Source organism: Haliotis cracherodii, unplaced genomic scaffold (assembly GCF_022045235.1).
Source record: "Haliotis cracherodii isolate W230 unplaced genomic scaffold, xgHalCrac1.p SCAF_5, whole genome shotgun sequence".
Taxonomy (NCBI): Eukaryota; Metazoa; Mollusca; class Gastropoda; order Lepetellida; family Haliotidae; genus Haliotis; species Haliotis cracherodii.
The window spans coordinates 11,838,612-11,905,624 of NW_027266308.1; the positions used below are offsets into that span (position 1 = coordinate 11,838,612).

The 67,013-nt window shown below is 39.0% G+C and overlaps 2 protein-coding genes and 1 long non-coding RNA gene across 3 annotated transcripts; 1 reads left to right on the top strand and 2 right to left on the bottom strand.

Moving 5' to 3' along the window:
• Positions 1 to 14,496: 14,496 nt before the first annotated feature.
• On the bottom strand, positions 14,497 to 15,743 carry LOC139443894 (uncharacterized). The gene is made up of 3 exons (XR_011651736.1): positions 15,650 to 15,743; positions 15,034 to 15,189; positions 14,497 to 14,824 (listed from the first exon to the last, which is right to left on the bottom strand). It is a non-coding gene; the product is annotated as an uncharacterized lncRNA (long non-coding RNA).
• Positions 15,744 to 41,660: 25,917 nt separating this feature from the next.
• On the top strand, positions 41,661 to 44,813 carry LOC139443309 (obscurin-like). The gene is made up of 3 exons (XM_071224288.1): positions 41,661 to 41,720; positions 43,094 to 43,438; positions 43,728 to 44,813. Exons 1-3 carry the CDS (start codon positions 41,678 to 41,680, stop codon positions 44,126 to 44,128), a joined length of 789 nt encoding a protein of 262 aa, XP_071080389.1. The 5' UTR covers positions 41,661 to 41,677; the 3' UTR covers positions 44,129 to 44,813.
• Positions 44,814 to 51,552: 6,739 nt separating this feature from the next.
• LOC139442204 (fibrinogen- and Ig-binding protein-like) lies at positions 51,553 to 52,449 on the bottom strand. The gene has a single exon (XM_071222988.1). It carries the CDS (start codon positions 52,447 to 52,449, stop codon positions 51,553 to 51,555), a length of 897 nt encoding a protein of 298 aa, XP_071079089.1.
• Between the last annotated feature and the right edge of the window lie 14,564 nt (positions 52,450 to 67,013).

Here is a 67,013-nt window from a genome sequence, read left to right on the forward strand (position 1 = left end):
ACCAACAACATCAATATTTTTTAATTTCCATTAAAACATAAACATGTTGACTGCAAAAAAACTTGCTTACAATGGTCATTTAAACGTATTTGGGGTTTTAAAGAAAGAGTGAGTGGGTGAGTGAGTTTGGTTTAACGCCGCTTTTAACAGTATTCCAGTTATATCGCGGCTTGTCAGCTTAATGTGGGAAGAAAGCCCGAAGTGATGCAGGTCTCAGACGTTTACCACTTCGGTGAAATCCACGAGCACGGGTATGGTGCCGACAAACCTAGAAACATAATCGGGGCGAACCGGGATTCGAACCCACAATCATAGGTTTCTGGCATGTCCAAGGGACGCAACTCTGCACAGCGAATCGCGGCGCCTTAGACGACTGGGCCACCCGTGCCCCCTTTAAAGAAAGAACATATATCTGCATCCTTCTTCGTTTCATTACAATAAACGTTCTTTACAGGCTTACAAAATAACAGGTTTACAATATGCCACAAACCTATGAGCTAATATTTCTTTGTCTCAACAAAAACACATTTTTAAAAACAAATTTCGCTTTATTTTTACATTAAGAGACACATTTAAAAGGGTCATAGTAATTTAAGGTTTCTTTTGTACCAAAAGCACAAAAATGTAAAATGATTCAAACGATCCCTCTTAATTAATTCTGACCCTACAGGAACACGGTATTGTCATGTTGTTATCAAAGCATGCAATTCCTTTAAACTAAACTTTAATAATATACCTCATCAATCCATTAAAAATTCAACACCTGGTTTGTATATTAGAAAAAATACGATAAGACATTCGTCTAAAAATGTTTTGAACACGTGTAAATAAAATCTTCTTAAACAATCAGATGTCAATACCAATTAACCTATTTAATTAACAGATTCAATAAAATTAGACTAAAATTTAAGCTCAATCGATTATAGCAGAACAGTTCTGTAAAAGTGAAAACAAATGCAAAACAAAACTGAAAGGGGGAAGACAATTCATGACAAACACAGTCATGCCCGTCTTTTCACTCGGAAGTGAAGATATTCACACTGATTGCTACATTCATGTTTTTCTTCAACAGGTTATAATTTGGAGATAAACTTACTGTGTTTTGAAATTTGATGAAGTCCCACTGTAGAATAGATACCTCTTTATTATAATTTGGAACCGAGCGCTTTAGCGCGAGGTTCTAAATCATAATAAAGAGGTAGGTTTATCTCCATTCTATCATGACGGCAACAACGCTGTGAACATGGTGCTCTCTTGAAACGCGTAATAACACAGGTGCACAGGTCCGCGATCTTAGACCATTCCGAAAAGTGCTCACAGGTAGTTATATATGTAACACATATTACTAAAGTTCAAGATAAAAAAACACCAAAGTCGTGAGTAGTTCATAATAAGTGCTCAAAACACATAGTTTTTCAAACGAAGTTGACAAATAACACTCCTAACTTAATCCAAAGAGAGATTTTTAATTTCTATCAAACTGTTGCACACTGTTGGACACTGTGGACCTGGCTGTCGTTTCTCGGAAATTTGTGAGAGAGGTCATTTCTTGGAAATCGAACATGCCATCATTTCTATTGTAGGGGTGACGGGTAATAGAAAAAAGGTTTTAAAATGCTAAACGAATAAATTTCTACAGCAAACTTTATGAATTAACATTCTAATATACACTTAACATGTTTAAGAGTTATTAGTTAGATAGCAATTACCCCCAGTAAACAATAATAACATCAAAGTAAATGCCTCTCTACCCCGAACTTGACCTAAATCACGGTTACTCACACCTCGCAGCTGTCAATGGCTGACAATCATGTCTTTACATTAACTTGATCTAGTTAAAAGAAGCAAGAAGACAACCCCGATCTATGATGTGGTACCTGTAGATTTACTGGGATTGATCGAGCCTGCTGGTACATCCATATGATTACTAATGGAACTTAGTATGACTGAACAGCCGCTGTTTAGGCTGCAGACGAGCCGGATATTTTGAAACGAGGAATCTGCATGGTGTGACCTGTCAATTTCAAGATTTCACGGATCCAAAGCCAAAAAGTGACAGAACTTGGACATTTCTTGTCCAGAAATAGTAGGTTGTGTATAATTTTCATAATTGAGAGTGTTCTGAAATGAATTTCATCAAGTTTGATAAGCTGTCACTTCAATTGGGACATTGTTTTCGTGGACTTTCGAAAGGGAGTGTTTTCTGGTGGACTTTCAAATTCCCTCCTGCCAAATTTTAACGGTGGTGGTTGACGGAGATGGCAATGGATATCGATCAGAAAAAGGTTTGTAGACACCATGTTGTTATGAATAAAATGTCTTCAAACACATTTTATTATGTTATATTTCACTTTCATTGTCAGTTGTTTCAATAATGAAATTAACTGTTCGTGGGTTTCAGAAAAAGTTACCAAAAAAATGAACAATTATTATTTTCTCAACAAAATTTATTAGATATCACTCTTTCACTTATTTTGAATGTGTGAATCTTTGAATTATACCTCCCCACCCTGAAATGAGAACCGTCCTTAACGTGTCCCGGTTGTCATTGTATCTGCACTGCACTCTCAGTTATGGCTGCCAAAGAAATTGTTAACAGTAACAGTGCTGTTAAAGAAACCAGAAGACAACCGGGGCCAGTACTATTGCACAGTGTGATGCTGTTCAACATTAACACGTTGACTAACTATCCCTGCTGATGTGATGTTGTTTTTTCAAACAATTTTTATGATGTTATATTTTACTTTCATTGTCGGTTGTTTCAATGAGGAAATAGCTTAAATTGTTCATATTCTGGTCACCATAGAACATTTCTCTAACAGTTTCATAAACATTTCATTTGTATGCAAAAGATATGCCTTCGTTAAATCTTTTAATGTCATCATCGAAGCAGTCAGGGTTGCGGCCTGGAACGCCCCAAACATCCGATATCAAACTACCGTATTTCCTCTATTTGACACTATACGCCGTCTATTAATTTCGCGAGAGCACTTGACTCAGCGTGTATTAGAGACCTGTCTGGTATTAGAGACCCAGCGTGTATTAGAGGAAATATAGATATGTTTTACAGTTCATATGGGGGTGATCGATCGGCAGCCATTTTCTGTGAATCGATATGTAGGCTATCTATGTATTCATACACACATTTTTTTTGTGAAAAGGCTTAATATATTTGAAAGGGGTTTCCGTAGCAAAAAGGAAACCTCTTTTTAACCAATCAGAATCAAGCATTCATCAATGTCATGGTAGAATTACTGATCATTGGAATGTCTAATACATTTGCACATGTGTTAGCTCGAGGGAAGTTCTCTCTGTTCTCAGGGTTGAGTTCCATTGCAGTGTGGAATGTCAGCTGCGGCTGTGGGTGGAGACAAAGGAGGAATGGATCCCGCGCCAGTCGCAATAACGAATATGTTACTCAGGGTGACTGATTCTGTGCCCTCTGAAAATACAGTTTTGTCAAACAAAGATAGTTTGAAAAAAAGTACCCAAACATATGAACTCACTAAACAATATGTACCCAACCACATTAACTCACTAAACAATATATAACCGACCATATTCACTCACTTGACAATACACCATGACACATATTTGCGAATGCAGTTAGATCTTAACAGGTGATAGAGACACACATAAGAGGGACCATGTTCTCAGTCCTGATCGTGTCTGGTTATCTGGATATCCCCATGTAATTTGCTGTTATAAACATATATGGTTCACCATGACAGTTATTATAAGCACACTAACGTCCGACTGTTTTTCTTATCTCATTACCTGCTACGTCCAGAAGATAGTCTATCCAATAACTGACTGTCTCTTCTTCCATTCTGCGCCTGTTGCTCCCAGGTTCGGAGAAGGATGGTTCACTGAACACCATTTCAAGCACGGAAGCGTTCAATTCATACTTTTCATCGAAACAGAAAAGTTCCCTTACTTCTTTGATGTGAACACGCATTTCTGCAAGCACTCCCAAAGTGGCCAGTCCTTTTTGGAATCTAGATTTTAAAATATTTAGTGCTAATATGCAATAGACATGAATGTCATAAAACCCAGAAGACATTAACTTTAGTTATCTTAAAGTAGTTTGTGTAAGGAAACAAATGTAGTTTCTTTTGCACGCCATATACAAGGTCATCATGTTCTTGTGCGATAAATATTGATCAAAGTTATTATTTTATGAATGGGGTATTCAATTTGCTAAGCAGATTGCCACGCATTTCTTAAATTCAGGATTGAAGGAAAAAAGATACTTATTAAACAAAGAGAAAATTCCAGCTCCCGAATTACAAATCCCATTCGTTTCAAAGTTTATCATGTACAGATGGATATCATTATTATCAGCAGTTCGATATACATGGATGTGGGATGAGGGAATCTGTAAGAAGCAACATGTGACAATACAATTGCAGTAAGAGTATTTATTGTTTTGTATTAACTCACCCGTGACACTATAGCTTATATTGCCTGTAATATCTGTAATTGTTATCCGGGACAGGGAACTATGCTTACTCGTTTGTTACTCGCCGGGTCATACCATCTTCCGAAGGCAAGAGAGTTAACTGACTATAAAAGTCCAGTTTCCACCTTTGCCGAAATAGGCTGGTATTATGGAGTTACATTTTGGCTGGACTAACGAGTCTATGCATTGTCCAATCAAAAGCGCGTACGGAAATCGAATCCGGTTCGTAAACTGTCGTGCAGATTTCGGTCGATTGCAGGATTTGCAAAGCATGTGCACTGCCAACTCGTTGTCAACAGATATTTTACAAATCTTTTCATGTTTTTTATCAGGGTGTTTACGTGATTTGATGCATTTCGCGATGTAAGACCCGTTTTATCACAATATAGATCTTGATTATCGATCAGATCGTCCTGACCGACAGCCACCATTTTGTGTGAAGCAAACGCAAGTGTTACGAGAGGTGGAATCTGATTGGTCCATATGAGAGGCTTTGAAGGGACATAACTGGTAATAGCCACTGGTGACGCTACGATCAAGCCCAGTAATTCCAGCCTAGTTCGGCAAGGGTAGAAACTGGACTTTTAAAGTCAGATAACTCTCTTGCCTCGGGAAGATGGGTCATACAGATACTTAGATACGCAATTGCATTCCTGAATGCGTGTTCATTGTTCGTGACTCGCCTAGTAATTAGTAAACATGAAACTGCCATAACGTTGTTGACTAATTTCTCAATGTCTCCCGTGCACATGCGCATCTGCGCCCACGACCACGACCACGACCACGACCTCGTACCCATAAATGACTTGCTCTTCGTGCTCATCATGGATGATAGTCCTGCACCATGACTGTGGAATATATTTATTTGATGAAAAATAAAAATAATCTAGAAACATATACAAAAGTAAGTAAAGCCACCTCTAGCTAGCTCTATTCTACATGAAATCAGCATAGAGAAAATTATTTATTTTATTTGTAGAGTCAAGAAGGGTATTTTGTAATATAAGATTTCATAGACTAAATGTTAGTTTATAAGGATGACTGAATCACTAACTTTACACAGCAGTTCTCTCGTGCATGGGCTTTGAGTCAATGAGTGAGTAAGTGGGTGCGTGAGTGAGTGAGTGAGTGAGTATGGTTTTACGCCGCTTTTAGCAATATTCCAGCAATATCACGGTGGGGGTCACCAGAAATGGGCTTCACACATTGTACCAATGTCGGGAATCGAACCCGGGTCTTCGGCGTGACGAGCGAACGCTTTAACCACTAGGCTACCCGATCGCCCCTTGTCATGAGCTTTGAAACCAACAACCAGTCAAAATAACTTTTCTTAGTTTCGCATAGATCTACATCCAAAATCGCGACCTCAGCACTCTATATATTTAATCGAATCAGGGGACCATTCTGGAAAAGTTGTTTTCAGGAGGAGAAGGGAACGAAGACTTGGTGCGACGACCGTTCCTTCTATGATAGAGAGGTACAAAAGCTGATTGAGTACTGGCGATAGCGCAGATTGATTCATTCAAACCAGTAGTGCATGTGTATTTTGATTGTACGGCTAATGCTAGTGTCGTGTCACTCGAACTCGACTTCCAACAGAGCTTTTGTAGCAGTTGGGTTCAGGATATTCATCATTATAGAATGGAAATATAATACTTTGCCATAACAATGTGATTCCAGGAAAAATCAATACATCTTTGAAACAAACAAAAATAAAGACGATTATTCTGTTATGCAGAATTACTTGAACGATACTCTAAAGACGTCCCGCTGACATGATAGCCTCCCATTTATAAATGCATCTCACTGTTACCTTGAGTTCATAGGGGCGGTCGGGTAGCCTAGTGGTTAAAGCGTTCGCTCGTCACGCCGAAGACCCGGGTTCGATTCCCGACATGGGTACATTGTGTGAAGCCCATTTCTGGTGTCACCCGCCGTTATATTGCTGGAATATTGCTAAAAGCGGCGTAAAACCATACTCACTCACTCACTTGAGTTCATACGGGTAAGTCTAGAACTCGTGATCTAGAATGAGGGAACATTTACAGGAGTGGACTGCCTCTGAATCTGTGAAATGGACGTTATCCTGGAAGATGTGGATCTGGAACAAATCGTGACAGTACGTAAATCTAGAAATTAATGCGTCTCCAAATTAATACAACTCATGACCCCTAGCCAAAAATGCGACTCAATATCAATGCGACCCGATTGTGTTTCTAGGTTTGTCAGCACCATACCCGTGCTCGTGGGTTTCACCGAAGTGGTAAACGTCTGAGACCTGCATCACTTCGGGCTTTCCTCCCACATTAAGCTGACACGCCGCGATATAACTGGAATACTGTTAAAAGCGGCGTTAAACCCAACTCACTCACTCACTCATTTACCATCTCTCCCTCACTCTCTCTGTGTCTCTCTCTCACTCTCTATCTGTCTCTCTCTCACTTTCACTCCTGTCTGTCTGTCTGTCTCTCTCTCTCTCTCTCTCTCTCTCTCTCTCTCTCTCTCTCTCTCTCTCTCTTCGCATTTAATTCACGCTTACATTAATTTTCAGGAAAATCAGCTTATGCTCATGTTAAAATTTTAAAAAACCCATTCCAGTTCACACTGTATCAGATGCTGTTGGAAGTAGAAAAAACACGCCCACGCTTCCCTTTATATTCATATCATCTGCCGGTGGTTGTCGGCCTTTGGTAAATTTACCACGTTTGTGGGCTACACAGGCCCATATATTACACATCGCCCTATCAGGCCTTTTTGTAACTTGGCTAATTATGCACATTGACTATATCAATACCGTCCGCAAGGAGTAAATCCAATAAGCCCAAGAAACAACGTTTAATAAAAAAATTAATAATAATAATAATCATCATCATCATCATCATAATATAGTTTATTAATGTGTCATGTGTACATAATACACCTGGCCATTACTGGCCTAAAAGACACCTTAAATTATGCAATCAATAAAATACATAAATAAAACATTATGTAACTAATAATATCTTCATATCTATACAGCAACCCACCCCCCTCCCCAACCCCACCACCCCTCCTCCCGCCCCACTCCACAGACACAGGGACATATACTGTCACGCAAGTTCAACCTAGTCACCAGTTCACACACCTAAGCTACCCCTAATGATAACAGGCATTGCAAAGTTGCTTTTCAATTCAACACCAGGTTCACTCTGCGCACGCATGGGGGATATTCCCTCCTTAAACCTGGTATAGTGTTGTTGCGTAATGTTCCTGAAGGCGTTTCAAGACACCTGGCTCAACTGGAGCGGAATGGTCATGAAACCGGTGATATTATTTATAATAATGAACGTTCTAGGTAAGTGTACATGTGTTATCAACTTTGATATATTTTACCATATACATTTATGTTTAGTTATGAATGTGGGATTTTTAGACAGCCTTGACCTATTTTCTGTCATGTCGTCGGTGAGGTGCTGTGAAATGGCATTTAAGAGATCACCTCTCTCTCTCTCACTCTATCATTCTGTCTGTCTCTCTCTCTCTCTCACTCACTCTATCTGTCTGTCTCTCTCTCATATTCTCTCTCTCTCTCTCTCTCTCTCTCTCTCTCTCTCACTCTGACAGATAGCTACTAAACTATTTTCATTGTGCAACACTAGAGGATTTTGTATTGAAGCGACCCTCACGTGCGTCAACAGTGAACCGTGAAACTGTTCAAGGGTCACCAAAAGATCCAGGGTATATTCTGTCATGTCTTTATTTAGACAACGGGAGCATGGCAGCCCTCTTACTTTTCTAAATGGTATTAAACAACTGATTTCCCTAGGGTGATTTCTTACGACATTAAGCCGTGCGTCCATGTACAATACAATACAAAATAGTGTATTATAGTCTTGCCATATGTAAAGTACATACCATTTAAAAACTGAAGAAAAGTACTATAATATAGTGTGTACAAATCCCACCCAGAGAAGGTTGTGAGTGAGACGGGACGAACCGCAGCACAGCGAATCGCGGCGCCTTAGACGACTGGGCCACCCGTGCCCCCAAAAGGTTATGAGAGGCATTTGTCTTTAACAGTATACAATATACAAAGTAATGCTATTGTAAATATCAGAACACAAAGACATATCACAGCGCTCGAGTACGGACCTACATTCCTACACGCACGCACACAATCACACTAAAGGATTTTTAATTGGGACGACTTCAACTTTCTGAAAGTTAAATTTCCCTTTATGTCGAGCAGTATGTCAGCAGTCTCTCTCTCTCTCTCTCTCTCTCTCTCTCTCTCACTCTCTCTCTCTCTCTCTCTCTTCATGATGTTGGAATATCGCTACAAGCGGCGTAAAACCATACTCACTCACTCACTCACTCACTCACTTTCCATAATCAAAATAGAAACGGCAAAACATCAGTTCCATAATCATAAAAAAACATATCCACTGAAAACATAGTCCGTAGTGCGATTTCGACTGTATCATAAGCACGTGTTTATGAATCACTATTAAATAGTTATGAGAGCTGGTCAGCGATTCCTGTCCGACAGGTTGCACCCGTCATATGCACAAAGTCAAGTCAATTGTCCACCTAAAAACACGGTAAAATATGCTACAAGTCAAAATAGGGACATCATTTCTGTCACCAATGCGTTCAATTTGGAAATGCCCTGCCAATGTGTATTTATCAGCATAACTGGCTCCCACAGGAGATATCGCTTGCGTGAGATCAAGCGATTTATTTACTTGCCCGTGAAGAGATCACCCGTTTAATAAACATACAGCTGTATTACACATTGTGTAATACCAAAACGCGTGCTTATGTACTCTCGGAACATGTTTCACGAACAAGTATTGAAAGCTCTCAACATCCCTTGGCGTATTCAACGACATTGCGTGTGGAGATGATAGATCACTGAGAGGAGCTTATAATGCACACTCGATGACCCCAGCAACCAAGCTTGTTGCTCGGCTGACGTCACATGGCATTGTTTCGCCGAAGGATCTTGCATCAAATTCCACAAATAACGTCATCGGGTATTGTGACGTGATTATAAACTTTGAGGTGCAAGGCCCCGTTCCACAAGGCGATCGTTTTGTAGCGCAACTAAGTTTAAGTATGTGAGTTGCGATAACCTTAACGCTACGATAATTTTGTGGAACGGACGCCTGAATTCTAAAGGTAGGCCGTTGTATGGTATTAAATTCATACGTTTCAACTTTTGATGTGTTTGAAGTATTATTGTGTTAAACTCAATTGGATTATGCCGTGGATCGTGTAGGTGTCAGCCTATTCACACTCAACAGTATAATTCTAAAACATTATAAATGACAAGTAATAAATAAAATACTAAACTCGCTCCCGAGTAAAACCAATTTTATGAAACTCGTGAATATTCACTCGTTTCATAAAATTGGTATTACACGGGAGCTCGTTTAGTATTCTATGTTTATTACTTGCCCGTGAAGAGATCACCCGTTTAATAAACATACAGCTGTATTAAACATTGTGTAATACCAAAACGCGTGCTTATGTACTCTCGGAACACGTTTCACGAAAAATATTGAAAGCTCTCAACATCCCTTGGCTTATTTAACGACATTGCGTGTTGAGATGATAGATCACTGAGTTGAGCTTATGCACACTGGATGACCCCAGCAACCTTGTTGCTAGGTTGACGTCACATGGCATTGTTTCGCCGAAGGATCTTGCAACAAAATTCCACAAATTACGTCATCGGGTATTGTGACGTGATTGTAAACTTTGAGGTGCAAGGCCCCGTTCCACAAGGCGATCGTACGGTAGCGCGACGACAGTCGTTGGTCTAAGTTAAAGTATATGAGTTGCGATAACCTTAACGCTACGATAATTTTGTGGAACGGACGCCTGAATTCTAAAGGTGGACCGTTGGATGGTATTAAGTTCATACGTTTCAACTTTTGACGTATTTGAAGTGTTACTGTGTTAAACTCAGTTGGATTATGCCATGGATCGTGTAGGTGTCAGCCTATTCACACTCAACAGTATAATTCTAAAAACGTTATAAATGGCCAATAATAAATAAAATACTAAACTCGCTCCCGTGTAAAACCAATTTTATGAAACTCGTGAATAGTTATGGTATCTGACTCGTTTTCGCTCGTCAGATACCAGAACTTTTCACTCGTTTCATAAAATTGGTATTACACGGGAGCTCGTTTAGTATTCTATATATCTACACTGTAGATATCGCTGCAATGAAATTACATCACAATGCTTTGCAGACCATTGTGACATCATTGTTACCATGACGTCACAATCAAATGACATCACTAATGGCTCTGCTACTGAAGCTGTAAGTAGTACTTTTTTACACTTAAGACACTGCTTATTACTGTCTACAAACTGAAAAAGTCAGAAGAATGATGTTGGATGTTAAATAAAATCTCACCCTCTCACATCTTTTGATGTCAAATATATCAACACAAATTGATAAAAGTGGAAAAAATCCTCGGCGAGCCTCGGAGTTTTCCCACTTTAATCAACTCGTGTTCATATATATTTGATATTAAAATACACTCGGGTGAGATTCTCTATATAATGTTTACTGAGGTCTTGAATGTCGTAACTGAAGCCTTGAATGTCGAATGGCGCTCTTTGAAATCTTCCTAGAAAGATCATACTCGATAGTAACTCAAAAAGATGTGAAATGCAGATACCAAAGGCTGGAGCTGCTGAAATATTGCTCGACAGAAAGCTGACTGTTGGAAATTGTCATCCTTGTTTCTAGCCTCTCTGAATCTTTATGCATGGACCTAAATATGACATCGCTGAATTGTATTTATCTTCCAACCCGTTTTAGTTAAGTACGTGTTCTTGCTGATTATCTAATTGTATTACTTCCTTCATTCGGTATCAAATCTGCTCATCCTAGTCTAAATTTTAGGGGACACGGGTGGCCCAGTCGTCTAAGGCGCCGCGATTCCTTGTGCAGAGTTGCGTCCCTTGGACACGCCAGAAACCTATGATTGTGGGTTCGAATCCCGGTTCGCCCCGATTATGTTTCTAGGTTTGTCAGCACCATACCCGTGCTCGTGGGTTTTACCGAAGTGGTAAACATCTGAGATCTGCATCACCTCGGGCTTTCCTCCCACATTAAGCTGATATAACTGGAATACTGTTAAAAGCCGCGTTAAAAACCCGACTCACTCACTCACCAAAATTTTATCTAAAACTTTTATCTAAATATCTTTGTTATATTTTCAGTCACAGCAGAAAAGTTCACTGCCGAACAACATTCAAGAATTACTCTGAGTTGTCCAATCAACGATCCAAAAAGCATGATCAACGTCAATCGCCCAAGCGGCTTAAACGCCCTGCACTGCGCCTCCTTCAACAGTTGTTCCGCCGACAACGCCAGCAACTACGTCTTTGACGGGCACGTCACCAACGCCAGCACTTTTGTGTTTAGCATAGTGTCGGTGCAGCTAGCGGACGACGGCAACTGGACATGTAGGAATGGTGGTGTCGATGTGAAAGTGTTTCAACTCTCTGTGAGTATCAGGACTACAACGTTACGCACGGATACAACACAGACCACAACTACCTCTGGTAAACAGAACTTGCAGCCAATGTTATTGCAAACAATTATTATGGGTACATTTCTGATTAACCATGGGAGCAGATGACGACAATGCATGGAATGTACAATCATTGTGTACATATACAGATAGACAATACTGATATACACAAAGAAATATATCACTTGACACGCGGAGTGTATATTGGGAGCACAAAGACGTCAAACATTCTCTTGAATGAACATGCAGTAAAAGAGCGTTAATAGAGTCACCCTGTCTACCGGACGATTTATGCTGGGACACTTACTCTGTATGCAAAGGATATCACTTTGATGCTATGGAACCCCACTAATCTACTTTGTTGCACAGTGGTGTTTGCTTGGTAATATGACCTCCGTTATCTGTCTTAAAGATAAGCCATCCAAGGCCCCTCAACGTAATTAAGGACCAGCGCTGAGCCTGTTAATGGAATGTCATTTTATAACTTGAAACTCCGCAATCTCTGCTCAGATCCGAGCACATTCTGACGACTGGAAGATAGTAAATCCGAACACCCTGTTTTCCGGACGATTTATGCTGGAAGCGCTTACTGTTAATGCAAAGGTCAACACTTTGAACATCCTGACGCTGCTGTACGGATTAACAGGGTTCCATTGTGTGTTCATGATAATATGGCTGAACATGGACATTTTGTTATACGGTGACGTATTTTCTATTTACATGGAGGGGTGGGGTGGGGTGGGGGGAGCACGAGTGACCCAGTCGTCTAAGGCGCCGCGATTCCTTGTGCAGAGCTGCGTCCCTTGGGCACGCCAGAAACCTATGATTGTGGGTTCGAATCCCGCTTCGCCCCGATTATGTTTCTAGATTTGTCAGCACCATACCCGTGCTCGTTGGTTTCACCGAAGTGGTAAACGTCTGAGACCTGCATCACTTCGGTCTTTCCTCCCACATTAAGCTGACACGCCGTGCTATAACTGGAATACTGTTAAAAGCGGCGTGAAACCCAACTCACTCACTCACTCACTCACTCACTCACTCACTATATACAGATTCAATATGGTTAATGTGAAATAATTGAAAGATTTCAAGCAGGAGCAATCTTCCAGATGGAGTACGTTGACGAATTATCCATACAGTTATTATATTATATTTCACACACAAACAGAGACACACACAAACACCACAGTTCATACAAACATACCTACGCACGTTCATATATCATACAATACATGTATACATTGCTACTTGAAAACCATTATTCTCATAGAGATACAATTGGCGGAAGTAATGTAATCATGTTGCGGCGTATCTACGTCAGAGGATATGAGTTGTCAATATATATTCCGGTCATTTAAGTGTTGTTCCCATAGAGGATTTTGTAAAATCGGCTATACTGCTTTTAAGTTGGTTAAAATTACATACATTTATTATATTATGCTCGCCATTTCGTTAACACCTCGTTATATCACTCTTTGATAGTGATTCATAAACACATGCTCATGATATAGTCGGAATCGTACAATGGACTCTGCTTTTAGAAGAGTTTGTTATGATTGTTGAAAGGTTTTTGTAGCTTTTGTTGATTTGCATGGATGTGCTATATCTTAAATACGTGTGTGCGCGCGTGCTTTTAGAATGAGAGCTTGTGCGTGTGAGTGAGAGAAATGGACAGACAGTAGATACTGGTCCAGCAACCTCTGTTTTGTCGTAATAGAAAAGGTTTAAACGAGGATCCAAAATGTCGATGTGGCAGCCCATGTGAAAATTCATATCATTTTTTCATTGAATGTCCTTTATTTAAATCAGCCAGAAACGAACTGATACACTCACTATTGTTAATTGTGAAAGACACTTGTGATGTAAATATTGACCTGATGCTAGTTGGAAATGCAAGTTTACCTAATCCCAGGCAGCATTACACAATTGGGCCAACAGTGGGCCGCACTAAACATTGCGCCAATGCCGGCAATGGGCCAATGCCGTTTATCAACGATGGGGAAGCATTGGCCCAACACTGGTTGCCATTTGTTAGCCATCTATGTCCCAATGCTGGTCCAATGTTGGCAAGTTTAAAATTACCTTTCCTTTCCTTTCAAACTATGGTCAGTGGTTCACAGTCATGCATGCGGCCGTAAAGAATTTACGATGATTTCAAAGAAATTCATTAGCAATGTCACCTGAGTGTTTCAAATTGAATTACAAATTTGATCATGCTGGTGTGAATGAATGGATATTTAAGAGAAGATCACAATTTATTACATAAGTTGCTTCATAGGAATCATCAATAATTATGTATCATTGGCTTTAAATGTAGATTGTCAGTTTTTTGTATTTTGTTTGATAAAACCAAAATCTGAATCGAAGGTCCAAGATATGTAAGAACAGCGGGTCAGTAAAAACAAAAGCTATGAACTAAAGAAATTCTTGGTCAGTCTACCACAAAACTGTGTACAATGCAAATCCAATTCAGCAAGTCCTGCATAGTCAGAAAAATGTAACAGACAACCGGGGGATCCATCTCCTTGTTTATTTACATGTAAATAGCTAATATTTGAATAAATATGCCTCACAGAACATTACTCGTGTGAATTTGAACACAGTTATAAAATAAATGTCTCTAGATTAAAGTTTTCCTGGTCTGGTTCTGCAAGCAACTCTCCACTAGGAGTAGCTGGTGCCTTCTTTTGTAAGGACTTTAGGATTCGCTCTTGTCTGCCCCCGTCCCTGTCAGGGGCACAGGGAAACCACAATTCTATCTTCTAAAAATTATCTCCTATTTCATTGTTGGTATTTTGGGCCAGTGGGTTCTTTCGGGTGGCTTCTGCAACATAATTGTGTTATCGTGTTAATAACTTCACACAAAGATTTCCATGCATATTAATGCTGGTTAATGTACAAGAATTGCCACGTTATACACTGAAAGGCTAATAATAAATGTAACATTGTTTCAAGTTGTTTTCAAGACAGATTCATGTATTAGCCATTATCAAGAAATATATTGAGGAGAATTAAGCTTGAAGCTGTACTCACTAATGATAACATCCTTTAGTGGCATATCCGTGAAGGTCCTCTCTCCGGATATCCCTTTCCTATTTATTTGTTTTGCTAGTTTGTTATGGCCGACGACAGGACGTGTCTCATCGTGTCTGCAGCGGTCATACCCCCGATGACACCAAGTTGTGGGACCTTTATGTAAACATGCATGGTATAGTTACAATTACATATTCGGATTATGGAGACAGCGTTCATAGTATTGATAGATAAAATAACATAACACGAACGAACATTTATGTTTGAATGAAGTGTTGTTGCGAATTACGAATGAAGTTAAGTTTTCATGAAAATATTTCGCAGTATAGCCTAGCTATTTTGAGTTCAAAGCATATATTTAAGTATAGAAATATGAAACTATGACATGGGAAACTATTACATTTAAACTGCATTCACAGATATTTACATGAACAACAGTAGACCAATATACAGACCACACTGTTTTTACTATGGCGCCAGTATGTCAGATTTCATGAAATTAATTATCTCATTAATAACTCTTTCTCCGTTCAGATCATTAACGAGATTATTCATATTTTACACCAAAATGTTATCTGTTTGGAGGAATCTGTAGATTGATGAAAATCATACTTACTGTTGTTGAAATGGGCAAATTCAGAGACAAAGTTACCAACAGGAAGAATGACCCACTTGTAGACGATAGGGTCTAGTGAATGGACTGTGACCGTTAAGCGTGATCCGCGTAAAGTGATACACAAACAGTTCCTCATTATAATTATGTGATTTCTCTAAATGATTACCAGAGGCATAAATTCCTTTTTTCAGTACTCATGACGAAACAGTTTATATGTATATATTTTTTTCATCCCATTAAAGATGGTATTTCATATCAACTTTGAGTGTTCAGAGCAGATGTACTGATAAGGGCGTGGCACTGTATGGGGCCACTGTCGCCTGGCGAGCGTGTGAATGGAACCAGAGACCATATAATAGATCTGTTATATGGTCTCTGGTGTAACCCAGCCGAGTTGTTATCCATATGTTTTGTCGTAATAGATCGGAGACTAGCATGAAGAAGAAGAAGAAGAAGAAGAAGAAGAAGAAGAAGAAGATTTTATTAACGTCTCACTTGTATACACACATTTTTGTTAAAACAAATTAAAAATATAGTTACATTAAAGTTGTATACAACCAATCGCACAGCGATTTATGAGAGACGGTACATTGTAAACAGGCACATAGTAGAAATAAGCAAGAGCTATATATCAAAATATACATACAAAACAATGTTTAAGACTCAATGATATAAAATATTCCTCCGGGTATATAAAATGTCATGGCAGGTTCTGGCACAGTAAAAGGTGAGGTCATCAGTTGATGGAATCCTAACATATTTATCTTGCTCTGTCAAAGAAGTAAAATCTATCCATAAACTATTGCACTTGTTGATGAGGCTGAAACGTATATCGTCGTAGTGGGGACAGAATAAAAGGACATGCTTCTCATCTTCTATGACATTTTTTTTCAGTTAAGACACAGCCGCATCTCTCTGGGTATGTTCTCGTATCTGCCCGTTTCGATCCGCAGAGGGGCCACGCCCAGTCTAAACTTTGCTAGTGCACTTCTGTGTTTGCGTGATTTTGGTCGACTGACATAACTTTCTTGTCCATATTCACTCTTAAATTGTTTGTACGACCGTAACTTGCTGCTTCCACTATGCGCTGCTTCACTTCGGATTGTTTCCTCCCATGACTGTTTATATCTGTTAAAGACTGTATCATGTACAGTTTTAATAAAGAGACCCTTTTCCAGATTGCCGTCGTACAGAATGAGTGAGTGAGTGAGTATGGTTTTACGCCGCTTTTAGCAATATTCCAGCAATATCACGGCGGGGGTCACCACAAATGGGCTTCACACATTGTACCCATGTCGGGAATCGAACCCGGGTCTTCGGCGTGACGAGCGAACGCTTTAACCACTAGGCTACCCGACCGCCCCCGTACAGAATGAAATGACCCAAGTTCTGTAAAAAGTTCCTCACACGATGATTCCAGTTTTTAAGTGATGTCTCATTTGCCCATCGGAATATTCTCTTGTTGATTCTCCTTGTACTTGTGTTGGTCATTCATGTACACTACTGCCTAGAAGTTCATTCCCCTTACACGCATGGGCAACGCGTTACGCAACCAGTGTGCATCGGGTTGGTCACGCGTGTGATACCCGTGTGCAACGCGTTGCACACGGGTGTGCACCCCGTCCGCCACTCGTGTGCAACGTGTTACACACTCATTAGAGGGGGAACAAACTTTTGACCAAAGGAGGACCCGTCTTAAGCTGAACCTGGAGGTGGTAACAAGGAGAGAAAATTTTGTTATCCTGACGAAAAATGATAATGCACATGTATTTCCTAATGTCTCCTTTCTTTATGTGATTTTGTGGGAATAACATGAATACTGTTGTGATCAAATAGATGTGTTTTGTTTTATACGACCATTGCTTCTAAATCCGATGGTGTTAAGAGAATACATGGTCCTGGAACATGTTATTGCAATTGAAATGCTTTTATTGTGATTTGACATTAACGGTCTGTAGTACGACTTTCAGTGATAATATGTATGAGGTTTGGCGGCGCATTGTTTTTATTGGACCCTAATTACTTTATGATGACTTGGACTCTTTATCACAGCTCCATAGCCGTGAGGCTGGAAAAGAGCAGCATGTAATTAATGAGGGTGGGTTATATCATTGAGGATACACTTGAGGGAGAGAATACTAATTACCGTACTACAGGAAGAGACCTGTAGACGTAAGCTCGGGGTTGTGTTTTAGCTGGCCGTCGATAATGGCCGCCAGGAGAAGTGAGCTTTGACTGCGTCATCTAAAATAAATAATATAATACAGCAGTGTTATTGTCACGGTCTGTTGAATATACTCCCAGTGCAACGGTCAATGTATCTTCTACTTGATCCTTGATACATCATTTTGGCATTCACAATATATAGTATTTCAACGTACAAAAGAGCACTGATCTAAAGCAATTCCGCGGGAGTAGTTGTTACCTATGCATTACTGTATTTTCTCAGTGACTACCCGGATGATATAGCAGAAATCTAGACTTGTTCGCGACCTGTGCTCGCCATTCGTAAGCGCATTTTTATTGAAAGTAGAAGGACATATGGTCACACTGATCAACAAAAATGAAATACAGTTTTTGAAATGTAGGTATATTTGTGGGGAGCATCGGTAATGGTGATGCAGTTTTGATAAGTCACTTGCTTGGTAATTGTGCGATCTTCGTGTACACTATTTTGACTTGCAACACAAAGTAAATATTTCATCTGCACATTGCTTATTTTACCGTGTGTATATGTTTACATTCAAAATGTAAACAGATTTCACTAAGGAAATGTATTAAACGCCTAAATATTCAGTTTATTTTACAAATTAACTGAAAAATATGTCCATCTTTATTAATATGATAACGAATTCCAAATATTTGTTTATGTTTAATATCATCACCAAGAACAGTTCTGTATTGTTTGGCTTCTTTTCTTAGCATAATTAATATATTGTGATGTGTTTAAGCTCTTTTGGTCGTCTTTATCATTTTTAGTCAGTCGGTTAAATAAATGAATGGATTATTCAGTCAATTTGTAAAATGCCTGAAATATTTAGATATTTAATAAATTGCCTGAGTGAATCATATTTTACACATTGACTGTAACATATACACGCTTACAAAAGAAAATACTTGTGAAAACAACGTCTATCGCGCATCGAAAAACTTCCCAACCAAACAGAAAGGAACAAGAATGATTCTGTTCAAAGCTGCAGCGAATGAATGAAAACAAAATGCAAATATCATTATTACAACCTACCAAAGTTATAATGTATCCGGGAATATCAACATAAAGGAACAATATCCATTGCGTCTGCAGCTGTACAAAAATACTTATTCGATGTCAAATGTCTATGTGAGAATCAAATACTTTAATAATAATTATTTGGAAACAATATTTGGAATATATATGAAATATATTAAAATATTTAAATATATCGTTTTTAAACGTTATTTAAATGTATCGAATATTATAACCCGTGTGTGTTTCTTAACTGATCACTTAGTTTGTTTCAATTGTTTCACATAGGTGCCAAGTTAGCTGAGAAAGCCCACGTGACAACTATTTTTATAATGTCCACGGTTCTTAAAAACATACATTGAGTTAGATAACAATGAACAACCAGTCAGTGTATTATCGGTTACCCTTTGAACAAAGTATGTTGTTTTTACATCTGTACTTCACGCCATGATATGAGTGTATTCCCTAGGTTTAGTAACCCTACCTTCACATGTAAACACTTACTTTTGACATATCCACTGTGCAAGATAACAGTAATTAATCAATCAACGTATTTCCTGTTGATCCTTTGATGTCTGGGAATGATCAGTTGATTTACAAAAAAAGTAAATCAACTGATCATACATCTCTTGCTGGGCTGCCACGTGCATAATTCACATTCCACCTCACTTCAAACCTGGATTTAGATTAAATAATTACCCCAGGTACAAGAAAGACCAAATTTGAACCTTTATCCGGTAATCTGAGTGGTGCTACAACTGAGTATACATAATATAAATTCATTAACAAAGCAGCATGTGAATTACGACAAATACAGAAGTGAAGGGTTATACCAGAAAATGTGGATGACAACAAGGGAGTAGTAATTGTATCATCCACGCAATCCGAAATCCGCAAATGCTTTCACTCAGGGATACTTTTTTTATTATCAAACTGTAACAATCAGGGGTATTTCCAAATAACGACATCCGATGAGCTTTCGCCGTTATTTGTCTGTTTGTTTAGGCTGAAGAAATTAATTACCATGCGCCCATTGTTGAAATCTTCATAGATCACGGGTAACCAATCAGTTTTCAAAAATGCGTAAGTTTATTTAGCTGTCCTTGCAGACTGGTAGCCCAGTCTCTTGTCACGCTCGGTTGCGTTAACGAGCAAATTGACTCACGGCAGCTAGTAAGCCCAAGCGGAAATCCAAAGGTCGTATTACCTGAAGAATCAACCTTCATTTGCGAAATATCTACTGCTCTTAAAATCAATATTTTTCCCAATACTAAAATTCAGAACTTTCTAACCAAGGATTACCAGTTGAAACTGGTCGATGGCTGAACATTCCCAGGGAAGACAGCCAGTGTCCACTCTGTGATTCTATCGCTGTGGGAGATGAATTGCATTATTCATTCCGATGTGAAGCTTTACACCAACGGCGATATGAACTCTTAAATAAGCAATATCTTAAGTTTCCAAACATTTAAGAAAATTATGACCACTAACAGTGTAAGAAATCTAAAAGGCCTATCTAAATTCCTTAACAATGTGTACAATACAATTGGTAAATTGTATTAGTATCCACGTATCCTATTTTTATTATTTTTGTTAAATTGTACATAATAAAAATTGTAGATAATTGTATGTCATGTTATTCTAAGAATAAATGAGTTTGAGTTTGAGTTCGACACCCGAGAAGAAGCCAGAGATTAGTGCTCCTTTTTGAATAGTTTACAATCATGTGTTTTAGGGTTAGCTGTGTTGGCTTAAACGTATTTTTATTTCAAAAGAAATCTGGATCGGTAAACAAGCAAAACTTGCTTATGTAATACCTCTCCAGGTAACAACTTAACAACAGCTGGATATATATAGATAAGAGAGTGATGAACATAAACATACAAAATGCACAATTGAAATACACGAAGCCAGTACACTGAAGCAAGTGGTGTCTGTGAAATAAGGTAATGCAGTTTTCCTTTACAACATGCATAAAATTAAGCTACTCAAACCTTTTGCTTTTGACAATGATGTCATGAACTGATTTAAGAAGAGTCATGTTTGTAGAACTGCTTAACTACTGCCATGTAATATCATGTTTAGACCATACCCATGTGTGTAGAAATACACAGTGTTTCTGATATTATCGTATTTTTTAACAGTTATAGAAAAAGTGAATTGCATCTTCAAGGTGATATCCACAAGTGCAGTCTGGTATGTCTGATACATGTCGTCTAAACTTATCAGCGTTTAAGTCACTGCAGCCGAGCCTAAGGCGACAGTGAACAATTTGGCATGATCTATGAAAATATTTGAAGTCAAAATTATTAATAATTGCATCAGAACGATTAATTAAGGATTTGATTTCTTTTAATGAGCGAGCATTAGTTACTTCATCGGATAGAGGGTTCCGCAGGTTGATCATATCCAGAAGAAATGATAATAAGCATAGGTCTGTGTTCTACATGTGATTGTTTGTATGTTGAATCTTTTTCTAAGGTTATATTTGCTGTTATCAGAGAATTGAATATACACTTTTCAAATATTTTGGCTAAGCAACTTGTGAGTGCTACAGGTCTATGATTTTGGCATTCATGTTCATCGCTGACACTGACACCGCATCAGCTCGGCAGTGGACTTGACACAGTTATTTGCGCACTGATTATATAACTCCTACAGACAGGTGGGGTGGTTGTTCAAAGCGAAACGGACGACCCCGTCTGTTATCTAATAAATGCTGTGCGGCGCCTTTGATCTTGCCTCCAACCATACACCTTATAGTAGTAAACGACGATCAGGATGGCCTGGAAATAAACACAATTCTGTCTGCCCAGTGTATCCACAATTAACTAGAATGCTTCATATCTACAAATATATATATAGAAAATTGCATCAGTGTGGTTTATCATGTACAGTGCTTTCTTACGCTTGGTGAGGCAGATTGAAATTGAACATTAGGATAACGTCAGCAGGGATAAAAGAGGTCATACCAAAGAACTTTATTTACTAGTGGAAAAATCAGACATTCCGATCAACCACTACAAGCCCCGACCGGATCACAAGGTTGACCAGATCAACACCCCAAAGGAATATCTCTACGCCAAACAAGGAGTCCCTTTCGTCATGGTGCACAAGAAGGGGGGACAGGACATCGAGTACGACATCACAAACTACACAGACTTGTACCACTTCTTCCAGAGTAGTGGCGTACCGACCTCAAACCACTTCGTCGCCAATACCGCCGCCCTCCTTGCCAAGAGTCTCTACCAGAATCCCGACCCCCAGGATGAGAAGCTGACCAAGAGACTACTACAAGGACTAAACTTAATTTAAAAAAAAAAAAAATTTGGGTGGGGTGGGGTGGGGGGTGGGGTGGTGTTTGCACTTCTTTATTTAATCATTACGCTTTTTTACCCTAATAGTATAAGTGCTTCCCCGTGTGCGAGATAGGCTAAAGTCGGAAAGCGCACGTTAAATCTCCGAGGTACCTATCTACCAGAACTTTATTTGCTGTTCTGGTCATACATAAATATATGTAAGTTACGTACATGGGGAGGCTAGATTATTTACAGCTTACAGCAATATAGTGCAAATATTATGTTCAATAAAAGAAAACGTTGATAGATCTATAACACACTTTTTGTACTTTTAAACAAACTGTGGACTTTTAAGACATTTTCGCTTATTCTAATAACATCTAGCTAACCAATCATGTCTATCTATGAAATCTACAAGCATAGTTGCTGTCAAACCTAAAAAACATATACAGGGAGGTAAGTTTTGACTTGCCAAGCACCTTAAGGTGAGTTTACTTTTAAACTGTCAAAAGCTATTGTCCCTTCAATACTAGTATAAGTCTGGAAGCTGTCTCTCGGACTGTTATGAGTTATGATGTATTTTATGATATAACTGGGGAATGTTCAAATTAGTTACTGTCATTTAATCCAACGTTCTAACTGTCAACTGTCTCAACAGGATCATAGGTTTGGTTATATATCTCCTCCCTGTCTCTATGTCTTAAGTTGTTAATCGGTAACTGCGGTCCAAATGTATCAACTTATTCATCTATTGTTGCAAACTTGACTGAATTAAACATATCTTATTGATCATGAACTACTCAGTCAGTCAAGCACCTGTATCAGAAATGTAAAACCAGCCATGTTTCATGTAGTCCCAATATCACTGAAAAATGCCGATGTAACGTGACATATAAATTTACTCACAGACAATATATTTTTCGTGAGAGTGAAGCACAATTTTATTAAAGTTTCATTAACAATTTCATAAACTATAATAATATTAATATTAAAATTCATCATCACTTGCCAAGTTTATGAAAATGTCCCCATTTGGGAGATGTCACATATAAACAAGGATTCGAACTAGATTTGATCGTCTTTGACACTGAGGTTTATCCCCACTTTGCCAGCAAACTGCAGAAGATTAACAGTGAGTGAGTGAGCATCGTTTCTATGTTTATACAAGAAAAGATGTCATGCAAAAAAAAGCTCACAGTACTTAGTGAGTAAACTCACGACCTGTCATGACCTGGTTGAGTGACTTCCTCCAATCAACATGAAAGGATTACCCACAGAGAAAGAAAGGATTAAAGTCACCCATAAATCTTCTCCTCCCCTAGAAAATGGCACTCCACAGGGCAGTATCCTCAGCCCCACCCTCTTCAATATAATGATAAACGATCTATTCGAGGGTCTATCCCCTAAAGTAAACACATCAAAATTCGCGGATGATGGAGCCATCTGGATCCGCACTAAAAGCATGAAAATGGCCACAAATCTACTCCAAAAATCTCTTAATAAAATACAACAATGGGCTGACAAATGGGGCTTCTCCCTTAACTCAGAAAAAACAACAGGAATAGTATTCAAACATAAAAACATGAAACCCGCCTCCCCAATCCTCCAGCTAAACAACCAAACAATCAAATTTCAAAAACAAACCAAATTCTTAGGACTTATTTTCGATGAACATCTCACCTGGGATGCTCACATCCAAAACCTAACAACTAAATGCAGTAAAGACCTAAACACCCTAAGATGCCTAACTGGCTCTAACTGGGGAGCCTCCAAAGATACTCTCCTCTCTCTCTACATATCCCTAATTAGATCAAAACTAGACTACGGCTGCGCCATATACAACACCCTAAACAACTCTCTATCCAAAAAACTTGACTCAATACAATATCAGGCTCTCAAACTCATTACACGCACCCAACATGGCACCTCCTACACCTCACTTCAGGCCTTAACAGGAGAAATGCCACTAAGTCTACGCAGGGAACAGCTAAGCTTAAATTTCTGGGCCGCGTCCCAATCAAACCCTCTCATCCAAAACTTAATAAACCAAAACATCAGCCCTAAAAACCAAGCTCTAGCTCGTAAACACCCCTTACTTACCCCAATATCCCAAAGAATAACAAACTACCTAAATGAACACCAAATTAAAAATCTTAAACAAAACTGCAAACAATCAAATATCTTCACCCCTAAACTTAAAATACCCAAAATAGACACAACACTAGCTAGCCAAATAAATAAACAAACCGACCCAAACATAGCTAAAACTACCACACTAGCATACATACACAAAAATTGGCCAAATTGGTGTAACATTTACACGGACGGATCCTCAGATCCGACCTCCAAACACACGGGTTTCGGAGTCCATACCACACAACCAACTAAAACCACACAATCCTTCCGACTCCCAAATAACCAATCAATATTCACGGCCGAACTAATGGGCATGGCCTCAGCCCTCCACAATCAAGAATCCAAAAACAACCAAAAAATCCTAATACTTACTGACTCCCTAAGTGGACTACAAGCCCTCCAAAACAAAAATACCAAAAACCGACCTAAATTAATAAATCAAATACTTAAAAGCTCCAACGACCTAACAAAAGCAGGCAAACAAATAACCTTCTTGTGGATACCCGCCCACGTAGGAATATACGGTAATGAAAACGCCGATAAAGCAGCTAAACTATCCCTTAAAATCCCAGAAATAAGCTTAAACTTACCCATCTCAAAATCAGAAATTAAAAGTGTAAACAAACAAAAAATCACAAAAAAATGGCATAACCTATATCTAAACTCAAATAGCAAAATCAAAAGAGCGCTCAGCAAACCACTAACCAAACCAAAAATTCTCCATCCATCAAAAAAAATCGACAGAGTAATCACTAAACTCCAAACAGGACACACCAACCTAAATAACCACCTAAAAAAATTTAAAAAACACACTACAGGTAACTGCCCACACTGCAAACAACCAGAAACCCCAGAACACGCACTCATCCACTGCACACACTACCTAACACATCGAACCGCATTACAAACCACCCTCAATCTAAACAAGGCTCTCACTCTAGAAGCAATACTAAACCCACAAAATAAACTAGAAAACTTCAAGGCCTTAGGCGTATTCTTAATAAAAACGGAACTAATAAAACGCATCTAAAACCATAATAACCTACCAAATCAAAATCACATAAACAAACAATCATCCACCATACCCAGCTCCCTTAGTTCTCCTCCCCAACCCCATCAGCATCTATTCCAAATCTCAAAATTCCCAAATTCTATATAAGCAACCCCTAAAGCCCCCTCTTGGGTTGCACAGACCACCCTCGCCCCTTTCGGAAACACATTAAATGGCCTGGCCGGGCCCGTGTGCGAAATACGCATCAGTCGGAAAGCGCACGTTAAATCTCCAAAGTAAGTAAGTAAGTAAGTTCTCCTAACGTAGTACTCCAACTTCTAAATGCCTCTCAAAGAAGGATTAAAATCCTAAAGATATCCTATCTACGTGGTATAGGTACTCACAACCTCTAATAATAAACTGTTACGTTTGGTATCCCCAGCAATACTCACCATGGTCATTGGGCAAATGTAAAAATCACAAACCCTAACGAGATTCTGTCAAAATGGTCACACCCGGTGATTGTGAAGATCTCAAATTCTATCAACTGTCAGACAGCATGGCTGTTCATATTCATTTACAACATCCTCTTATAATTAGTATAAAAGTGTCCCACACAAAACCTTCTTTTATTTATTCTTTCAAAATACAACACAGAAAGTGGGGTGTGGGGAAATGGGACATATTCCTACGTGAAATAATGAGACATTAGTAGTGGTGACGGCTATATCATAATTGTATATGTCTAAAGCATAAATTTGGCGAACGAAAAACGTTATATTTGCAATCAAATGGAATGACTCGTGTGGGCAAATGAATATGTTCGCAATCCACAAACAATCATTTTATTAATGGCGAACATTTACCAACCCGCGACAATCGTGTCAACACGGGGGTTCCCCTAGCAATAAACTCGCATCTAAATTCACTACTGTTCTACTGTCGGCTAGCCACAATGGCTAGACTGGACCCTAGTGGAATGGTTCATGCCATAAAAGTCTAGCAACCGAACACTAATTAAGATGGGCCGACCTTGTATTTACGGTCTGGTGAGCACAGCTCAATGGCCCCTCATTAACTCAAATTTCACATCTCACTGTTTTGTTTTATCTCACTATTCATTTGATAAATTTGTCAACTTCAACTGGAACCCGGTCCCGTGTTACACGCGTGGCACACCCCGTGTGCAACCCGTTGAGCACCCGTGTCACATGCGTGTTACACGCGTTCTCAACGCGTGTTACACGCGTTCTCAACGCGTGTTAGGGGAATGAACTTTTAGGCAGTAGTGTAGGTTAAATGCGTATCTGTGTACCCCCACGGCTTCAGAGAACTAGACACTGGCCTCGACCCATGGTGACTCATGATAATTTTTGAGTGAGGGAGCATTTATCTCAGGAGATAATTTCACTCAGAGTCAATAGGATGCCAAAACATGCTGAGCAGTTGCTGTTATTCATTCGTGCATTCATAATTATCCTACTACCATTCTGATAAACGTCCCGTAGAATAACGTTTAAACTTAGCGGATTGTGTGTGGGGCGGCTTTGTTGCTCGGCGGCCGGAACGCTCTGTTGGCGTTACATGACGAGGCTCGGTCACGGAATTCCCACAGTAGCTTTATATAGACACCACGTCAGTTGAAGGCGTTACTAAACCGCGAGGGGTGAAGATGGCTGGTCTGTACTTGGCTGTGCGCTTGGTTGCGTTCAAGGGTAAGTTGATCTTTTGAGTGCTGCATGTAGATCGTGTATGGATGGAACTATAATATATCGGAACACTCTTACTACTATGTGAAGTTTATTCCTCATACACTGTGATATTGTGTTTTCACGCTGCTTTGAACATTCATAAATTCATGCTTATCATGCTTGGAATCGTAGAATCGACTATGTTTTGGGCAGAGATTTCTTATACAATAGAACCTGGATATAACGAACTGCAAGGGAAAATCAGTTCGTTATATACGTTGTTCGTTATATACGTTTTTGCTTGGAAACGTCTTGGCTAAAACAAAATACAATAAACATACACGCATCTACCGGTGATTCAGTTAAAAAGTACCAAATGATACAACTTCAAACAAATTTAATGCAATGGTCGGAAGAAATCGTATCTGAAATTATTATTTTATCAGAATGATATATTCCAATATCATCGAAATTATGTAAACATAATAAAAAGATTATTGAACGAAACTTGTTTGTTTTACAGACAAGTCCAATTACATGGACAAGTAAGATTAACATAATGCAAGTTTAACAATCATGTCAAATGGTCTGGTTGCGCAGTGACGCTTGTCACTGAGTGAGATTTCTCAGCTCGGGGATCAGATATCAGGTCGCTATTTCCGTTAGTTCGCTGCAGAGAGTTCGTTATGTACGTAAATGTTATATGATCAGATATAGGAGGCGGGGATGGGGGTCGGGGTGGGATGGGAAAGGGGGTGAAAATTACCGGTTAAAGCGTTCGCTCGTCACGCCGAAGTCTCGAGTTCGATAATCCACATGGGTACAATGTGTGAAGCCCATTTCTGGTGGCCCCCGCCGTGACTGTCCTAAAAGCGGCGAATAACCTCACTCACTCACTCACTCACTCACTCACTCATTGTAAATGATAGAGCATTTTAATTGGGAAGTCAATCTTGAGGATCGTTGGGTGAGGTGAAACGAAATGTAGTTTAACGTCGCGTCCAAGATAATTGCACTGATATAGCGACGTGCATGTACGTGTGTGTGTTTGTGTGGCTGCTTGTACTTGTCCGGATTGATGCTGATTTATCGTGCTAGCTCACTGAGATACCATGCCGCAGTGTTAACATTAATACCAGACTCAGACACAGTATACTGACCCCGAGCGCGAGACAGGATATCAACAAGAAGCATCTTTTAACGTCTTTTGGTATGACACGGCCGGGATCGAACCCCGGACCTTCCGCTCTCCGGATCCGGGCGGACGCTCTACCACCAGACCACTGGGGCGGTGAGGATCGTTGGGAACATCATCATAAAACATATTTGTTATCAGAATAGGTGCATGATATAGTCTATTATCATTTCAGATGCAACCGCATATCCTGCACTCTTCGTTGATGATACTGCTGTCCTTGGACAACGAACGTCTTTACGCTGCATCTGTGATGGGGAAATAACTTTAAAAGAGCCCACAGGCATGACCGCCCTATCTAAAACTTTTATCTAAATATCTTTGTTATATTTTCAGTCACAGCAGAAAAGTTCACTGCCGAACAACATTCAAGAATTACTCTGAGTTGTCCAATCAACGATCCAAAAAGCATGATCAACGTCAATCGCCCAAGCGGCTTAAACGCCCTGCACTGCGCCTCCTTCAACAGTTGTTCCGCCGACAACGCCAGCAACTACGTCTTTGACGGGCACGTCACCAACACCAGCACTTTTGTGTTTAGTATAGCTTCGGTGCAGCTAGCGGACGACGGCAACTGGACATGTAGGAATGGTGGTGTCGATGTGAAAGTGTTTCAACTCTCTGTGAGTGTAAGGACTACAACGTTACGCACGGATACAACACAGACCACAACTACCTCTGGTAAACAGAACTTGCAGCCAATGTTATTGCAAACAATTATTATGGGTACATTTCTGATTAACCATGGGAGCAGATGACGACAATGCATGGAATGTACAATCATTGTGTACATATACAGATAGACAATACTGATATACACAAAGAAATATATCACTTGACACGCGGAGTGTATATTGGGAACACAAAGACGTCAAACATTCTCTTGAATGAACATGCAGTAAAAGAGCGTTAATAGAGTCACCCTGTCTACCGGACGATTTATGCTGGGACACTTACTCTGTATGCAAAGGATATCACTTTGATGCTATGGAACCCCACTAATCTACTTTGTTGCACAGTGGTGTTTGCTTGGTAATATGACCTCCGTTATCTGTCTTAAAGATAAGCCATCCAAGGCCCCTCAACGTAATTAAGGACCAGCGCTGAGCCTGTTAATGGAATGTCATTTTATAACTTGAAACTCCGCAATCTCTGCTCAGATCCGAGCACATTCTGACGACTGGAAGATAGTAAATCCGAACACCCTGTTTTCCGGACGATTTATGCTGGAAGCGCTTACTGTTAATGCAAAGGTCAACACTTTGAACATCCTGACGCTGCTGTACGGATTAACAGGGTTCCATTGTGTGTTCATGATAATATGGCTGAACATGGACATTTTGTTATACGGTGACGTATTTTCTATTTACATGGAGGGGTGGGGTGGGGTGGGGTGGGGTGGGGGGAGCACGAGTGACCCAGTCGTCTAAGGCGCCGCGATTCCTTGTGCAGAGCTGCGTCCCTTGGGCACGCCAGAAACCTATGATTGTGGGTTCGAATCCCGCTTCGCCCCGATTATGTTTCTAGATTTGTCAGCACCATACCCGTGCTCGTTGGTTTCACCGAAGTGGTAAACGTCTGAGACCTGCATCACTTCGGTCTTTCCTCCCACATTAAGCTAACATGCCGTGCTATAACTGGAATACTGTTAAAAGCGGCGTGAAACCCAACTCACTCACTCACTCACTCACTATATACAGATTCAATATGGTTAATGTGAAATAATTGAAAGATTTCAAGCAGGAGCAATCTTCCAGATGGAGTACGTTGACGAATTATCCATACAGTTATTAAATTATATTTCACACACAAACAGAGACACACACAAACACCACAGTTCATACAAACATACCTACACACGTTCATATATCATACAATACATGTATACATTGCTACTTGAAAGCCATTATTCTCATAGAGATACAATTGGCGGAAGTAATGTAATCATGTTGCGGCGTATCTACGTCAGAGGATATGAGTTGTCAATATATATTCCGGTCATTTAAGTGTTGTTCCCATAGAGGATTTTGTAAAATCGGCTATACTGCTTTTAAGTTGGTTAAAATTACATACATTTATTATATTATGCTCGCCATTTCGTTAACACCTCGTAATATCACTCTTTGATAGTGATTCATAAACACATGCTCATGATATAGTCGGAATCGCACAATGGACTCTGCTTTTAGAAGAGTTTGTTATGATTGTTGAAAGGTTTTTGTAGCTTTTGTTGATTTGCATGGATGTGCTATATCTTAAATACGTGTGTGCGCGCGTGCTTTTAGAATGAGAGCTTGTGCGTGTGAGTGAGAGAAATGGACAGACAGTAGATACTGGTCCAGCAACCTCTGTTTGTCGTAATAGAAAAGGTTTAAACGAGGATCCAAAATGTCGATGTGGCAGCCCATGTGAAAATTCATATCATTTTTTCATTGAATGTCCTTTATTTAAATCAGCCAGAAACGAACTGATACACTCACTATTGTTAATTGTGAAAGACACTTGTGATGTAAATATTAACCTGATGCTAGTTGGAAATGCAAGTTTACCTAATCCCAGGCAGCATTACACAATTGGGCCAACAGTGGGCCGCACTAAACATTGCGCCAATGCCGGCAATGGGCCAATGCCGTTTATCAACGATGGGGAAGCATTGGCCCAACACTGGTTGCCATTTGTTAGCCATCTATGTCCCAATGCTGGTCCAATGTTGGCAAGTTTAAAATTACCTTTCCTTTCCTTTCAAACTATGGTCAGTAGTTCACAGTCATGCATGCGGCCGTAAAGAATTTACGATGATTTCAAAGAAATTCATTAGCAATGTCACCTGAGTGTTTCAAATTGAATTACAAATTTGATCATGCTGGTGTGAATGAATGGATATTTAAGAGAAGATCACAATTGAATTTATTTCACATTTTGCTACATGGGAATCATCAATAATTATGTATCATTGGCTTTAAATGTAGATTGTCAGTTTTTTGTATTTTGTTTGATAAAACCAAAATCTGAATCGAAGGTCCAAGATATGTAAGAACAGCGGGTCAGTAAAAACAAAAGTAAAGAAATTCTTGGTCAGTCTACCACAAAACTGTGTACAATGCAAATCCAATTCAGCAAGTCCTGCATAGTCAGAAAAATGTAACAGACAACCGGGGGGCCCATCTCCTTGTTTATTTACATGTAAATAGCTAATATTTGAATAAATATGCCTCACAGAACATTACTCGTGTGAATTTGAACACAGTTATAAAATAAATGTCTCTAGAATAATTTTTTCCTGGTCTGGTTCTGCAAGCAACTCTCCTCTAGGAGTAGCTGGTGCCTTCTTTTGTAAGGACTTTAGGATTCGCTCTTGTCTGCCCCCGTCCCTGTCAGGGGCACAGGGAAACCACAATTCTATCTTCTAAAAATTATCTCCTATTTCATTGTTGGTATTTTGGGCCAGTGGGTTCTTTCGGGTGGCTTCTGCAACATAATTGACAAGATACAAGCTAACAATATCGTGTTAATAACTTCACACAAAGATTTCCATGCATATTAATGCTGGTTAATGTACAAGAATTGCCACGTTATACACTGAAAGGCTAATAATAAATGTAACATTGTTTCAAGTTGTTTTCAAGACAGATTCATGTATTAGCCATTATCAAGAAATATACTGAGGAGAATTAAGCTTGAAGCTGTACTCACTAATGATAACATCCTTTAGTGGCATATCCGTGAAGGTCCTCTCTCCGGGTGTCCCTTTCCTATTTATTTGTTTTGCTAGTTTGTTATGGCCGACGACAGGACGTGTCTCATCGTGTCTGCAGCGGTCATACCCCCGATGACACCAAGTTGTGGGACCTTTATGTAAACATGCATGGTATAGTTACAATTACATATTCGGATTATGGAGACAGCGTTCATAGTATTTATAGATAAAATAACATAACACGAACGAACATTTATGTTTGAATGAAGTGTTGTTGCGAATTACGAATGAAGTTAAGTTTTCATGAAAATATTTCGCAGTATAGCCTAGCTATTTTGAGTTCAAAGCATATATTTAAGTATAGAAATATGAAACTATGACATGGGAAACTATTACATTTAAACTGCATTCACAGATATTTACATGAACAACAGTAGACCAATATACAGACCACACTGTTTTTACTATGGCGCCAGTATGTCAGATTTCATAAAATTAATTATCTCATTAATAACTCTTTCTCCGTTCAGATCATTAACGAGATTATTCATATTTTACACCAAAGTGTTATCTGTTTGGAGGAATCTGTAGATTGATGAAAATCATACTTACTGTTGTTGAAATAGGCAAATTCAGAGACAAAGTTACCAACAGGAAGAATGACCCACTTGTAGACGATAGGGTCTAGTGAATGGACTGTGACCGTTAAGCGTGATCCGCGTAAAGTGATACACAAACAGTTCCTCATTATAATTATGTGATTTCTCTAAATAATTACCAGAGGCATAAATTCCTTTTTTCAGTACTCATGACGAAACAGTTTATATGTATATATTTTTTTCATCCCATTAAAGATGGTATTTCATATCAACTTTGAGTGTTCAGAGCAGATGTACTGATAAGGGCGTGGCACTGTATGGGGCCACTGTCGCCTGGCGAGCGTGTGAATGGAACCAGAGACCATATAATAGATCTGTTATATGGTCTCTGGTGGAACCCAGCCGAGTTGTTATCCATATGTTTTGTCGTAATAGATCGGAGACTAGCATGAAGAAGAAGAAGAAGAAGAAGAAGATTTTATTAACGTCTCACTTGTATACACACATTTTTGTTAAAACAAATTAAAAATATAGTTACATTAAAGTTGTATACAACCAATCGCACAGCGATTTATGAGAGACGGTACATTGTAAACAGGCACATAGTAGAAATAAGCAAGAGCTATATATCAAAATATACATACAAAACAATGTTTAAGACTCAATGATATAAAATATTCCTCCGGGTATATAAAATGTCATGGCAGGTTCTGGCACAGTAAAAGGTGAGGTCATCAGTTGATGGAATCCTAACATATTTATCTTGCTCTGTCAAAGAAGTAAAATCTATCCATAAACTATTGCACTTGTTGATGAGGCTGAAACGTATATCGTCGTAGTGGGGACAGAATAAAAGGACATGCTTCTCATCTTCTATGACATTTTTTTTCAGTTAAGACACAGCCGCATCTCTCTGGGTATGTTCTCGTATCTGCCCGTTTCGATCCGCAGAGGGGCCACGCCCAGTCTAAACTTTGCTAGTGCACTTCTGTGTTTGCGTGATTTTGGTCGACTGACATAACTTTCTTGTCCATATTCACTCTTAAATTGTTTGTACGACCGTAACTTGCTGCTTCCACTATGCGCTGCTTCACTTCGGATTGTTTCCTCCCATGACTGTTTATATCTGTTAAAGACTGTATCATGTACAGTTTTAATAAAGAGACCCTTTTCCAGATTGCCGTCGTACAGAATGAGTGAGTGAGTGAGTATGGTTTTACGCCGCTTTTAGCAATATTCCAGCAATATCACGGCGGGGGTCACCACAAATGGGCTTCACACATTGTACCCATGTCGGGAATCGAACCCGGGTCTTCGGCGTGACGAGCGAACGCTTTAACCACTAGGCTACCCGACCGCCCCCGTACAGAATGAAATGACCCAAGTTCTGTAAAAAGTTCCTCACACGATGATTCCAGTTTTTAAGTGATGTCTCATTTGCCCATCGGAATATTCTCTTGTTGATTCTCCTTGTACTTGTGTTGGTCATTCATGTACACTACTGCCTAGAAGTTCATTCCCCTTACACGCATGGGCAACGCGTTACGCAACCAGTGTGCATCGGGTTGGTCACGCGTGTGATACCCGTGTGCAACGCGTTGCACACGGGTGTGCACCCCGTCCGCCACTCGTGTGCAACGTGTGACACACTCATTAGAGGGGGAACAAACTTTTGACCAAAGGAGGACCCGTCTTAAGCTGAACCTGGAGGTGGTAACAAGGAGAGAAAATTTTGTTATCCTGACGAAAAATGATAATGCACATGTATTTCCTAATGTCTCCTTTCTTTATGTGATTTTGTGGGAATAACATGAATACTGTTGTGATCAAATAGATGTGTTTTGTTTTATACGACCATTGCTTCTAAATCCGATGGTGTTAAGAGAATACATGGTCCTGGAACATGTTATTGCAATTGAAATGCTTTTATTGTGATTTGACATTAACCGTCTGTAGTACGACTTTCAGTGATAATATGTATGAGGTTTGGCGGCGCATTGTTTTTATTGGACCCTAATTACTTTATGATGACTTGGACTCTTTATCACAGCTCCATAGCCGTGAGGCTGGAAAAGAGCAGCATGTAATAAATGAGGGTGGGTTATATCATTGAGGATACACTTGAGGGAGAGAATACTAATTACCGTACTACAGGAAGAGACCTGTAGACGTAAGCTCGGGGTTGTGTTTTAGCTGGCCGTCGATAATGGCCGCCAGGAGAAGTGAGCTTTGACTGCGTCATCTAAAATAAATAATATAATACAGCAGTGTTATTTTCACGGTCTGTTGAATATACTCCCAGTGCAACGGTCAATGTATCTTCTACTTGATCCTTGATACATCATTTTGGCATTCACAATATATAGTATTTCAACGTACAAAAGAGCACTGATCTAAAGCAATTCCGCGGGAGTAGTTGTTACCTATGCATTACTGTATTTTCTCAGTGAGTACCCGGATGATATAGCAGAAATCTAGACTTGTTCGCGACCTGTGCTCGCCATTCGTAAGCGCATTTTTATTGAAAGTAGAAGGACATATGGTCACACTGATCAACAAAAATGAAATACAGTTTTTGAAATGTAGGTATATTTGTGGGGAGCATCGGTAATGGTGATGCAGTTTTGATAAGTCACTTGCTTGGTAATTGTGCGATCTTCGTGTACACTATTTTGACTTGCAACACAAAGTAAATATTTCATCTGCACATTGCTTATTTTACCGTGTGTATATGTTTACATTCAAAATGTAAACAGATTTCACTAAGGAAATGTATTAAACGCCTAAATATTCAGTTTATTTTACAAATTAACTGAAAAATATGTCCATCTTTATTAATATGATAACGAATTCCAAATATTTGTTTATGTTTAATATCATCACCAAGAACAGTTCTGTATTGTTTGGCTTCTTTTCTTAGCATAATTAATATATTGTGATGTGTTTAAGCTCTTTTGGTCGTCTTTATCATTTTTAGTCAGTCGGTTAAATAAATGAATGGATTATTCAGTCAATTTGTAAAATGCCTGAAATATTTAGATATTTAATAAATTGCCTGAGTGAATCATATTTTACACATTGACTGTAACATATACACGCTTACAAAAGAAAATACTTGTGAAAACAACGTCTATCGCGCATCGAAAAACTTCCCAACCAAACGGAAAGGAACAAGAATGATTCTGTTCAAAGCTGCAGCGAATGAATGAAAACAAAATGCAAATATCATTATTACAACCTACCAAAGTTATAATGTATCCGGGAATATCAACATAAAGGAACAATATCCATTGCGTCTGCAGCTGTACAAAAATACTTATTCGATGTCAAATGTCTATGTGAGAATCAAATACTTTAATAATAATTATTTGGAAACAATATTTGGAATATATATGAAATATATTAAAATATTTAAATATATCGTTTTTAAACGTTATTTAAATGTATCGAATATTATAACCCGTGTCTGTTTCTTAACTGATCACTTAGTTTGTTTCAATTGTTTCACATAGGTGCCAAGTTAGCTGAGAAAGCCCACGTGACAACTATTTTTATAATGTCCACGGTTCTTAAAAACATACATTGAGTTAGATAACAATGAACAACCAGTCAGTGTATTATCGGTTACCCTTTGAACAAAGTATGTTGTTTTTACATCTGTACTTCACGCCATGATATGAGTGTATTCCCTAGGTTTAGTAACCCTACCTTCACATGTAAACACTTACTTTTGACATATCCACTGTGCAAGATAACAGTAATTAATCAATCAACGTATTTCCTGTTGATCCTTTGATGTCTGGGAATGATCAGTTGATTTACAAAAAAAGTAAATCAACTGATCATACATCTCTTGCTGGGCTGCCACGTGCATAATTCACATTCCACCTCACTTCAAACCTGGATTTAGATTAAATAATTACCCCAGGTACAAGAAAGACCAAATTTGAACCTTTATCCGGTAATCTGAGTGGTGCTACAACTGAGTATACATAATATAAATTCATTAACAAAGCAGCATGTGAATTACGACAAATACAGAAGTGAAGGGTTATACCAGAAAATGTGGATGACAACAAGGGAGTAGTAATTGTATCATCCACGCAATCCGAAATCCGCAAATGCTTTCACTCAGGGATACTTTTTTTATTATCAAACTGTAACAATCAGGGGTATTTCCAAATAACGACATCCGATGAGCTTTCGCCGTTATTTGTCTGTTTGTTTAGGCTGAAGAAATTAATTACCATGCGCCCATTGTTGAAATCTTCATAGATCACGGGTAACCAATCAGTTTTCAAAAATGCGTAAGTTTATTTAGCTGTCCTTGCAGACTGGTAGCCCAGTCTCTTGTCACGCTCGGTTGCGTTAACGAGCAAATTGACTCACGGCAGCTAGTAAGCCCAAGCGGAAATCCAAAGGTCGTATTACCTGAAGAATCAACCTTCATTTGCGAAATATCTACTGCTCTTAAAATCAATATTTCTCCCAATACTAAAATTCAGAACTTTCTAACCAAGGATTACCAGTTGAAACTGGTCGATGGCTGAACATTCCCAGGGAAGACAGCCAGTGTCCACTCTGTGATTCTATCGCTGTGGGAGATGAATTGCATTATTCATTCCGATGTGAAGCTTTACACCAACGGCGATATGAACTCTTAAATAAGCAATATCTTAAGTTTCCAAACATTTAAGAAAATTATGACCACTAACAGTGTAAGAAATCTAAAAGGCCTATCTAAATTCCTTAACAATGTGTACAATACAATTGGTAAATTGTATTAGTATCCACGTATCCTATTTTTATTATTTTTGTTAAATTGTACATAATAAAAATTGTAGATAATTGTATGTCATGTTATTCTAAGAATAAATGAGTTTGAGTTTGAGTTCGACACCCGAGAAGAAGCCAGAGATTAGTGCTCCTTTTTGAATAGTTTACAATCATGTGTTTTAGGGTTAGCTGTGTTGGCTTAAACGTATTTTTATTTCAAAAGAAATCTGGATCGGTAAACAAGCAAAACTTGCTTATGTAATACCTCTCCAGGTAACAACTTAACAACAGCTGGATATATATATATAAGAGAGTGATGAACATAAACATACAAAATGCACAAATGAAATACACGAAGCCAGTACACTGAAGCAAGTGGTGTCTGTGAAATAAGGTAATGCAGTTTTCCTTTACTACATGCATAAAATTAAGCTACTCAAACCTTTTGCTTTTGACAATGATGTCATGAACTGATTTAAGAAGAGTCATGTTTGTAGAACTGCTTAACTACTGCCATGTAATATCATGTTTAGACCATACCCATGTGTGTAGAAATACACAGTGTTTCTGATATTATCGTATTTTTTAACAGTTATAGAAAAAGTGAATTGCATCTTCAAGGTGATATCCACAAGTGCAGTCTGGTATGTCTGATACATGTCGTCTAAACTTATCAGCGTTTAAGTCACTGCAGCCGAGCCTAAGGCGACAGTGAACAATTTGGCATGATCTATGAAAATATTTGAAGTCAAAATTATTAATAATTGCATCAGAACGATTAATTAAGGATTTGATTTCTTTTAATGAGCGAGCATTAGTTACTTCATCGGATAGAGGGTTCCGCAGGTTGATCATATCCAGAAGAAATGATAATAAGCATAGGTCTGTGTTCTACATTTGATTGTTTGTATGTTGAATCTTTTTCTAAGGTTATATTTGCTGTTATCAGAGAATTGAATATACACTTTTCAAATATTTTGGCTAAGCAACTTGTGAGTGCTACAGGTCTATGATTTTGGCATTCATGTTCATCGCTGACACTGACACCGCATCAGCCCGGCAGTGGACTTGACACAGTTATTTGCGCACTGATTATATAACTCCTACAGACAGGTGGGGTGGTTGTTCAAAGCGAAACGGACGACCCCGTCTGTTATCTAATAAATGCTGTGCGGCGCCTTTGATCTTGCCTCCAACCATACACCTTATAGTAGTAAACGACGATCAGGATGGCCTGGAAATAAACACAATTCTGTCTGCCCAGTGTATCCACAATTAACTAGAATGCTTCATATCTACAAATATATATATAGAAAATTGCATCAGTGTGGTTTATCATGTACAGTGCTTTCTTACGCTTGGTGAGGCAGATTGAAATTGAACATTAGGATAACGTCAGCAGGGATAAAAGAGGTCATACCAAAGAACTTTATTTACTAGTGGAAAAATCAGACATTCCGATCAACCACTACAAGCCCCGACCGGATCACAAGGTTGACCAGATCAACACCCCAAAGGAATATCTCTACGCCAAACAAGGAGTCCCTTTCGTCATGGTGCACAAGAAGGGGGGACAGGACATCGAGTACGACATCACAAACTACACAGACTTGTACCACTTCTTCCAGAGTAGTGGCGTACCGACCTCAAACCACTTCGTCGCCAATACCGCCGCCCTCCTTGCCAAGAGTCTCTACCAGAATCCCGACCCCCAGGATGAGAAGCTGACCAAGAGACTACTACAAGGACTAAACTTAATTTTTAAAAAAAATAAATTTGGGTGGGGTGGGGTGGGGTGGGGGGTGGGGTGGTGTTTGCACTTCTTTATTTAATCATTACGCTTTTTTACCCTAATAGTATAAGTGCTTCCCCGTGTGCGAGATAGGCTAAAGTCGGAAAGCGCACGTTAAATCTCCGAGGTACCTATCTACCAGAACTTTATTTGCTGTTCTGGTCATACATAAATATATGTAAGTTACGTACATGGGGAGGCTAGATTATTTACAGCTTACAGCAATATAGTGCAAATATTATGTTCAATAAAAGAAAACGTTGATAGATCTATAACACACTTTTTGTACTTTTAAACAAACTGTGGACTTTTAAGACATTTTCGCTTATTCTAATAACATCTAGCTAACCAATCATGTCTATCTATGAAATCTACAAGCATAGTTGCTGTCAAACCTAAAAAACATATACAGGGAGGTAAGTTTTGACTTGCCAAGCACCTTAAGGTGAGTTTACTTTTAAACTGTCAAAAGCTATTGTCCCTTCAATACTAGTATAAGTCTGGAAGCTGTCTCTCGGACTGTTATGAGTTATGATGTATTTTATGATATAACTGGGGAATGTTCAAATTAGTTACTGTCATTTAATCCAACGTTCTAACTGTCAACTGTCTCAACAGGATCATAGGTTTGGTTATATATCTCCTCCCTGTCTCTATGTCTTAAGTTGTTAATCGGTAACTGCGGTCCAAATGTATCAACTTATTCATCTATTGTTGCAAACTTGACTGAATTAAACATATCTTATTGATCATGAACTACTCAGTCAGTCAAGCACCTGTATCAGAAATGTAAAACCAGCCATGTTTCATGTAGTCCCAATATCACTGAAAAATGCCGATGTAACGTGACATATAAATTTACTCACAGACAATATATTTTTCGTGAGAGTGAAGCACAATTTTATTAAAGTTTCATTAACAATTTCATAAACTATAATAATATTAATATTAAAATTCATCATCACTTGCCAAGTTTATGAAAATGTCCCCATTTGGGAGATGTCACATATAAACAAGGATTCGAACTAAATTTGATCGTCTTTGACACTGAGGTTTATCCCCACTTTGCCAGCAAACTGCAGAAGATTAACAGTGAGTGAGTGAGCATCGTTTCTATGTTTATACAAAAAAAGATGTCATGCCATAAACGCTCACAGTACTTAGTGAGTAAACTCACGACCTGTCATGACCTGGTTGAGTGACTTCCTCCAATCAACATGAAAGGATTACCCACAGAGAAAGAAAGGATTAAAGTCACCCATAAATCTTCTCCTAACGTAGTACTCCAACTTCTAAATGCCTCTCAAAGAAGGATTAAAATCCTAAAGATATCCTATCTACGTGGTATAGGTACTCACAACCTCTAATAATAAACTGTTACGTTTGGTATCCCCAGCAATACTCACCATGGTCATTGGGCAAATGTAAAAATCACAAACCCTAACGAGATTCTGTCAAAATGGTCACACCCGGTGATTGTGAAGATCTCAAATTCTATCAACTGTCAGACAGCATGGCTGTTCATATTCATTTACAACATCCTCTTATAATTAGTATAAAAGTGTCCCACACAAAACCTTCTTTTATTTATTCTTTCAAAATACAACACAGAAAGTGGGGTGTGGGGAAATGGGACATATTCCTACGTGAAATAATGAGACATTAGTAGTGGTGACGGCTATATCATAATTGTATATGTCTAAAGCATAAATTTGGCGAACGAAAAACGTTATATTTGCAATCAAATGGAATGACTCGTGTGGGCAAATGAATATGTTCGCAATCCACAAACAATCATTTTATTAATGGCGAACATTTACCAACCCGCGACAATCGTGTCAACACGGGGGTTCCCCTAGCAATAAACTCGCATCTAAATTCACTACTGTTCTACTGTCGGCTAGCCACAATGGCTAGACTGGACCCTAGTGGAATGGTTCATGCCATAAAAGTCTAGCAACCGAACACTAATTAAGATGGGCCGACCTTGTATTTACGGTCTGGTGAGCACAGCTCAATGGCCGCTCATTAACTCAAATTTCACATCTCACTGTTTTGTTTTATCTCACTATTCATTTGATAAATTTGTCAACTTCAACTGGAACCCGGTCCCGTGTTACACGCGTGGCACACCCCGTGTGCAACCCGTTGAGCACCCGTGTCACATGCGTGTTACACGCGTTCTCAACGCGTGTTACACGCGTTCTCAACGCGTGTTAGGGGAATGAACTTTTAGGCAGTAGTGTAGGTTAAATGCGTATCTGTGTACCCCCACGGCTTCAGAGAACTAGACACTGGCCTCGACCCATGGTGACTCATGATAATTTTTGAGTGAGGGAGCATTTATCTCAGGAGATAATTTCACTCAGAGTCAATAGGATGCCAAAACATGCTGAGCAGTTGCTGTTATTCATTCGTGCATTCATAATTATCCTACTACCATTCTGATAAACGTCCCGTAGAATAACGTTTAAACTTAGCGGATTGTGTGTGGGGCGGCTTTGTTGCTCGGCGGCCGGAACACTCTGTTGGCGTTACATGACGAGGCTCGGTCACGGAATTCCCACAGTAGCTTTATATAGACACCACGTCAGTTGAAAGAGTTACTAAACCGCGAGGGGTGAAGATGGCTGGTCTGTACTTGGCTGTGCTCTTGGTTGCGTTCAAGGGTAAGTTGATCTTTTGAGTGCTGCATGTAGATCGTGTATGGATGGAACTATAATATATCGGAACACTCTTACTACTATGTGAAGTTTATTCCTCATACACTGTGATATTGTGTTTTCACGCTGCTTTGAACATTCATAAATTCATGCTTATCATGCTTGGAATCGTAGAATCGACTATGTTTTTGGCAGAGATTTCTTATGCAATAGAACCTGGATATAACGAACTGCAAGGGAAAATCAGTTCGTTATATACGTTGTTCGTTATATACGTTTTTGCTTGGAAACGTCTTGGCTAAAACATAATACAATAAACATACACGCATCTACCGGTGATTCAGTTAAAAAGTACCAAATGATACAACTTCAAACAAATTTAATGCAATGGTCGGAAGAAATTGTATCTGAAATTATTATTTTATCAGAATGATATATTCCAATATCATCGAAATTATGTAAACATAATAAAAAGATTATTGAACGAAACTTGTTTGTTTTACAGAAAAGTCCAATTACATGGACAAGTAAGATTAACATAATGCAAGTTTAACAATCATGTCAAATGGTCTGGTCGCGCAGTGACGCTTGTCACTGAGTGAGATTTCTCAGCTCGGGGATCAGATATCAGGTCGCTATTTCCGTTAGTTCGCTGCAGAGAGTTCGTTATGTACGTAAATGTTATATGATCAGATATAGGAGGCGGGGATGGGGTCCGGGTGGGATGGGAAAGGGGGTGAAAATTACCGGTTAAAGCGTTCGCTCGTCTCGCCGAAGTCCCGAGTTCGATAATCCACATGGGTACAATGTGTGAAGCCCATTTATGGTGGCCCCCGCCGTGACTGTGCTAAAAGCGGCGAATAACCTCACTCACTCACTCACTCACTCACTCACTCACTCACTCACTCACTCACTCACTCACTCATTGTAAATGATAGAGCATTTTAATTGGGAAGTCAATCTTGAGGATCGTTGGGTGAGGTGAAACGAAATGTAGTTTAACGTCGCGTCCAAGATAATTGCACTGATATAGCGACGTGCATGTACGTGTGTGTGTTTGTGTGGCTGCTTGTACTTGTCCGGACTGATGCTGATTTATCGTGCTAGCTCACTGAGATACCACGCCGCAGTGCTAACATTAATACCAGACTCAGATAAAGTATACTGACCACGAGCGCGAGACAGGATAACAACAAGAAGCATCTTTTAACGTCTTTTGGTATGACACGGCCGGGATCGAACCCCGGACCTTCCGCTCTCCGGATCCGGGCGGACGCTCTACCACCAGACCACTGGGGCGGTGAGGATCGTTGGGAACATCATCATAAAACATATTTGTTATCAGAATAGGTGCATGATATAGTCTATTATCATTTCAGATGCAACCGCATATCCTGCACTCTTCGTTGATGATACTGCTGTCCTTGGACAACGAACGTCTTTACGCTGCATCTGTGATGGGGCAATAACTTTAAAAGAGCCCACAGGCATGACCGCCCTGCACTGTAAATCATCGACCAGCGGTTGCCTAAATAATAATGAAGACCATATCTTTTTAGATAGGAATAAAAGTGAAGGAGAAACGTATGTAGCAGTCATAAAAGAAACTAGGGCGCAAGATGAAGGAAAATGGCGATGTCAGTGTGGAGACAAAGAGGCTACGGCCACGCTACGTATACAGCGTAAGGCATCCACGGGTCCCCAGGCTCCTTCGGAATCGAAAAGTATGTGGGTTTATCCGACTTAAGATTATGCGAATCTGACTTGAAGTCACTCTGTCATGAGCCTAGATGTGATATTTTATTTCTTTAACGTTTAATTTGCTTCTATATCAAACATGCAACATGTAGATGAAAGGATCGCCAATATTTTGCGAAAATTGAATAGAAAAATACAACTTGTAAAACAGGTATTCGACTTATAAACGGTCTAATTTGGAGTTCACTTGAAATAAGTATTCGAATGTTGGTAAAAAATAATAATGATCAGTTCTTATTTGTTTATCCACTTCAGATGCAACCGCTTACCCTGCACTCTTCGTTGATGATACTGCTGTCCTTGGACAACGAACGTCTTTACGCTGCATCTGTGATGGGGCAATAACTCTGAAAGAGCCCAAAGGCACGACCGCCCTGCACTGTAAATCATCGACCAGCGGTTGCCTAAATAATAATGAAGACCATATCTTTTTAGATAGGAATAAAAGTGAAGGAGAAACGTATGTAGCAGTCATAAAAGAAACTCGGGCGCAAGATGAAGGAGAATGGAGATGTCAGTGTGGAGACAAAGAGGCTACGGCCACGCTACGTGTACATGGGTCCCCGCATCCTTTTACTGATTCAAATTCGAGCTTTTGCATTTATCCATGTTTCAGATTACTCATGTTCTTACTTTTATTAGTATATCTGACCTGAATTCCACTAGACTTGAAACATACCGACTACACATTCCACCATCTTCCCAAGGCAAGGGAATTTAACTGACTATAAAAGTCCAGTTTCCACCCTTGTCGAACTATAATGGTATTATGGAGTTACATTTTGGCTGGAGAGTCTGGAGAGTCAATGAACAATTGTGCAACGAATTTGAAATTCCGGGTTGTAAACTGTCATGCAGATGTCGGTCGATAGCAGGATTTCCCAAACATTTGCAGCCACAACTCGTTGTCAACAGATATTTTCTAAATCTTTTCATGCTTTTAATCAAGGAGTTCACGTAATTTGATGCACTTCTCGATGTAAGACTCGTTTTATCACTATACTTCAGTCATGATTATCGACAAGACTTGGCGCCGCCAATTTGATTGAAGCAAATGCAAGTAATACGAGAGGTGGAATCTGATTGGCCCACAGGAGAGGCATAGAAGGGACATTGGTCGTAATAGCCACTGGTGGTGCAACGATCGAGCCCAGAAACTGCGAAAAGAGCCATGAGCGAGAATATTTTACTTTGCTCAAAACTCATATTTGTTTGTTTTGCAAATGTATAAAGGTGTTTCTACAAGTAATAATCATATTGAGAAGGCTTTTCCTGTTCCCGTTCTGAACAAATAATATTACATACCAAATGCTAATGCAAACGCGAATGCCTCTGCCTCGAATAAATCGTGTCTTGTAATATTATTAATGTCTTCAGTGTTGTGTTTAAACTTGCATCCTCATAAGCTTTGTTTGGTTCTGCACACAGGTACAAAAGTGCGCGCACACACACGCACACACGCACAAGCACACCAACGCGTGTGTATTAAATATGTTTTCAAGGCAATTTAAAAGAACAGACGTGTCCCTTAAGTATGCCCGAAACCTGTTGATTCCTTGTTTCTAGGTTTGTCAGCACCATATCCATGCATGTGTTTTGTGCCGAAATAGTAAACGGCTTATACCTGCATCCCCTCATATCAGACTGACATGCCCTGGTACAGTTGATATACTGTTCAAAGCAAATTTAAACTAATTTCACTCACGCATACTGAAATCCGAATGTTGTTATTACACTATTTTGACAGGGAACTGTTGCGCCCGATCACTTGTCAACAATATGTTAAAATGGCGAATCTCACGTTATGAGGTGAGGTGTAATGGGGTTTAACGTCGCGTCCAAGTTTATTGCACTTATAAAGCGACGTGCATGCACGTGTCTGTGTGTGTGTCTGCCTGTACTAGTCCGGACTGATGCCGATTTGCAAGCCCACTGAGATACCATGTCGTATTTAACACGAATACCCCACGCAAACACAGTATACTGACTCCGAGGAGACCATTATATACCTACCTAGTTCCATTCGTCACCACTCGCCCATTTCCGTAACCTGCAAGAAGACTCGTCCCCCTATGGATGAATGTCATGAGCGAAAATACGACAAACCAATCAGAATGCGTGTATGATTTCAAGAACTTCGTCAAAGAATCCCTCAGAAATAATTTTTGATTTGACATATGTCTTAGATCTAAAATTATACCCAAGACACAGTTAAATGTATTCAATCCCACTGTATAATTACGTACGTCCCGATCTGCTTTAAATTGCATCTGAAGTATATATAATATATGGGGAAATATATGTGAACCATTACGCAACGAATTGACAATTGTTTTAGGTATGCCCGTTTGCGTTAAGACGGAACCCGGTCGCAAAAATGGCCATGAGCGGGGCTCGAGTCGCTATTACCTAGTTCCTGAACGTGAATACTAGCCAATATCCTGGTGTTAGTATCTCCCAGTCGTCAGACGTGAAATATGACGTGGTATCTATTTCCCAGATATGTTTCTTCTTTCACACACATCAACTGAATGCCTGTAGGTCTTGTCATTTGTCGGACATGTCACTATGCAAAAACACCCGGACACAAGAGAATTAATATGTTACTTTATTTATTAATATTTATTTATTAATAAATATATTAATAAATCTCACAGTCAACACCATTCATACAAAATCCTTTCCAGGTTATTCATATAGACACATTCCCTGTGTGAATCAGTCAATTCACATACTGACTAACGTTTTCAGTCAAGATACGTATAGCTTGATTATAGATATTGGCTGCAACATATACATGTCAACATGAACTTATGTCAAATCAACATAAAAATGTATACTCAACAAGCCTGCACTGTTTACTCACAGCGTGTGTGAGGCACATGCAGTAAGTTTTTTTGTATGTTTGTTTGTTTAACGCCGCACTCAACATTATTCCAGCTATATGATGCGGTCTGTAAATAATCGAGTCTGGACCAGACAATCCAGTGATTGACATCATGAGCATCGATCCACGCAATTGGGAAACGATGACATACATCAACCAAGTGGGCGAGCCTGACCACCCGATCCCGTTAGTCACCGCTTACGACAAGCATAGTCTCCTTTTACCGCAAGCATGGGTTACTGAAGACCTATTCTACCCTGGATCTTCACGGGTCTAGCTCTACACTGAAAACAGACGATGCTTATCTCCGGAATGTACCTAGGATACTGGTGATATAGTGCACCCCAAATTTAACTACTTACGTTTTACAGTACTAATTAAATCATGAAATGCGCAAAGTGAGCGGTAATATTTGAAGTAGTACGAGACACATTATTCATGATTTTTTCAGCGCTAAGTGTGATATTTTTGGAATGTTTTCCATTTAACTCATGATCACAACCTCGAAATATAACATTTTAACGTTATTGATGCTTGTACGTATATATACGTCCTACTGACACACAGGCAAACGATATTGGATATGTACTCCACGTTCCGATTATCCATTTATCCATTTTTACAAATATAATTCCGATTAATGAGATACAGCAACAGACAAGTGGAGAAATTGGCATCATATGATGAACCTCCGCGTGCTGTGGAACCCATGCCGTAAAAGGCGACTATGCTTGTCGTAAAAGGCGACTAACGGGATCGGGTGGTCGGGCTCGCTGACTTGGTTGATGCGTGTCGTCAATCCCAATTGTGTGGATCGATGCTCATCATGTGAATCACTGGATTGTCTGGTCCAGACTCGATTATTTACAGACCGCCGTCATATTTCTGGAATATTGCTGAGTGTGGCGTAAAACAACCAACCAACCAACCAACCAACCGCGTTCTGTGGGATGGTCTGACTACATGAATCTGCTGTAAAATCTCTCCTCTGCTGATACGGAAGGTGAGCCGAAGAAATTTTATCATCCTGTCAGTTCAGTGTTAAAGGAACATACATGAATATTGAGCGAAGTAAACAGACCGTCAAATCGTATGGTCATCAACCTTAACAGCATTGGTTGAGTGAGTGAGTCGGGTAAACGCCGCTTTTAACAGTATTCCAGTTATATCGCGGCGTGTCAGCTTAATGTGTGAGGAAAGCCCGAAGTGATGCAGGTCCCACTTCGGTGAAACCCACGAGCACGGGTATGGTGCTGACAAACCTAGAAACATAATCGAGGCGAACAGGGATTCGAACCCACAATCATAGGTTTTTGGGATGCCCAAGGGACGCAGCTCTGCACAGCGAATCGCGGACCCTTAGACGACTGGGCCACCCGTGCCCCCTAACAGCATTGAGAATACACGAATTTGACCGACTGACATCGCGACTTGGCACTTTAACTGTGTCAATGTGATAAACATAACGCTGACTTCCTGTTTATTCTTACGTTCACCGTTAGCTCGAGATTTCTTTTGAGTATGGAGATGGTTTTGTCATTTGTATTTGGAAAACGCACAGACTACGTCGGTATGTAAGCTTAGAGTCATAGTCACATTGCTACCATATTGAATGGTCGTGTGTAAGGAATATTGGCGCCCATTCCTTTTTGTTATGGAAGGGACACAAGCGTTCGTGTCATATTCAAAATCTAAATCTAGTATATTATAACAAATGCCAGAAAATTCATGTCACAAATTGGCTGACAATTTCTCTGTGCTATTTGACAGATTGAGTCTATTAGTAGTAAGATACAGTGACAATTGAGGATTTGGCACGGATTTGATTTGATTTGATCACCACGTGTGTCACTTGAGTCACTTTATTTAGCATTGAGCATTGTCCACTGGACCAAATATAGAGTGCTTAAGCCGTATCTGTAATCCAGTAGAACCAGTTAATCGTGAAGATCCGGGGTGGAATAGATCTTCACCAACCCATGCTTGCCGTAAAAGGCGACTATGCTTGTCGTGAGAGGCGACTAACGGGGTCGGGTGGTCATGCTCATTGACTTGGTTGATGCATGTCATCGATCCGCACGATCCAAATAGACAAGGAATATTTGAAAGAATTATACGTCTATCGTTTAATCGAGGAAATACGGTAACATGTCTCAGAGTGCTTTTGCTCTGCGTGGACGCAATGTTGCCAGACGGTTCTAAAAGGATCAAGCTACTAAATGTAACTAAAGATACCCGACCTGACTGGGAATTGTTTGCTTGTTCATTTAAAATCGTTTGTCAGAATATTTGCAATTGCATAATGCAAGTTAATTGTCTTACCGTAGTATTTCCACTCGGAAAACAGCGTTGTCGGTCACCATGATTCAGGGAAAGGTAACCAAATGCTAGCGGATTTTTTTTTAAATGACAGAAACCTGGCCTGATTTAAAATCTTGAACCAAACGAATAAAAATCTAAGAATTAAGTTTTAAACAGTTACTTCGATACATTTTCAAATACCTTTTTGCTTTATCTTGTGTCACATACTGTTTGTGTCACATACTTTTTGCACAAATAAAACCCCACTGACTTTTCATCTTATCATCTTATTTTTGGATGCTTATACAAAGTATTAAAAGTACTTATTGGTTGTGACAAATATCAGAAGGCAGACATGAATATCATGACGTGGTTATCACTACCATTATTTCTATTGTCACATTTACTGATTTGGGACAACTATTGTCTGAAGAACACTTGATTCCAAAGGCTAATTACTCTGAGCCATGACATGTATATGTCTCCACAACTTAATTGTCATTATTTATAAGACGCTAATCCCCGTTGTTAATCCTCACCAACTCTTCATATTGACTGTCAGCCAACCCGGGCTACCACACCACTTCCCGTTAATTACCGTTATTTATAGTATGATATTAATTAACTTCTTTCAGTGACATTTAGAAGTTGGTGTGATGAAGTAAGGCAAGTTCTATGGATGAACAACTTCTTTATTACATGTCAATTAGTGCGACGTTTCGGTGTAGATAAAGGTGTTAGGATCTACACCGAAACGACGCACTAATTGTTATAAAGAAGTTGTTCATCCATAGAACTTGTCTTACTTCATGACATTAATTGCCTTAATTGATTTTTCCCTGAACTGTGTCGGTTCATCACGCCCATATGTCGAATGTCCAGGGCAACGTCATTGTCTCTTTGTCTGTCCATTGTTGTTCGATTCTATGTATGAGTTATCATTACACTGTTCGTCATTTTGGGGTATTCCGAGTGCTGGTGGAGGGACGACCTCGAGTAGGATGTGCCGCTCGTAGGAAAAGTCCTGGGGATGAGCTGGAGCTCCGCTGTCCTCATGTACGCCTGAGCTGGAAGGTCCGCTCATCGCTGTGTTTGTGTTGTCAGATCAGGTATTCCGCTCATTGTGCAATTGTTGTGTATTGTTTACATGTTGTGCATAAAAACGTTCTGGGACAGTGATGTCGATTGATTCCCCCAAGAGCCAATTCCCGTCAACATGTGCTATCTACAGTTTTAGCCACCTGTCCTGACCGCGAGATTCAGTCGCTGATCACATGATCCTGTGATGCAGATGATTTGCATAAACAGTGAGTGAGTGAGTATGGTTTTACGCCGCTTTTAGCAATGTTCCAGCAATATCACGGCGGGGGACACCAGAAATGGGCTTCACACATTGTACCCATGTCGGGAATCGAACACGGGTCTTCGGCGTGACGAGCGAACGCTTTAACCACTAGGCTACCCGACCGCCCTTGCATAATCAAGCAGACATCAACACCCGACCAAAAGCGTCATTGACAGTCAGTTCATCAGCTGTACCTTCTTGAAATATGATTAGTATCTAATTAGTATCGCTTATCTGCCGAAACGTAATATTAATTTAGTATGATTCAAAATAACTGTAGAGGTTAAATGAATGGATGACTGAATATCAGTGATGACACCGGTTTTCACAAAGAGTGTAATCATATGCTACTCTTCTGGTAGCATCCGTCACTCGAACAATTGCATACATAAGTAAGAGGTTTTTTGCCTGAAGCCGCACATAAGCAGACAAACACACAGATCTGACACTTTTATGTAAAGCAAAATGTTTAAGAAATATGTTCATTTTGCATCACAGTCCCAAACATTTCCTTTCGTAGTTAGCTCAGCATAATTAATAAATACTACTGAGCTTATTATGAAACTCACTGACTGCAGTCCACGGGCAGAAACCATATCAATCAAATATATAACGTCAAAGCCAGAAAATAACCAGTCTCAATTATCCGCCGAAATAGATTCCATTAGGCACGAAAGGTTATATTTCCTATGTTCATAATTAAATATATTTTCTATATTCTTCATATACGTGGAAAGCTCAAATTGAAAAGATATCATAAAATGCAGAGAAATGAAGACAAATTATTTTACAACATTTTATTTATATATACATGATCAATATGAATATGATATAACCTACAGAAAGAAAAGCAGAAAGTATTTCACTTATAGAAAAGTAAATTATATATTCTTCGAACAATTTTATTTGTATGATATAAATTTACGCGACAAAGATACCTGAAAATACAGTGTTATGTTCTGTAGAACATAGACTTTATTCAACAGTTGAGAGTATCATTAAGAAGTTTGAAATGGTGTCAGTACAACAGGCTCCTGCACAATTTCATTAATCCGGTTAAAAACCGATATTGACTTTGAAGTATGCAGTGTCTATTTTGTTTTGGGTTTTTTAATATTAAATATAATAATAATTAAATCACAATTGTTGATTTTAGTGCGAAGATATCACCATCATCTTGTGATACTAAAAACCCTCAGAGCCAACGGTCTTCAGGAAACGTTACATATAGAATAATCAGCTATTGTCAGCTCTATACAAGAACATAGAATACAACATCCGGCTGTCAAGCTAAGAGAACTAGATCAGTCAATCATCATTCGCCATTATTATTCTCATCTTCCTACTCTCAGCTCTACAAGTAAAAGGATCACATCGTCATCTCTAAGTCAAATAGATACCGACTACATCATCCGAATGTCAAATGTATACAGAATAAAAGTAATCGTCAGACAATCGTCAACTGTTAAAATACAACATCAGGCTATTCTTTGTGTGTTAGCTATAATAATACTGGTAATCCATCCGATTGTCTGCTCTGGAACGGGTCAGTTATTTTGGAATCTGTTCCTTGGTCCAATCCTCTGGTATATTTTTCGACCTTTTGGTTCTTTGTTCCCAGTCTGGTCAAGTCTCTTCATTATGTCTAGCATTTGTTTCTGGTCAACCTCCATCTTAGCAAGTCGTCCATCTGTTATTTCTTTCTCAGCCTCCATTTCATGGAACTTCTTATCACTCGCTTCTTTATTGCTGCAAATTTGTTCTTGCAGCCTGCATACTGTCCCCTGAAGTTGTTCATTTTTAGTCTCCAGACTAGAAACTTTAGTCCTCAGGACCTGAATATTCCGTCGAGCTTCTGCTAGTAGCTCCTCTTTCTTCTCCAGTTCTTGGCGTAGACTATTGATAGTATCTGTGGTCTCTCTGTTAGCTTGACTAAGTTCTTCAATCTTCTGGAGTGTAATATTTATGTTCTTGAGCTCGTCTTCGACATCATGTCTCAATACTACAAGATCCTCACTGTGAGCTCTGCTCTTTTCAACCTGACCAATTCTTTGCTTCAGCATTTGTATTTCCACATCTAGATCGTTCGCCTTTTTCTCGTCCTTTAAGAAACACTTTACGTCATGTTCAGAAATTTGTGACAGTGTCCCTTTGAGAAGATCTACAAGTTCTTTGTACCCCATTGCTTCCAGCGATTCAAGAAACCCTTGAAATGCCACGGACCCTCTGAACAAAAGAATATTCAGTAGCCGTCTTGCTCTTTCTTGTCTGGTGGGACCCATGTCAATGGCTCCCATGTCATGCACATCTATAATCTGCCTTGCAAACAAAGGTCCAGTCAGGTCTTTTGCCTCAATTGTTTCTTCAATTTTCGTTATATTTTTCTGTATACAAAGTTCTTCACTATATTTCATTTTACCTCTCTCGTTTGCGATGCGAGCCATAATGACCTTAAAACTCTTGTGGTGCTGCAATGATTAAAACAGTTAAATATGATTGTACATATAATTATTTCATAAACAGGTTGGAGCCAGCCAGTCACACACTTTGCATAAAAAAGTGTTTGTTGCCTGATGTCCCACAGCAGGACTCCTACCGTGCCGCGGTAGCCTAACAAACAATCAAATGATGGCCAGAAACCCATTGACACGACAGTGCACAGTGTTTCTTTGTTGTTTAACACCACACTCAGCAATATTCAAGCTTTTTGACGGCGGTCTGTAAATAATCGAGTCTGAACCAGACAATCCAGTGATTGACATCCTGAGCATCGATCCACGCAACTGGGATACAATGACGTGCATCAACCAAGTCAGCGAGTCTGACCACCCGATCCCGTTAGTCGCCTCTTACGACAGACAAGCTGGAATATTCCTGAGTACGGCGTTAAAACAACAAGCAAAACAAGCAAACGTTAACAAACTTACCACTTGAATGACTTCAAATGTGACATATGCTAAAACATTTACAGACATCAACGACCATACACCCGCAACTATTCGAATATTGTGACCACAGTTACACATCTGTCTTCAGAGGTTTAGGTCAATTTGTCAAAAAGGAAAGAAGATGCCATCTGAAGTTTACTGAGAAAACAAGGTGCGAAAGGCTGGATTCCTCATGGATAACATCTATGTAAAATAAGACATTTAGGCAAGAAGTAGACATCTCCATGGGCATCAATTGCGCTCCTCTTCTTGCTGATCTGTTTCGTTATGCATATGAATCGGAATTTCTGATCGATTGGCAAGGTCAAAAGAAGGTAATTTGCCCGAGACGTTTAATTTTCGCTTCAGGTATATCAATGATCTGATACCGTTTAGTAACCATCACATAGCCAGTTCCCTTCAACTAATTTACCCACCTGAACTTGAAATATAGGAGACCAGTGAGACCGCTTCACATGTTTCATATTAAGATCTATGCATTAATTATTCCTGAAGATCTGGGGTAGAATAGATCGACAGCAACCCATGCTTGCCATAAAAGGCGACTATGCTTGTCGTAAGAGGCGACTAACGGGATCGGGTGGTCAGGCTCGTTGACTTCTTTGATGCATGTCATCGATCCCAAATGACCCGTGAAGATTCCGGGGTAGAATAGGTCTTCAGCAACCCGTTCTTACCGTAAAAGGCGCCTATGCTTGTCATAAAAGGCGATTAACGTTATCGGGTGGTCAGGCTTGCTGACTTGGTTGATACATGTCATCGATCCCAATTGCATGGATCGATGCTCATGGGTCCCAATTGCGTGGATCGATGCTCATGATGTTAATCACTTGACTGTCTGGTCCAGACTCGATTATTAACAGACCACCGTCATATAGCTGGAATATTGCTTAGTGCGGCGTTAAACAACAAACAAACAAACAAATAAACAGTGACAAAACACTCTCCACAAGACTGTATGGCGATTCGGAGAAAATGTACTAAACAAACGAAACCAATTGCAATCTGTTTTTTGCAAACACTTGTGATCAATGGGTCTAAGATGGGGATCATCGATATCCAGGTTATTTGCATCACTTTTGTCAGTCACAGCCAGGGGTTCATTTGTACGTCTTTCAAAATTCACCTAAACTCGAAAACTATTGTCACTATCAGAGTCAGACATATCGGGAAGTTGGGATCAGGATACCACAAAAAGGAACGACGTAAGTACGATCGATGCCTGATCATTTTATACAGAAATATTTCATAACAAAATTAGTTAAAAAAATAACGTAACGCGAACAAAAACGCAATTGAAGAAATGGTATGTTTCGTACCTTGTTTTGTCATTGAATTGTGAACTCAATGGTGATGTAAATGGAGTAGTATAGGTAATGGGGTTCTGGCTCACTTCAACTGGAGCCAGATTTATATACCTATACTGCTACTACAGATGGAATTTTTTATGTGTAAATGACTATGTGATTTAACGATAGTCATGAGATTAAACTAAATTTTAATAAATATATTCTCTATTATTTTTATTCATACGTATACCATTATTTTTAACGAAGTGATACTCAACATTTTTACTAAGTTCTTTGTTCATTTTACTAGGAGACCAGACTATATACTCTTCTTGGTAATTGGAAAGAAACAACTGATGACCGTATTTGGTTGGTTTGACATCAGTGATATAATATATACCTTATGGTAATTCTCTCCATTTGATAATTTTGTCCCTGAGCATAAATGTTTCGATAGCTTTTTTTAGTTCTTCCTTTGTTGGTTTGTAATTCTCCATTATTACATATTTACGTAAGCATTCTTCTAAAAAAATGTAGGATTTTATGCGGTGTGATCTAATGATAGTAAGCAATCTATTTTTAATCTCCAACCAGTTCTTTGGTTTTGGCACTGAATAATTGACGCGCTTGTTGTCTCCCCTGTTCTATGAACTTTTTTCTCTCGTCTTCACTAATACTACTGGTCTTACGAGAATTTGATCAAATCTCCTGCTTCATTACGTTGTATTTGGTGAGTTCTGACAGCACTAAATGAAACTCCTCCTCGGATATCTTACAATCAGCCATTACTGTTGAAATATGATCCTCAATGCTGTTCAACTTTGCTTCGGTGAGTCTCCGAATATTATCATGTTTTAATGCTTTCTTTTGCAACCTACAAGAAATGAATTTTATCGCTTTTCCTGCAAGTCCTGAGACTCCAGCCGCTATTTCCATGCCAAGTACGATAGGCGCAGCGATTATAGTTGATAATAAACCGACACCGGCTACACCGAGTCCCATGCCAGCTGTTACAAGCCCGGTGTCAACTCCGTCAAGAGCATTCACGGCTCTGCGATACTTTTTATACAATCCAAGTCTAAACTCCCCCTCCTTCTCTATTCGATGTTTTATGTCGCTTATTTGATGTAATCAAAATCCATCAACAGTATCCATCTTTTCAGATGCCTCATCGAGCGCCGGATATAAACCCATAGTGTATATTATTAGATCATATAATAGTCTTTAATTGGTCTTGCTTAAATGTTTTGAGAGTATACATCAACCTTATTAAATGTATATTATATGGCATGAATATTTTAGTAAGAGAAATGCTGTCACTTTTAATAATTTGGACCCCCCTTAAGGGTTGCAACGGGTGATGCTCCAATATGAATAATACTGCAACGTTGACGTTGGTGTTTCTTTAGCCATTTAATCGATAGACCTGGTAATATTTCGAAGGCATCTTCCGGTGCATCTTCGAACAAGACTTCAATAATAAGCGTAGAAAGATTAGGTATTGCACTCAAGTTCTGTTTAATATCATTGAATTCAGTAACCAAATTTAAACTAACATTTTTTTATGCCGGACGACTATATAACATATGACCTGGGTTTTCTGGCAGGGGGGTGACTAACGCACTTTTTCGTTTTGATGGGATATAAGCCCCGAGTACGATCCCACTATTTATTATCTTAGTTAAATTATGTGCCTTACCCATCATCACATACGGTGGGGTAATGACGATATTCAATAGCCACTCGATGTTTGCTTCGACCATAGTCAATTTATTATCATCATTGAGAGTAAGATTATATGAAGCGTTTTTATGGAGTCTACTAACGTCGACATCGCTTAAATCTCCTAGATTACCTGTGAATGTAACTTCTTTCTGCTTGTATACATTATCTTGTAAGTGTAAAGCGTATAACTTACCATCGGTACCGGGTCTACCGAATCCTTCTGTGTCTCCGAGATTGGAAAGAACAATTGTATTACATTGTCTGAGCATTCCAGGACATGATGAATCAACCATTATTTATAATATTGAGTGTTACACTCAAGTATCCCATATGTACAGGTTGATGTTTTACATCTAATACAGGAAGTTTGAGATCTGAAATAAAACCACACTTTAATTTTTTATATTGTAATGATGAGAAAGATTCCGTTCTACCGCTATTGTATTTTTCATCTTTGACTGGAACAGCTCTCAACAGAGTAGAGGGACTTTCCAGTTGAATATTATCCGTCGTGCTTATTTGATCAAGATGGATGCACAACTCTTTCCAGGGAACTAAATCGGGCAATTTAACTCCATGCACTTTTTCGTTGGGGTTTATTTCTGATTTTCGATAAAAAATTCCAAGTGTAACTGCTAAGCTTGGACTTAGAATTACAAGCTTTTCTCCAATGCTTGAAATCAGCATCCCATTCGACTCATTTTGTGTGAGAATCATTCCATTCGGCTTAAAAAATTCGTCATTGGGTAAGCATACACTGTAATACCCATCAGGTATAATAATGTACTTTTCAATACCACTGTTTTCACCTAATATATATATCTCATTATTACCTCTTGCAGCATTTATATTGGTCCACCGTGGGTAATATGTTACATCGCATAGAGCGACTTCAAGTTGACCATCCGAGTTATCGATAATATGAAGCAGTTCAATAGACTGACCATTTGTTATTCCCGGGAGTGTAACATACATAGTAAATAGACAATGATACTATATCATAACTTGAATATGAAATCAACTTATATTACTAATCAGTCGATTTTAGTAAGTGCCTCTGGTGCTAATTTTGTTGTTGAATTCCCTGATATCTTTGAAAGATACAGGTTCACAGCAACTAGCGATAAAATGGTGAACGATTGGTTTTACAATCCGATGCAATTTTGGCAAAATCAGTTAAACTTTGCCATATGGTGTACCACAATAGGATGTGGTGTATCTCTTTATGCCCCAGGATTTGAACTAAATAAGTCTGTTTTATCATTTCACGTGTACTATCACATTAGACATATACTTAAAGAAATTAGTGCCTCAATACCGCAGTTTCGACCATGGAATGCATCAAATAATCCGTACAATAGGTTCGCATATGAACGTATTTGTCAGGAATTTAATATTGCTACAAGTAAAGATTGGCGTATTAAAGGAATTAAACATGGTCTAGGTGTTCCGTACAGCGGACAAAAAACTGTTAAAGAAGAAAGCGATGATTTAGTTAAAAAAACTCATCAACCATTCGATCCATTTAAGTTGTTACAGAAAAACAATCTTTTTGTAAGATTGCATAATCTTAATCATGGCTGGGAACTTTCGAGTAACGATTGGAGAGGAGATCTTATGAGTTTTCAGGGTGGTTTGGCTTATATTGTTACAAAATTTGTACAACTGAACGATACCGCAAACGCTTGAAATGAATTTCTTCATGATAAAACAGAAAATAATTTTACTAACCCAGGAGTTGTAAGAGTTAATGAATCAATAAGAACTTATGTATGGGCAATTCTTGGAGCAAACGTCCATTATTGGTTCTGGGACAGCGCTCGATGCACAAAAACAGTTTGTTGCAAACGTGGAGGATGCTATTAATTCACCAGTTGACATACCATCTTATATAAAGCGTTATCAAGATGTATTACAGTACGCTCAATCCAAAGTAGACTATGTTTATCCGCCGGGACTATACATGTCTCCGAGTAATATGGAACTTAAGATCGGTATAACTTAATTCTAGATATTTTAGAAAGTAATTATCAGGACGTTTTTGACAATATTATTATTCTGTGTCCGACTATAAACGTTAATACAACATACCTATCGAGAAATTGGGTAAGGAATGATGATGGGGTAGACAGAGTTGATCCGGGTGATCGTTTACAAGACTGTTTACGAGTTTGTCACGAAAAATACAAAGGAGAATCAACCCTTTTCGTAATAGACGACTGCAGCGCGAGTAAAGAACTAACCAAAAAGAAAGATATGCTTTCATATTTAGCATTCTCCAGACAGCATACTCAGCATAGCGTTTGGGTACTTACTCAAAAATACAACTCTGTCCTGAAAGACCTTAGAGAGCAGACCAAATGGGTAGCCCTGTTTCATTGCAAAAAACGAGATTCATTCGAGGAATGTCAGCGCGAAAATGATGTTATTTATACCAAGCTCGAACGAGATAAAGTCAGAAAACTGTTAGCTTCAACGAAGCATTGTAAACTTGTATTAAAAACCGGTCAACCAGCTGCTTAGCAAAAATAGCAAACTTATAGCAAAAATGTAGCAAAAAATATAGCAAATATAGCAAAAATAGCAAAAATACGATAAAAATTGAACATTAGCGGTTATTATGACATCCTCATTCTTTCGCAACAGTTTATTATTACGGGCTGTATTGGACATGCCATATTTTATTATGTTAGACTAATATTATGGAATGCGACAAACTCATCGAACAAATGCTCAAAGAACCAGATCAACATACAGATCAAGATGTAGATAAATCTTTAGATAAACATTGAGAAAGACTCGCGGCTTTGGCAGCCGGCGGAAAATGTTCCGAATATTTGGGGGAACCGGCAGAACATCGCATGTATTTATGCGAATCCATCGAGAAAGACCCATTCATCAAACATGCTATAAGCTCAGTAAGCTGTGAGTTTTATCATAGATACAGAATGTTCTTAGCTCCACTCACCACCGCTTTAATAATGGCTAGGTATTGTTAATTTAAACATAAGTGCCCACTTAATAATAATGGAGACTCAAGTGACACCACCACAGGTTGTGGAACAAGTGAACGAGGATGCACAATGGATTGTGAATGAGGAAATACCAGCAATATCACAAGCCAGAGTGACGAAGAACCCCCCAAAAATCGCAGCCGGTAGAAAGGGTGCGCTGGCGAGGAAGTCGAAAATAATGCATAATTCAAATATTGAACATAGTCGTCCGATTAAAACTTGGGCACTAGTAGGAGTTGTTGTTATAGCGGTGGTATGGTTGTTTTATAAGACCGGAGAAGAGAAAAGGTCACCCCCAATTACACAACAACAAGTTCAGTTAGAGGTTAGCCCCCATATAATGCTATAAGAAGCATGACTACTCCAGTTACAGACGATAAAATGTTGGTAAACGCAACGTATCATTCAGCGGTGGTCAGCGGCTTGGCCATTGGCTATGCTCGTATAGCCAAAATGATTACTAAAGCCACACCACCCAAGCTAGATTTTAATGGTTATGATATCGGTATGATGATTCTCGATATTGGATTAGCAATGACAACAAAAGATATGCTCATCAAACAAGGGCTTATCCCGGAAGACATAATGAAGTAATTAAACATTTAAATATTTTATATTATCGAACATGGCATCAATTGCAATGATGGTCTGTGGAGCTGTTGTTAATGCTCTAGCTTTTTCGGGGAGTAATTATTTATTTTCTAGTATGAGAGGAGAGGAGAGTAAACAACATAATAAAGCATTAGAACAACTCGAAGCAGCCCAGTCACAATGGACCAGACAGAGGATATTAAGATTATATTTTATTAATGAAGAACTGCGTAAGCAAGGACATTCAATTCAAACGTTTAAGGATGTTGAATCTGCCATGCACGAATATTTCCTCATTTATGGAAAAAAACTTGACCCAATGCCGAGACCAACAATAAGTCAATTTTATACACCGTCAGAGGAACAAGTGGAGATGTTAGGCTGGGCATGCATTTAGACAAATGATACTAGGAGTGTATATTTATCACAATGGTGAGAGGTACATCAAGATGTAAATTCATACGCTTGAGCCGATCACAAATTTGTGGAAAGAGCTGTATGTCGGATTTTTGTGGAATTCATTCCATTGCAATTAGAAAAGGGCACATTAATTATTCTTGTTCTGTATGTGGGATTGGGGTCAAAGGTAGTGACTGTTTATGTAAGAGTCACGGTGCTGACAAGAAACGGTTTCAAATTATTTATGAGAGGAAATGATTGGGTAGAATTCAAACCAATTAGACATTAGTTCACATGTATTTATATATCACAACGACTTATGTTGTCAGAGAGCTGAAAGCTTTGGCAAAGCAACGTCGTCTACATGGATATTCTCGAATGAGAAAAACTGAATTGATCGTTTTACTCGGTTTGGAATACAACAAACCCCAGACTGTTAGAGAACTCAAAGCTCAAGCAAAAAACAGTGGGCTGAGAGGTTATTCTCAAATGAGAAAAGCTGAATTGATCGCTTTACTAGATAATAATCAATTCGATGATGTTGATAATAAATCAGTTGACGATGTTGATAAAAATAATGAGTTAAAATTTTTAACCACATCCGCCGGCATTGGTAAATATCTAAGAGGTTGGAAGATGGATATTAATTCCCACATGGATGTTAATGATGTTAAGCCCATCATATCAAGCAAAATTAACGAGGAATTAGATGATTTACATAGTATAAAATACCAACTGAAAATGTCATTGAGTAAAAGTAGCGCAGACGATAGCACTGAATATACCGAACCATATTTCCGGAGCAATCAAGAAGTTATAACCGAATCCAATACTATAAACGCATCATTAGATACATCAATTCAGAGGATACAGCAAACTTTAAAACGCTGGACTAATAGAGGTTCGGGTTGGGGTGTGGATAAAATCGATAGTTTATATTTAGATATAGCAAATTATATGCCCTTCAAAGGTGGATCTTATATAGATTTACCCCCGTACTATAAAAAGAAAAAAGCCATAATTAATGTGACCGCCTCCGTGGTCTAGTGGTAGAGCATCCGCCCGGAGAGCGGAAGGTCCGGGGTTCGATCCCCGGCCGCGTCATACCAAAACATGTTAAAAGATGGTACTTGTTGTTACCCTGTCTGGCGCTCGGCATTAAGGGGCTAACACAAGGACTGGTTGACTTGGAGTCAGTATACTGTGTCTGAGTGGGGTATCATGTTAAACTGCGGCATGGTATCTCAGTGTGCTAGCACTATAAATCCGCATCAGTCCGGACTAGTACAAGCAGCCACACAAACATACACACGTACATGCACGTCGCTATATAAATGAGATAATCTTGGACGCGACGTTAAACCCCATTTCACCTCACCTCACATAATTAATCTAAAAAATAAATCCGGTGACTGTTTCAGAATGATGATAAGATCTGCATTGTTCCCCGTAGACAAAAATCCGGATAGACCTTCTAGCTATCCCCAAAACGATGGACTAAACCTCGATGGTATAGACGAACCTACAACAATATCACAAATTGATAAGGTGGAAAAGCAAAATAATTTAGCTATATATGTTTTCGGACATTCTTCTAAAGGAATTGTTGTACACAGGATAAGCTCCGCTCCTGAACATATTCCCAGAATCAATTCATTTCTGATCGAAAAATATCATTATACATGGATAAAGAGTTTAAGCAGACTATTATATGATCAAACAACCCATAAGGTAAAGAAATATTTCTGCGAAAGATGCCTACATGGGTACAGCAGACAAGATCTATTAGAAGCGCATAAAGAAGACTGCAGAGGTGTTGGACAGAATGTTATCAGGATCTATAAGCCTAAAGAGCGGAAAAATATATTAAAATTTGAACATTATTGTAATCAAATGCCAGTACCTTACGTAATTTACGCCGACTTTAAAGCGCTTATCAAACCTATAGAAAATACTGAACGCAATAATCAAGATAGTTTTACGTACAAAACTCAAGAACATATTCCTTGTGGGTTTTGATATATAGTTGTAAGGTATGATGGGAAAACAAACCTGCCCGTGATTTACAGAGGTCCCGATGAAGCAGGAAAGTTCCTAGAATATCTACAAAATGAAGAGAGAATAATCAGGGAAAATTTATCACGTAAGAAACCAATGTGTATGACGAGGGATGATTGGAGGGCCTATAAGAAGTCAACTAGTTGTCATGTTTGTAATAAACCCCTGAATGGGGATTCCGTAAGAGATCATTGCACGTCACGGGTAATCATCAGGGAGCCGCGCATAACGAGTGTAACTTGAAACTAAAAATGAATTCTCAAACAATACCCATCCCCGTTGTGTTTCATAACCTTAGAGGATATGATTCTCATCTCATCATGCAAGCTATCTCAAAGACCGACGGCGGTATTTCTAATAATATGAAAAAATACATATCATTCTCGTTGACTAAAACTATACATTATATGGACAAGGATGGGAAAGCCAGAATAAAGCATAGTAATGGACTTAGATTCATAGACTCCGTACAATTCTGTTATCTTCCCTGGACAATTTAGCTAATGCGAACAATCCCGATGACTTTGCGAAAACAAATCAATATACCGATAGGTGCCGTCATTTGTTGTTGAGAAAAGGTGTATATCCTTACGAATATATGGATGATTGGTATAGATTCAACGAAACTAAATTACCACCACTTGAATCATTCTATAGTAACCTAACAGAATCTAAAATAACCGATGCAGATTATGAACATGCTCTGACGGTGTGGGATAAATTAGGTTGTAAGAATTTAGGTGATTATCACGATCTGTACTTAAAAACCGATGTACTGTTACTCGCCGATATATTCGAGATATTTAGAAAGACCTGTTTAAAACAATATGGCTTGGACCCTGCATGGTACTATTCCAGTCCTGGACTATCTTGGGATGCATTGTTGAAAAAGACCGGCTAGAACTAAAACTACTCACCGATTACGATATGCACTTGTTTATTGAGAAAGGATTAGGTGGTATATCGATGGTAGCGAAAAGGTATTCTAAGGCTAATAAAAAATTAGTGGAAGGATATGATCCGAGTAAACCCGACACCCACATATTATATCTCGACGCCAATAATTTGTACGGATGGGTTATGAGTCAACCTTTACCCATGGGTGGTTTTGAGTGGGTCGATGATATCGAAGTGAATGATATCCATAATATCAATGGGAATGATGTGAATAAAGGGTACATACTAGAAGTTGACTTGGAATATCCAAATTCGTTACATAAAGATCATAACAGTTATCCGCTAGCTCCCGAAAGATTAATGGTTAATAAAGATTGGATGTCGGAATATCAACACTCCTTGATGGGTAATACAAGATTAGCTAACGTAGAAAAACTCGTACCAAATTTGATGGATAAGACAACATAAATAGTTCACTACAGAAATCTCCAGTTATATCTATCGTTAGGTATGAAACTAAAGAAAATACACAGAGTTCTAAAGTTTAATCAAAGCCCTTGGATGGAGCCCTATATAAGGCTGAATACAGATTTAAGAAAGATAGCTACCAGTGATTTCGAAAAGAATCTATATAAGCTCATGAATAACTCAGTATTTGGTAAAACTATGGAGAATCTAAGAAAGCGTGTTGATGTTAAATTAGTCAGATCTAATGAGGAGGAAAGACTCAGGAAACTTATAGCCAGTCCGGCTTTGAACAGAAGTAAGATATTCGACTTAGCCGCGTTGCATATGCAGAAGAGTAATATAAAATTCAACAGACCGGTGTAAGTTGGTATGAGTATTCTTGACTTGTCAAAACACTTAATGTATGACTTTTATTACAACAAACTTAAGAAGCAATACGGCGATAGATGCGAGGTGTTATATACCGACACAGATTCTTTGTTGATGGAAATACAAACCGAGGATGTGTATAAAGATATGGCAGAAAAAATAGATATGTACGACACGAGCGATTACCCTAAAGATAATCCACTGCACAGCGTAGTAAATAAAAAGGTGTTAGATAGGATGAAGGATGAATGTGCTGGGACCCCTATAGTGGAGTATGTCGGATTAAGACCTAAGATGTATTCTATAAAGAAGTCCTATAATGGAGAGATCAGAAAAGCTAAGGGTGTTAAGAAGTATGTGGTAAAAAAGCATATCAAACACGAACAGTATAAAGAAGCATTATTCAATAGTAGAACATTCAAACACAAGACATCATTATCCCCTTTAGATACAAAGAGATGGATTGATAAGGAGGGTGTAACTACCTATGCTTATGATTATGGTGGTAATACTGTATCGTCTGGAACTATAAGCAAATCTTCTCGTATAAATGCCCTGCCCGGTCCATCTTTAAGATAATAAAGAATAGGCTCTCCTTCTTTCATAACCAATCGACTAAAGTTATATGTCTTAAGGGACCAAATTGGATCGGTTGCGCGACGTAGGCCTCCTTCGAGTTCACTGGGTTTCTATAAATATCTTACGCTTACTCTATCCGGAAGTTTTTGTTCTTTGCCTCTCCTCGGTGCTGAAGATTCGGAAGTCACAGATTTCATTTTAATCGCATGGGATGGTTTCTTCCAGATTAATCTCGTTACTTCATTATTCAGCGCTGATACAACAGCTGATAATCGTGTCACCTATTCGGTTGATCTCAATCGTTCCGATTTCATTTCGATCCCATACTGATAGCCAAACAAAAGTTCCGCTAATGTCCGGTTAAATCTTTCGACGATAGCTTGACTATGGTGGGCCCCTTTTTCACCACGCCTAATTTCGACATCGTGTTTTGTTAACAGTTTAGTTACTGATCCCATAAACTCACGACCAGGATCTACTTGAAATAGCTTAGGCCATTTTAGTGGTCCACGTTTATATATGCGACTCAGTGCAAAAGCTGCTTCTGTTGAATCTTTCGAGGTTAATGGCTTAGCCTCTTTGTATCGACTAGCCACATCCACTACGGTTAAAGCATATTTATACGTTTTGCGTCTTACCTTATCATGGGGAGGAAACAAGAGGTCAGCCTGATGAACTTCATTCGTTGTAAAAATATCAAACTTCTTCCTTAGTATATAACGCGGTGCTGGTAAGTATATTTGCCACATCGCTTGTTTCTTTAACCAATCCTTGGCCACATCTTTAGATACCTTAGCCGCGGTGGCTAATTTTGTTATTGCTCCTATACCTTTCCAATATCCTCGTGGGCTATAGTAAATTTTATTCATTATTAGTTAATATTGATGTTTCTTTTAATACACATCATGACGATCGTTGAATAGCATTGGCGTTTACACATAAACAATTCCCCCTGTAGTGGTGGTATAGGTATATAAATCTGGCTCCAGTTGAAGTGAGCCAGAACCCCCATTACCTATACTACTAAATGGCCTTTGTTACATTTCAGTTGTTAAAAGAAAGAGAAGTATATTTCAGTCCTTTAATCCTACTAATACGAAGCAAAGTACAGTGTACAAATGATCGTTGTTTAATTGTGGATAGGAGAATGTATAAGCGTTTAAAACACGTGAAGAAAAGGTTGGCTTGCTGAGATCGTGTGCAGCCGACCATGGACGTGAACGGAGGCAAGACTGCTAGAGTGGGCGGGCTTGTGGGATCAAGCATTTAATTTCGGAGGCAATTTCCTCCAACAAGACCATATATTGAGCCTCTGTAAAGGCTGCGCCTCCGCTGTATTTGCATGCCAGCCTTTGAAATTGATAGACAGGCCCAAAGTGCAAATCAATCTTATTTACGCGCCGCTTTCGGAGTTTTGAAAACAATATTTGCATTAACGACGTTACGATCTTTCCAAATCTGCAGAGTTGTTTATACTCATAAGCACTTTAAGCAATCGTTACAGTTAGCAATGAATGCTTCCTACTTTTCTCCCTTACATTTCAAAGGGTTTTGTATTTGAAGACTTAAGGACATTGAAGTTTATGCTCGACTTCAAGCCATACACTACACAATGCCTTGACAAGAGGGGCGGGAAATGATCTGGCTTTCAAAATATCTTTTGTATCTTGTCCAGACGACGATAAAAGATCCCTCATACCTGAGAGAGCACGACGTGGCAACCACCCAGCTTGTAGTGGGGACGACATTGTGGACTCCAGGCTTTGGGTTACTTTTGGTTGATTGGATGTTATCGAACACCGACTGCATTGGGGGTTGCTAACAATATCAATCACTGGTTTGTCTGGTCCAGACTGGACTATGTACATGCCGTCACGGCACAGCTACAATATTGCTGAGTGACAAAATTTAATATATCTAAGTTACGTCAGTGGATTGTCCAGAGTGAGTGAGTGAGTGAATAATTACTGAGTGGTTTCTTTCCCCTTCCCCGGGGAGTAAATAGGTCCCAAAAGCCGATGCCTTCCGTCAGAAGGTTTGGGGAGGGGGTCACAATTTATGGACAGTTTATGTATGTCATCTCGTTCGACAGCATTCATATTTGTTCATGCTGTTTCCCTGAGGCTCGAGTAAATTGTCAATTATAAAATAGAGATATTGCATCGGCAAATAAAAAATATCTATATTTTACAGTACGTTTAACTGATAATATACCATACCACATAAATCGCATATTGGCAGTTCAAGAACTCTTCTTGTCTAATCGAAAGTGAAACGTGGGCCCAATTTCTAAACTACACACCAGTAGTAGGAAATAGGTGCTGCATCCACAAAATATTATTACGACTTACTGTTTTGTGATTATAAAGTAGTTTTCTTGGTTATGTTTAAATGAGTAGAAAATACGGCAAACCTATTTTGACGAACAACCAGGTCATGCGCTCATGAGTTTTCCATAAAGGAATGAGTCATTGTCATTGGTTTCCCTGACGTCAGAGGATATTCAATAGAAAAATCCTTTCAAAGGGAGGAATCGACCTCACAGTCATATGTACGTTTGTTTGTTGTTTAACGCCGCACTCAGCAATATTCCAGACGTCGGTCTGTAAATAATCGAGTCTGGACCAGACAATCCAGTGATTGATATCATGAACATCAATCTTCGCAACTG

What these genes read in the sequence shown, in the direction of transcription:
- LOC139443309 (XM_071224288.1), top strand. Translation starts at nt 41,678, where the DNA reads ATGGCTGGTCTGTACTTGGCTGTGCTCTTGGTTGCGTTCAAGG. An exon ending in GCTCTTGGTTGCGTTCAAGG is followed by an intron (nt 41,721 to 43,093) that starts GTAAGTTGATCT and finishes TTATCATTTCAG; the next exon opens with ATGCAACCGCATATCCTGCA. An exon ending in GGCTCCTTCGGAATCGAAAA is followed by an intron (nt 43,439 to 43,727) that starts GTATGTGGGTTT and finishes TATCCACTTCAG; the next exon opens with ATGCAACCGCTTACCCTGCA.
- LOC139442204 (XM_071222988.1), bottom strand. Translation starts at nt 52,449, where the DNA reads ATGGCTCGCATCGCAAACGAGAGAGGTAAAATGAAATATAGTGAAGAA.